The sequence below is a fragment of the Emys orbicularis genome, chromosome 9, assembly GCF_028017835.1.
Source record: "Emys orbicularis isolate rEmyOrb1 chromosome 9, rEmyOrb1.hap1, whole genome shotgun sequence".
In the NCBI taxonomy this organism is placed as follows: Eukaryota; Metazoa; Chordata; order Testudines; family Emydidae; genus Emys; species Emys orbicularis.
In genome coordinates, this window is record NC_088691.1 from 18211551 (window position 1) to 18283639 (window position 72089).

Sequence of the window (72089 nt, forward strand, 5' to 3'; positions counted from 1 at the left end):
ATGAATTACATGGTTTGGGGGATGGGGGAATAAAGGGATTGGCAAATACAGTCGTACTTTCTGCTTCCTCTCTGAAAATTGAAAATATAACTTTTGAACATGTGTAAACTCTCAAAAAATCATCTGTTGTAAAGCCAATGTTTAGTGTCCTTGATGTACAAGGAATACAACACTTATCAGGTTTCCCCTTTGGCTTAACCCTGTTAATATTTGGTTATGATCACTTATGTAGATCTAGGTCCACACTAACAGCTCTGTTGAATGCAAAGGGAAAGGATAACCATGTTAAGCTGATTTGAGAAGCTGCTTCCCTTTCTTTAGAAGTCTTGGAGTATAAGCTACGTATCAATCAGCTGTGTCATCCTCTGTTTTCTGTAGCTAGTAATTTCATTATTACTATGAAGCACAACATACTTATTTTATTGCAACTTTTTCTCCTTTTTAGAATTTGCAAGCTTTTACCCCATCAGTCTGAAACATTATAATAGGAAAGTGGCATTGAAATTGTATATATGATATGGTAGTCATCTCTTTAGTGCAGTTGTTCAGAGTAGATACTTTGACTACTGTGGTCCCAGAAGGATATTAACCTCTCTACGTGAGAAAATTTTATCTTCCTTCGATCCGAAGTTAATGCGCAACTTTCATTTGTCTTTCTCTTGTTTGGTTTTTATTATGGGTTTCTCAGAATACGTTTACCTTCAATTGCTATACTCTTGGTTCTATTTTTAATTTTTTTTTATTGTTTTAAAGTTTAGAGGGTAGCTTGCTTTCTTAACCCGAATTAACGCTTTAGATCTCAGAATGGCAGCACTTTGTGTTCAGACTGCTAATCTAAGTTGAGCAAATTAAACGGATGGAAATCTAGTCACGTAGTAAGTACTTGAAAACACACACTCTGCTTGTAAGTAAAAATATATTTGACAGTAACTTGTATATCTGATCTTAATTTCATCCTAACGGATGTTTAGACAATTCACAAGGCTGTTACCTTTATACTGGGTAACAACTCATTTTATTCCTTAAATCAGAAAACAGAAAATAAACCATATTTTAAAAACTTATGTATACTTAACATATGTTTTAACAAATAATGGTATAAGTTGATATAAAGATGAAATGGTTGGCTGCACCAGTATTTCCAGGTTTCCAGCAATGGTTTATATCATTAGGTTGGCGAATTTGTAATATATTGGCCAACTCTCGTAAATGGAAAATTTTCTATAGTTAAAGTCTGAAATGGTCTCTCTAAAGTCCTTGCTCAGGAAACTGCTTCCTCTGTTTTCCTTCTTTTGAGAAAACAGGAATCTAAAAATGGCATAAGGACTACAAAACTGTTTTAACGTTGTAGCTATCGTAAATGTATTGCGATCTGTGTGCATAGTGGGGGAAAGATTGACCTTTTTAACTGTGTAATGTTACCTTGCAATAATGTTGGGAGGTTTTCATATCTTTTCTACCAGATCAAAAGAAGAATTAACATTGAAGTTACCTGCTAATTATATAGCATTGTTGAACTGTGGTGGTGTTGTATTATGGTTACAACTCACTGTTTCTTACACTAGGAATATGAATTTCATCTGTATCTTGTCTTCATACAGTATCAGTATAACTTTTAGCTCTAAAACATTTATGGGTGAAATTCCAGCACTGGGCTTCTGAATTATGAAGACATTCAGTCTTCAGAACACAATATTCTTATACCAAACAAACACACTTATACTCAAGTAAATATTTATTTAAAATTATTGGGATGACACCTTAAATCTTAAATTAGCATGTTCAATTGTCTAAGACTTTCTGCCACACAATGGAAGTTTTAGATGTAGATGTAGCCATTCTATACATTCTGTTCAGATGGAAACAGGTTTGGGCTTTAAGTATGGCTGGTGCTCCGAGTTCTTACTATTTGAAGCATAATTTAGTATGTGCACAAACTAACCTGGTTGTACAAGCTCTGCCTTCCATTGTGTTAATTTCACAGTTGGAAGTGGATCTTGGCTGTTGCTAGCATGGATTTTTGTGGAAGTGATGATCTTCCACACTGTTCTTCCTGCTTCCCTTCCCTTGTTACTACACCTTCAGTAGAGCCATAATAAGGTTTGGCTTTGGCAGTTATTGATGATTGTCTTTTTAGCTGGAGGTGATCTGCCTTAAAAAAAAGGGGCGTGCTCAGGCTGCCATAATTGCCTGCTAACCAAAATTCTTAATTTTCTTAATACTTGTACAAAATCATAAGAACTAAACTGCATAGAAGTCCAAACACTCTGATGTTTTCCCTTGCTATTAAAATAGTAAATTCTGGGCATGTAGCAAAGCAGTAATACAAAATCAAGGTGAAAAGCTAAGCAAATGCAAATCCTAATGATACCTTCTGGCACTTGACAACTGGATCGACCCATTTTGCCTATCTTGTATTGCCTCCATTAGTCAGTTTTGTTTTGACATTCTAGTTATGTTGCTTTGCTCTTTTTAGCATGCCACAAATAATTTAAAATGCTCAAGTGCTGCTATTTCTTGGTGGGAAGTATTTTGTCTTCAAAGGCTGGCGTAGGTAACGCTTGTTATCTGATGAGAGACTTCTGAGTATATAAAGAAGTGATGCTTTTTTAACATCAAAATAGCTTTCCACAAACTTGAATGTTTTATAATCTTTTGCAACTGTTTATGACCTCTTGTAAGGGTGTCACTTAAAAAAAATTGCTTGATCTGGTATTTTATTTTTATTACAAGTTTTCATAGTGTTTTCTTACTATATTAAAGTTCAGGAAATAACATTTGGCTCTTCAACTTTGCTGTTTGGGTTTTGGCATTGAGTTACATATGTTCTAACTATTGCCACCATATGGTACTCAAATGTCTCAGAACAGAGGCCACCAGTGTGCATGCTCCTTGATAGTGGTGGTGTCTCTCCTGTGATGAGAAAAACGAACTGATGGTGGCAACTGATTCCACAGTCATGTGCATCAGCAGGAGAGTAATGCAGCATAATAGAGGTAAATGATACTTGAGAGGGCAGAAGTAAAATCTCTGGGGAATGTGGCAGTTCCCTTGGACAACATTCACTGAAGTTTACATCACCATTCAACAAATGCTAAGAAGAAGTCAGCCAAACACATAGTGTATGCAAGATGCTTGGATGGTAAATGTCCTCCCCTCCTACCCCCGCCGCCTCCCCCCCCCCCCCCCCAAAAAAAAGCATAGATTATGCCTGTGCTATACCTCTTCTATGGATAAATAGAACATTTACCCAAAGAACTAAATTTACTCTGTTTTTCCTTTTTAGCATCAAGAATGGCTGAGTTCAATAGACCAATTGGCTACTAATGTTACAAGTTTACACTTAGGTGCTGATCACCTTCAATTTTCATCAACATGAGTAGCAGTTAAGGGTTCTAAACTCTTGGGAGGGGTGGTCACTCAGTGAAAAGTGCTTTAAATTTTGTTCAAATGTGAGCCTAAAAACTAGGAGTGAGGCTCTGTGCTGTACCTAACTTACGGGGGCTCCCTGAGGCTGTCCTTCGGGCTGGAATGCTGCCTAGAATCTCTAGTTTTGTGGCTCCACCCGCACCATGCCCCACTCATGGTGGCACAACTTTTTTGTACCAGAACTTGTGAAGGGTCCTTGGAGGACAGCCTTACAGTTGTTTTCTGCAGTGCCAACTCCCCCTGGCTTTTAGGGCTTTTCATGCTCCTCTGGCCATTTTACCTAGCATAAAAGGTCTGGAATGGGGATGAAGAGCTTAAAAGGAAGTAGGGCTGTCAAGCGATTAATCGCTCTGTTAAACAATAGAATACAATTTATTTAAATATTTTTGGATGTTTTCTACATTTTCAAGTATTTTGATTTCAGTTACAACACAGAATACAAAGTGTACAGTGCTCACTTTATATTTTTATTACAAATATTGCACTGTAAAAAAGAAATAGTGTTTCAATTCACCTAATACAAATACTGTAGTGCAATCTCTTTATCATGAAAGTTGAACTTACAAATGTAGAATTATGTACAAAAAAATAACTGCACTCAAAACAATGTAAAACTTTAGAGCCTACAAGTCCACTGAGTGCTACTTCTTGTTCAGCCAATCAAGTTTGTTTACATTTGCAGGAGATAATGCCCGCTTTTTGTTTACAATGTTACCTGAAAGTGAGAACAGGCGTTCGCATGGCACTGTTGTAGCCAGCATTGCAACATATGTACCTGCTAGATGCAGTAAAGATTCCTAAGTCCCTTCGTGCTTCAACCACCATTCCAGAATACATGCTTCTGCTCGACAACAATCCAAAGCAGTGCAGGCTGATCCACGTTCATTTTCATCATCTGAGTCAGATGCCACCAACAAAAGGTTGATTTTCTTTTTTGGTGGTTCAGGTTCTGTAGTTTCCGCATTGGAGTGTAACTCTTTAAAGACTTCTCCAAAAACATGCTCCATACCTCATCCCACTCGGATTTTGGAAGCCCCTTCAGATTCTTAAATCTTGGGTTGAGTGCTGTAGCTAGCTTTAGAAATCTCACATTGGTACCTTCTTTGCATTTTGTCAAATCTGTAGTGAAAGTGTTCTTAAATCAACAACATGTGCTGGGTCGTCATCTGAGACTGCGATAACACAAAATATATGGCAGAATACAGGTAGAATAGCAGGAGATATACAATTCTCCCCAAAGGAGTTCAGTCACAAATTTAATTAATGCATTATTTTTTTTAACAAGTGTCATCGGCATGGTGGCCAAAGCATGAAGTGGCATATAAAAGTAAATGCCTTGCAATGCTGTTCTCATTTTCAGGTGACATTGTAAATAAGCGAGCAGCATTATCTCTGGTAAATGTAAACAAACTTGTTTGTCTTAGTGACTGGCTGAACAGGAAGTAGGACTGAGTGGACTTGTAGGCTCCAAAGTTTTACATTGTTTTGGTTTTGAGTGCAGTTACGTAACAAAAAAATCTACATTTGTAAGTTACACTTTCACAGTAGAGATTGCACTACAGTACTTGTAAGAGGTGAATTAAAAAATACTATTTTTTATTTATCGTTTTACAGTGCAAATCATTGTAATAATAATATAAAGTGAGCACTATACACTGTATTCTGTGTAAATTGAAATCAAATATTTGAAAATGTAGAAAAACATCAAAAATATTTAATATATTTAAATTGGTATTGTTTAACAGTGCGATTAAAACTGATTAATGGATTTTAATTTTTTTGAGTTAATCACATGAGTTAACTGTGATTGACAGCACAAGTCATGGACAGGTCATGGAGCTGTGAATTTTTGTTTATTGCCTGTGACCTATCCATGACTTGTACTATAAATACCCCTGACTAAATCATAGCCTTACCCATCATCCCTTCAGTCCTTGGACTCTCCACAGAGGCTGACAAAATTTGCTTCATCATATGGTGTCCAATAGGACTCAAGCTTCCCAAAATAGTAACTCAGACCCTTTAATATTGAATGAGTCCCAAAATATTTAGCTAGGTGCTGCTGGGGAGCCCTGGAGGGAGCCAATGCTCTGGGGTGGAGCACTGCCAGGGGTGCTGTTGCTCTGGGGGTTGGGGAGCAGCAGCACCAGCTGCCAGGGGTTGCATCCTAGCCACCGCTGCCAGGGGCTACTGAGCTGCAGCGGCCCCTGGGACCACTCCTCAGGCGGCCCCTGGGACCACTCCTCAGGCGGTCCCTGGGACCAGCCCCACCGGTTGCTGTTCAGGTGGTCCCCGGGGCTGGCTGCCTAAGCAGTGGCTGGTACGGCTGGTCCCGGGGCAGCTCAGAAATGGCTGGGGTGGCTGGCCGGGGGGGGCGACTGCTTGGGCGGCTTTGAGGTTAGCCACACAGGCCGCTGCAGACGACATGGATCCCCAATGATAGGGAATGAACTATTGTCTCACCCCACAATGATGGTCCTGCTGGGATGTAATTTAGACACCTTGACACAGTACTGAGGGAGAAGCTTGTAGGATTGCAGTATATAACTTCAATATCTGGGGCTATCAAGTGAACACCATTCCAAGGTCTACAGCGTATTTGTGTCTATGGTTCTTGTGACTCTGCTGAGCTGCCAGTCAGTGTTTTTTGTGATGTGAATGTTTGGCTACTTGGTATGGGATTGAGACCCAGCAAATCACTTCTTCCAGCCCACTGAATCACCACCAGACACCAGATCCCTGCTTAAATAGAGATTCCATAGATAAATACTTCATATTTTGCTGTGTATATTCATTGAAACAGACTATGCTAGAAAAAAACAAGTATAAATTCTAATGTGCAAACCACATCATTAAGTGTAAAAAAACAACAACCCTGCTATTACTCCAAAGTGAATGAATGGACTATCCTGTGTCATACAAACAGTTTAAAGTACTTGGTGACTCTACAGGAGACTATTCTGAACATTTCTATTCATCTAAATGAAATGTTTTCTAACGATGTGGTTACACTATGAACTCTTCTTTTTTTCCCCCTCACCCCCAAGAAAATTGAACTGATTTAGGAGGCCCAGTGAGACATGGGTCAATGTTGGCTTCTCCAAAACGTTTTGTGAGGTATCTATTGTGTGTGCTTTTATGTACGTCCCAATTCATGGATGGGCCAAGCATTCCAGTCTGATCCTCCTGAGTGCTAGGCTTTCCCATCTCCCACTGAATCAGATGTAGATCAACCCTACTGAAACCCAGGAACTGAGGGTACACAGCACCATGCAGGCCCTGACACTGACCAACTGTACCATGGGGTATTTGGGTAGTATTTTTATTAGTCATGGAACCTAACTCACTCCATGAATTTCTTCCCCAATGTGCCTACATGTCTGTCTTCCCCTTTCAGTTGATTATTATGTGTGGATAAGAACGGAGTAAGGGCCATAACACCCAGAAATACAGGACAGTGCATGCCTGGACCGAGAAAACAGCAAAAGACAACCTATTTCCATCTTTAGTCATAGTTGGGTTCCATATCTCCTAAATATTAAACCGCTCAGTATTCATAACACAAACTGAGTTACCACCTTTGAGAATTAATGCTACTTGTTCTGTGGTGCAGGGTGGCAGCAGGTCCATGCCAATTAACCAGGTGCTAGGTAGTTTGTAGGTATGGGAAATACAAACTGGTCTTGCTTAGAGATTATCACTGTGAGTCCTGCCAGGGAAATAATATAACTTATTTTCAGTTGTGTAGCTTCTTTTCTTCGGTAATCAAGTTTTCAAAGCATCCCTACAATGAGACCTTAATGCAGCCAAGGAAACAATGATGTGTCAATCTTGGTAGAAGTCAGTTGAGATAGAGCATATCTTTTAGAAAGACAGCCAGTCTAGTTAACCCTGAAGTTGTGGGCTGACTTATACAGAAGGGAAGAGGAGATGATAAATAATGGTCCCTTCTGGCCTTAAAATCTATGAAAAATAATAGCACTGATAGCCCTTCACAAATATTAAAGTGACACTATCAGGTAGTTTAGGACCCTCTTTTCACTCCAAATCACTGTTTTACAAACCTAATATTTATTAAATACATTTTCATCTGATTGAAAATAATTTAATGAAAACTTTTTTGTTGATGGTTGGGCTGGCTGTACATATCCCCTTCCAGAGTTGGCAACGTAAACAGTTGCATAACTGTGAGAACCAGAAATTTGAAGATTTGCAGATGGAAATACAGCACAGCTACCTTAGAGGAGTAGCTGAGGATTCCCCCAGTCATAGGACTACTTCAACCAATTTATGTGAAAAGTAATATTGGACAATCCAATAACAACTAACTCTGACCGCAAAGACATAATTACCAAGAAAGAATTGTTTAGTTTGTTACAGAAAGAAAGCTATAGACTTAACTTATTTCAACAGAGCGTACTAATCCCTACAGTAACTGTCCTGCAACAAACTATATAAATAGTAATTTCAAGATATGTTGCACACACATTTTGCTGCAGAATACTAACACTTTAATTACTGAAATATGCAGACATCACACACACAACACTTATATATCTAAAACTGCTGTGTAATTAAGGCACAATTTCCTACAGTATATCTTCTATGTTAAGTACATAAGATGAAATCCTGGCTCTACCGAAGTCAATGGCAAAGCTCCCATAATACACTAAACATAAAATTAATAAGGGCAATTAATAGCCTATCCGTTAAACAATTTTAACTGTCTTACAGAGAAAACAATAAACAAAGGACAGTTGATGTGGTTGGAATGCCCAATGTAAATTTTTGCACATCAAGGTTTCTTAGAGAACTTGTTTTGTATTAGAAATCTGTATCTACCTTTATTTCCACACTTTAAGACTTAGGTTTTATTAATTAACATATTCTTGGAATTACATTTTGATAACTTACAATAAAGTTAGTTACAAAAGTGACTTGGGAATTTCCTTGGTTTTGTTACAAAAATACAAGAAGTATATTATCAGTATAAATCAGCCTGCTGCCTGAATTCTAAGGTTGGCATAGACTCCTGCAACCATTTGGACTTCAGCACATACAACTTTTGCTCAAGGGTCCTAGTTTTCCTCTGTCTGCTCCAATCTCCTCTCCTCAGGTTAGGTTCTCTTATGTATAGTCTCTCTCACTCCCAATCCATGCATTGTTTGTAAGATCACAGAAGCTCCAGGCTTTGCTAGGAGCTGAAGATTTGGTGGTGTAGACTTTATTTGAGGTGTTGAAGTCATAGCATAGGGATGGTGTGGCAGGGTAGGCCACTATGATCACCGTTACAAGGTTACGATATATTTTGTACAAAGTATGACTTGTGTGGCATCATTTGAAAAGTCATAATCTGCTGAATATTATCCTGGTAAAGTGTAGCAACACTATATGTAAAGTTATACAGTTCTACTGTATGATTGTTACTGAAATATGTTATAATTCTGGGGAACACCCACAAACCAGTTCCTCAGAGACAATGAGGCTATCACCTAGTTAAGTGGACATTCTTCAGCAGGGGGGAAAGTGAACAAGAAATTTATATTCCATCACTGGGATGGCCTATAGTTCAAGTCCACAAGAAACAGGCTGACACCAAATGACTCAGCTGAAAATTGAAGATCTTTCTAGAACAAAGGACTGAGTTATAAAAAGGGTAAAAACACTTTATTCTGCTCCTCCCTTTATCTCTGATGGCTACATTATCAACATCTGAACAACAACAGAAGGACATTCTGAATTGCTTGGGGGAGTCCTGGCTGGAAGGAAATCCAGCCTATTATAGTAGGGTGGTGAGACACACACATTTGCTCAGAATCCATTTTAGTTTGTTAGATGTCAGTTGCATTTTATCTTTTATTTCTTTTGTAACCAATTCTGACTTTTATGCCTCATTACTTGTAGTCACTTAGATTTTTTTTTTTATCTTTTTGTAGTTAATAAACTTGTTTTATCTAAACCAATGTGTGTTTGGATTGAAGTGTTTAGGAACCACTACTTGAGATAACAGGACCTATGCATATAATTTTCCTTTGATGGAAATGACAGACTTTCTATAAGCTTGCATTGTCCAGCATCTGCTGGACAATACAAGATGCACATTTCTGGGGGACAAGGCTGGAATTGGGAATTTGCTGGTGTCGCCCTGTACATAATTCATGAGTGGTTAGAAGAGCATTTATGTAACATACTGGGAGTGATTTTGCTAGTGGCTGCGTGTGAACAGGCCAGGAGTGGATGCTCTTACAGAAGAGTGGTGTAAAAGGCACCCCACATTGGAGACTCGAGGGAATGCAGCTGTTCAACGATCCAGATTGTACCCTGGAGAATATCACACAGGACAGGCCTCATTCTGCTAATTTTTTTTTTGTTTATTAAAGTAGCCTATGCAGTCTTAATGCACTAAAGTCTTTTCATCATAAAGTGTTATAGGGCTAGATATTGCAAAGAAACAAATAATTGTCATGTAATTTAGGTTAGTGACTGGCTTTAAAAATAGTTGCATTTAAAAAAATTGATAAAAGCAATTTTTCAGTAACAGCATTTTTTAGGTCAGATAAAATTCAATATGACTAGCTCATCTAAAGAGAAATACCGTATCCTATATAATGCTTGAAAACATTTGAGCAAAAGAAAAATAGCTAGAGATACACTATCCAAAATAAGTACTGTAGAAAATGAATGCAAATCAGTCTCAACTGAGAAAGGACAACCATGTTACAAGATAAACCTTTTGCATTACACAATCTGTTTTTTTTCATCTCAGTAGCTACAGTGCTGACAAAGACTTAATTCCCACAGAGCAGTTCATTACGTATATAAGGTTCTTACTGGAGTTGAGCTGAATTTCAGATACTTTGGTCTGGGCCAAATTTGATTTGGCATTTAGCCAAAACACTTGCCAATTTGATTTCTTCCTGTTCACCTAGCTACATGGGTTGTAGTGATGTCTCTATTGAAGACATGTTAAATAGATCTGAAACTCAAATATAGTTGAGATTTGGACTGATTAAGTTCAGATAAAAGGAGAAATTCAGAAGAAAATTCTGCTTCCTGTCTTAGGCCCCCCATCCTGTAATGAACCCTGGGTGGACACAGGGACTGGCCTGCACAGAGCTCATTGCAGGCTTGGGTCTCATCTCTGACCTATCATTGGTGAAGGTAAAAAGAACTAATCAGTTTCTTGGAATGAGATTACACAAATGGATCCCAGGGAAATTAGAAAGTCAACTGGCATTGGACACCTAACACCCATTAGTGTTTTGGAAAATTGTCCTTTTATTTGCATTATGCCTTTTGATCTAATATATGTGGAATTGCTGCTCAGGGCGATCCCTGTGTGTAACCTCAGCTTTGCTCTCCTAGATTTTGTGAGAAGTCCTTCCTTATAGAACATACCAGTTCTGAAAACAATGTTTAACATCTAAGCAGCTCTTCATCCTCTGTTCGCCTTATCTATTCTTTTGCCTCTGGAGTCTGGTCGGGTTCCCTTGTTTGGAGTCGGGCTGGGTCCGGCTCTCCTGCTTCAGCTGCGAGCGCTGCCGGCAGGGGGCGCTGTGTTCACTGAACGCCTGGCTCAGCCTCAGGCTCCCCGGGCGGGCGTGCTCACTCCGGCTCGCAGGGGGGTCTCAGTCCTTTGGAAGTTTCTTGTCCCCATGGCCCCCGTCCTCTCCCCGGGAGTCCGGGGGGTCCGCGGCCGCTCTCTGGCGGCGAAGGCGAGCAGCGGAGAGCCCGGCTGGGGGCCAATCACCGCCCAGCCAGGGCAGCCGCTCGCTGTCCGGGCCAGGGCGCGAGCCTCGCCGCCCCTCCTCCCTCAGGCGCCGCGGCCGCCTCGGGCTCCCCCGGGGCGCGCCGTGTCCCGCGGCCGGCGCGCTGAGGCGGAGCCCATCAGTTCGCTCCGCGGCGAGCCCCGGTGGGCGGGCGGCCCGCGCCTCACAGCAGCTGCTCGCCCTCCAGGCCGGCCCCGTCGTGAGGCGCGGCGCCCTCGTGCCGCCCGCTCCAGTCGCGCTCGATGTAGAGGTGGAAGGGGTCGTGCTTGGACTCCAGCTTGCGGGAGCGGGTGTAGGCCAGGATCAGCCCGCCCGCCAGGCAGCCGTAGAAGATCATGATGAGCAGGATGTAGAGGTAGGCGTCGTCCCCCCCCGGCGCGGCGGCCCCGCGGCTGGCGTTGGCCCCGCCGGGCAGGTGCCGCAGCAGGTGGCTGAGCAGGGTCCGCAGGCGCAGCGCCTCGCTGCAGTTCATGGCGAGGGGTCAGCGGTGTCCTGCCCTGCCCGGCTTCCCCGCTCTCAGTGCTGCCCTGGACGGAGCCTGCAGCCGGCTGGACGCCGCGCCCGGACCTCGGCGCTTCTCATTCTCCCGCGGCGCCTGGCTGCTTTGTGCTGCGGGGAGGCTTTAATGCAGCTTCCCCCGCCCACCGCGGGGCTCTTCTGCTCCATAAGTGGAGATGTTCCCGGCAGCCCGGCGCGCAGAACTGCTGCCCCAAGCCTTGTTTATCTCCGGGAAACAGAAATATGCTTTTAAGCCGCCCTAGCAGAGGGAGATTGTAAAGGGACCGCGATGTTCCCCCACTCTGAGCTGTGCAACATAGGCACGGGATTGAACCAAGGATTCCCGCGGAGTTGAAGCATGTTTTAGCGAGAGATATCCCAGCTTGATTTAAAGCCTCTCGGAGGTGGAGAATTTGCTCCATCCCTCTCTGATCTATTCCAATGGTTAATTACCCACCGCGTTAAGTAGCTGCATCTTATTGCTAGTTTGAATTTCGCTGACTTCATCTTTCAGCCACTAGTTTCTGTTGGCTAGATTAAGGAGCCCTTTACCTTTAATCTGGCAGGCAAAGGGATAAAATATTGCATATTTCTAGGTTAAATGGGGAAATCGCAGCTACAATGATTCCTAAAGAATCATATTTACTACCGTGGCGCAGTGGTTCTAACTTTTGTACTGGTGACCCCTTTCACATAGCAAGCCTCAGTGTGCAGCCCCTCTTTTCAATTAAAAACACTTCTTTACATATTTAACACCATTATAAATGCTGGAGGCAAAGTGGGGTTTGGGGTGGAGGCTGGCAGCTCATGACCCCCCATGTAATAACCTCGTGCCCCCCTGAGGGGTCCCGAACCCCTGTTTTAGAGAGACTGAGTGTTCTCGTGGTGTCCAGTTTAAGAAGCTGTAGTTAGGGACTTAGGGCTAGTCTACACTTACCGGGTAGTTCGACGGCTGCGGATCGAAGTTCCGAGTTCGATTTATCGCGTCTGGTGTGGACGCGATAAATCGAACCAGGAAGTGATCCCCGTCGACTGCGGTACTCCAGCTAGACGAGAGGAGTACCGCGAAGTCGACGGGGGAGCCTGCCTGCCGCGTGTGGACCGCGTCTGAACCGCGGTAAGTTCGAAGTAAGGTATGTCGAATTCAGCTACGTTATTCACGTAGCTGAATTTGCGTACCTTACTTCGACTTGGGGGGTAAGTGTAGACCAAGCCTCAGTCAGAAACCTCTTTTGTACCTGCAGTTGCCTGTAAAAACTGAACTCTGATTTGCAACTTTACCCCTGGGATTATTCCTACCATTGAACTTCCAGCAAAAGGGCAGTTGTCTGCTTTTTATGAGAGGGTTAATAATAGGGTGACCAGACAGCAAATGTGAAAAATCGGGACAGGGAGTGGGGGGTAATAGGAGCCTATATAAGAAAAAGACCCAAAAATCCAGACTGTCCCTATAAAATTAGGATATCTGTTCACCCTAGTTAATAAAGGGGCTGCCCCTGCCAGGCAACGAGCACCTTCCATCTAGGATACTGTTAACCACTGACAGGATTCGATGCTCAGCACCTTATGGGAACAGGGTCAGTCATCAGTAATAGAAGCATTTCCCCATGCTACTTAAATTTAGTTGTGTTTTTTATATCCAGTGCATGTGTTGGTGAGGGAGGCAGCAGCATGTGTCATTCCGGGAATCAGGGAGGTAGAAGTATTGTCCTCATGTGAAAATTAAAGAAAAGTGGATTAAGCTGCGCCTGGCAGCCCACCTACATTTGGGATCTGCCCTGTTGCAGCTGTATTTATGTAGTTGTGCTGGGGTAAATTTCCTTAATGTAGAAGTTCTTTTGTGTCTCAGTTTGCCCATTGTAAAACTGGGATTACAATACTTCGCCTCCCTCAGAGTGAATTCTGAGAATTAATTAATTAATGTCTGTAAGGTACATTGGATGAATAAAACGTTCAATAGCGTGGTTCTGCCAGCCCCTTGTAGCAAGATATTGTTAAAGTGAGAGACTACTTAGTTTAGAAGAGTAACAATTTGGAGAGCAAAAGGCTAATGGTGTCTGCTAGTAGATGCATTCTGTATCGTGACTTGAAAAACAGGGTCAGAGATTCATTTGAGGAGACACAAAGCGAAGTTCAGCAGCATTTTCTCTGGCCAGTCTCATTAGCTTTGCCTTTTCAAAAACAGATTACTTTTCTTCATGGGACTACAAAGGAGCTTTTTTAGGCTGTCTCTTTTCAAGGGGCTAGATCAAGAACTAACTTTATTGATATAAGAAAAGAAGAATGGAAGCTGAATATTATTAGGCCAGACTTGATAGTGGTGAGGCCTGAACTTCTGGACTAACCTCTGGGCAGTAATGTTAGTCAAGTCTTTTTGAAAAAGCCCTCCAAACACAGTGTGGGATGGAGAGGAAGCAATCCTGTCCTGGCAGGGAGTGGACTAGATGGCCTTGGGGCTTTTTTTCCATTTCAAATTGCAGTGATTTTACTGACTTATTGAACCATCCATTCTCAAGCCTGGTGACAAACAATTTAGGCAGCTCAGAGGCCAACACACTTCCTTTTCTGCCATGGGTGGGCCCCTGATACCTATTGGGCAATCTAGGCACTGCTGTAAGACTTTCAGTAATAATGGTTCTGTGGTTTTCTTCTTTGGAAAAAGGAAAGTATTTAGGGTGACCATATTTCCGAAACGGAAAAATGGGACACAGTGCGGGGCCGGCTGAGCTGCTTGCCCAACCCCTGTCTGCCTCCCACATGCGGCTGGGATCGCTGCTCACCTGAGCCCTGCCTGCTCCCCCACCCGAGGTCTGCCTCCCTCCTGAGCGGGGTTGGCATAGCTGCTCATCCCCCCTGCATGTTTCTCCGCACCGCACCCCACCCCACTTTTTTGACAGAAGTGGGCATTTGTCCTGTTTGCTTGTGCCAACTGCCCACTTTTGCCAAAGAGGTTGGGACGGCTGGGACAGGGCTTAAAAAAGGGACTGTCCCGGCCAAAATGGGACATATGGTCACCCTACCAGTATTTGAAATGGGGAAATCCCTCCTCCTTAGTCACGCAACTCTAATGTCTACCCAGCCAAGCTTCACTTAAACACACAGCCTTGCTCCATAGGAAAGAAAAATCCATCCAGTGGGCAGATCAACCATTTAGGTTAGTGCCATTTTGGGGCACATTCCTCCATAGGGTGAGACAGCTGAGCCATATTGTATAACCATTCCTCTTACACTCCTTGCTTGGGCAAATAGGAACTTGACACCATCTGGGTTCTTTACCTTCTTTTATGCGGAGTAGATGGCGGAAGCTCCATTTTAATTGGCAAAGATTGTTTAGTGTCTAGTGTAAATGTAGATCCAAGCTGGATGCTTCCTTAGGTGGCAAGACAGGATAATTTTACTGCAAAGCAGGTTGCTATAAAAATGCAGAACCCAGCCCACTAAAACCTGTTTATTAGTTAGTTCTCAATATGTTTGTTAAACGTGAGTTCTCATCAGTGTGCTCAGGCAATTCGCTTTGTGCTGGATTCCTTATAACAAAGTCCAGATCTTTGTTAAGCATTAGGCATATGAGACCTTATCTCTATGGCTATAGCAAAGTAGTTATTCTGGACAAGATATGCCTGTCAATTTCCCTGGGTAAACAAGCCCCTAGAGCACAGGGTTGCAGGGCAGCGGGAAAAGTGGGCAAGCAAACAGTTGCAAAGACAGCTGGGCAGGCACAGGGAACCCAAGCAGTGGCCAGAGTTGCCATGCAGAGTAGAGGAAAAGGAAGAACAAGGGTTTAAGAGTAAAAGAGGCAGAGGCAAGAGGGCATCGTTTAAAAATTGGAAGTCAAATCTTACTGAGGAAAATAGAAAGGAGCATAAACTCTGTCAAGTCAAATGTAAAAGTATAACGCAGGCCAAAAAAGAATTTGAAGAGCAAAAGATACAAAAACAAACAGCAACTTTTTTTTAAGTACATCAGAAGCAGGAAGCCTGCCAAACAATCAGTGGAGCCACTAGACGATTAAGGTACTAAAGAAGCACTCAAGGAAGACAAGAAGAGAAGCTAAATGAATTCTTCACATTGCTTTTCATTGCAGAGAACGTGAAGAAGATTCCCACATCCGAGCCATTCTTTTTAGGTGACAAATCTCAGGAACTGTCCCAGATTGAGGTGTCAGTAGAAGAGGTTTTGAAACAAATTGATAAATTAAACAGTAATAAGTCACAAGGACCAGTTGGTATTCACTCCAGAGTTCTAAAGGAACTCAAATGTGAAATTGAAGAACTAACAATTGTGGTATGTAACCTATCGCTTAAATCAGCCTCTGTAGCAGATGACTGGAGGATAGCTAGTGTAACGCCTATTTAAAAAAAAAAAAAAAGGCTCGAGGGGTGATTCTGGCAATTACAGGCCAGTAAGCCTAACTTCAGTACCAGGTACATTGGTTGAAACTATAGTAAAGAACAGAATTAGCAGACACATATATGAACGCGATATGTTGGGGAAGAGTCAATGCTGCTTTTGTGAAGGCTAATCATGCCTCACCAATCTATTAGAATTCCTTGAGGGGTTCAGTAAGCATGTGGATATAGTGTACTTGGACTTTCAGAAATGGTAGGAATAAATGGTCAGTTTTCACAATGGAGAAAGGTCAATGGGGGGGGGGGGGTGTCCCCTAAGGATCTGTACTGGAACCTGTGCCGTTCAATATATTCATAAATGATCTGGAAAAGGGGATGCACAGTGAGGTGGCAAAATTTGCAGATGATGCAAAACTACTAAAGATAATTAAGTCTAACACTGACTGCAAAGAGTTACAAGTGGATCTTACAAAACTGGATGACTGAGCAATAAAATAGCAGATGAAATTCAATGTTGAAAAATTATCCCAGCAATACATACAAAATGGTGGGGTCTAAATTAGCTGTTACCACTCAAGAAAGAGATCTTGGAGTCATCTTGGATAGTTCTCTGAAAACATCTGTTCGATATGCAGCAACAGTGTAAAAAAAAAAAAAGCTAACAGAATGTTCTGAACCATCAGGAAAGGGATAGATAAGACAGAAAATATAATCTCAGTATATAAAGCCATGGTACACCTACATCTTGAATACTGTGTGCAGTTCTGGTTGCCTCATGTCAAAAAAAAATATAGTTGAATTGGAGAAGGTAGAGAGAAGGGCAACAAAAATGACTAGGGGTATGGAACAGCTTCCATATGAGGGGAGATTTAAAAGACAGTTTAGAAAAGAGATTAAGGTAGGATATGATTGAGGTCTATAAAGTCATGAATGGTCCAGAGAAAGTGAATAAGGAAGTGTTATTTACTCTTTCACATAAAACAAAAACCAGGGTTTGCCCAATGAAATTAATAGGCCGCAGATTTAAAACAAACATAAGGAAGTACTTGACACAACATACAATTCATTGCCAGAGGATGTTGTGAAGGCCAAAAGTATAACTGGGGTCAAAAAAGAACTAGATCAATTCATGGAGGATAGGTCCATTGCTGGTTATTAGACATAACCCCAGTCCCTAAACCGGAAGCTGGGACTGGACAAGGGATGGTTCAATTGAAATTACCCTGTTCTGTTCCCTCTGAAGCATCTGGCACCAGGATAACTGAGCTAGATGGACCATTGGTCTGACCCATTATGGTCATTTTTATGTTTTATGTTAAGTGGAGCTAAAGTTGGCTGAGGAAAGCCTGGTCTGTGAGAAGAAAAGGCTGGAGAGAATAGTTCAGGAAACTTTTGAGCTCTGTACTGGTCAAAACATGCTTTATGTTGTACCAGCAGAAAGGGATATTTTATAGCCTTCAGAGAGGAGGGTCAGTGGGTCAATGTGGCCCTGAACCCATAAACAGCAAACAAAGAGTTTTGTTTTGTTTTTTTCAAACTCGCCCTCCTAGTGTGCTAGGCAATTATTTTAAAAAATAAACTATAAATTAGGATCCACCTCCAACAATTGAACCTCCCCTTCCATTTCCACACCTTCTATTTCCATTCACTATTGCGCTGCACCTTGTGTAGTAACCTGCATCAGCACAAGGTTAGAAATGTTACTACCTCAGAATGGCTGTAATTTCATATCCACTTAGCACTAGTGTATGGGACTACACAAGGTGCAAGGCCTGGTGAATTGGACCAAAGTTTTTTGTCTGTCCCACATTGAATTTTTTTTTTTTTAAAAAGCTTTTAAACAAAGTTATGCCCATCCATACAACATTGTTAGCTGAAATGGATTATTTATTAAAAAGATGTTTCTGTATCGTAGATGAGGCTTTCCACAGCAGGCTACAGTACTCAAACTATAAATTGCACTGCTGAGTGCGTACAGAGGAGGTTCAGTGGTGCTCACCTCAGCTAGAAACATTAGTGCAGCTTGTTTTCTGCATTACAATGGTCACCTGGAATTGAAATAAGCCAAAGACCAGAATAGTGTAACATTTTTTTTTCAGCACAGTGCGACATCTAAGTTGCTTTTCTGGGGTAAGGCTGTGTTGGATCAAGCCATGTTTTTGATTTCTTTCCGTTCCAAGCACAATTCCCTGCCAGCAAATACCTAAAGCCCTGAGGCATCTAAATAGGGTAAATGCTTATAGAATGAGCTGTATGTTCTTGTAAAACTAGCCAGATGGCTCATTTTTGTCATCAGCAACTTTTAAAGAAACAGCAGCTTAGTATTTGTGCTGTTCTCTTCTTCCTTTATCAAAACTGCCAGCATTACTGCACTAGTGCCTTCACTTTCTAGCGTGCTAACCAGCCCCTCTCCCTTTTTAAAGACATTTTTATGCCAGTCTACCTCCCCAGCCGTTTTTGCTCAATTGTTCCAGTGTTTAATTCTCTGCAGGAACAGACGTTTAACCCATTGGGAGCTAGCAGGCATTTCAGGTCAAATTTTGCCTTCTCACAAGCTACAAGCAACTTTTGTTGATTGAAGTGGGCATTGCCAATGTGTGTTGTTCATAATACACTTCAAACCAGAACTAGCACCTTTGTTTATTGCATTAACACATTGTAAAATGGGGGGAGGGAAATATGCCTAACAGTGCCAGCACCAGCAAGTTTAACCAGATGCTCACTAGTAGTGTGGAAAAGATGCTTCTCTGGATCCAGAAAGGTACTTTGCTATGTAGAATGGTCCCTACTGGGCAGCACCGGAGAAGATTTACTCTCCTTCCTTCTCATTGCAAATGGCTAGAAGGGCTGTGTTAGGGAATTGAAAGAGCAATATACCGGTCCCTGCTTAGAAAGATGGGGATCCTCAGGACCAGTCTTGCTTGGAGACAGCCCTACTATGGGAGAATTCAGAGGTACCAAGAAAATGAAGCTAAAGATTAAATGAATATCTAGCTCCCATCAGACAGGAACATCTCACAAAATTTCTCTTTAAGTAATGTAGTACTTTTGTGGCGTGTTGCATCTTTCATGTGCTGTATCCAGTGCTTCTCAAAGTCGGTCCGCCGCTTGTTCAGGGAAAGCACCTGGCAGTCTGGGCCGGTTTCTTTACCTGCCGCGTCCGCAGGTTCGGCCGATCACGGCTCCCACTGGCCGCGGTTTGCCGTCCCAGGCCAATGGGGGCTGCGGGAAGCGGCGCAGGCCGAGGGATGTGTTGGCCGCCCTTCCCGCAGTTCCCATTGGCCTGGAGTGACGAACCGCAGCCAGTGGGAGCCGCGATGGACCGAACCTGCAGACGTGGCAGGTAAACAAACCGTCCCAGCTCACCAGGGGCTTTCCCTGACCAAGCGGCGGCCCGACTTTGAGAAGCACTGCTGTATACCGTCCACCGCCTGGCTTTTCAGAAAGACTGGAGTCTATGTATGCGCTGTGGTCACATTCAGAATGATAGCGTGTGCAAGTACACAAGTAGGTATATGGAATGGCAGTGGCCCTCTGCCCTCTGATTCAGGCACCAATATTTTCTCCACTCATTGGTAAAAAAATAAGGCTAGATTTGTTTTACATATGGGGAAACAGGCAGAGAAATGAACAGATTTACTTTAAAGGCACAGATAGAGCCCATGTTAGCGGTGGGAGGAACTTTTTCAAGTTTAGAGAGCTCTATGTTCTAAGAGTAGGCTAATCTGGCTATGTCTAATATGCTAGTTTAATTTAATACAGTGATCAGACTGGCATCTTTTAACTGAAGGTGTTTTAGGAAGAATTACTTGCAAAACCAGCTCTGTGCTTAAGACACCGAACCAGGAACAAGCAGTAACTAGTTATGTCCAAGTGGTCTTTGAACAGAGGCCTGACTCTTGCATTGAACCTCACTCCCATTGGTAGACTTATGGAAACATAGCAGCAAACTAATAGTTCAAAGAACTAAAAGGCCCTATTTCTATCACAGCTTATTTCTTCAAATCAGAGTAACCAAAAATGATAGTTTAACTCCAGATTTACTAAATATAGCCAGTCCTCTTTACTCTGTGGTTGGTTTAATCTGTGTGGTATTCAAGAAATTTAAATATAAATCCACTTTAGTTTTGCTGCAGCACTGATTTAATTGGAAGTTGGTTTTTTTTTAGTCCAAATACATTTTCACACTAATCTAGATGAGTCAGGTCATATTTTAAATGCATTTTTAAATATCCTATAGAAAAATATGGCTAAAATAAAATAAAGCCAAAGTTAGTGTGGTTCTGCTATGTAAAGTAGCTACAGCATCTTAATAGGTCTGCCCTTTACATGATCAGATTCACGTATGGAGATGTTTGGGGAAAATGTCTAGGAATTTGAAATTGATGAAAAAATGGAGTTTTCTACAGAAATGTTTCTTCTTTTTTTAGTCAGCTCTACAACATTTCACCTCAAGCCTCCCGGAAAGGAGCTTTTTTTTTAAAGTATATAAATAGTACTTAATAGAAAGAAGCTTTAAGTAATCAATTCATAGAAGTAGCTTTGCCAACCAACACCATTTTAACCGCTCTAATCCAGTGTTTATCAAATCACTCAATCATTCGGCGATGGCTTTTTATTAGAGATTGGCTTGAACCCGCTTTCCCAGACCTGAACGTTCCTAACTTTTTTATACATCTAGCAAATGGCTGACATGGACCAGCTTCCATTGCAGCTCAGTATATTTGTTGGACCAGAAGCCAAGCCCTTACCTTAATACACCATCTGTGTTGATGAAAGCTGTGTGGTTTTTTTGTTTGTTTGTTAGTGTTGTATTGAATGTTAGTTGCTAAATGTTTTTGTAAAACTCTCATCCACCAACAGAACACTTCATCTCCTCTCTGTATATGCCATACTACTTTGTCAGCATATTAAAAACACTTTTTCCAGAAGCAACTTAATAAGTTCCATGGTTATGTACAATGAACAGTAAGTAAGTCACAGAATTGTAGTTCTTGTTAAGGGGCAAGTATTGTATGCAACACCGTCTTTGTTTCTATAACTGTCAAGATTTGTTGGAAATATTTGCAGTGTTTGAAGTCTTTTTTTCCTTAAATGTAAGAAATATCTACTGTCCAGTACTAAGTTATTTCCCAATATGTTTCCATACTTCCTACATACAGAGAAGAGCTACTTTCTTAAAGCAACATAAGGATCAGTGCAGATTTGTTTTTATTCTGTAGAGCATCCCCAACCCCCCTGAGTGAGTCACCTCTTAGAATTCTTACAGTATGCACTGCAAATGCTTAATACCTGTGGAGTTTGTACTATTGTGCATAGTCCCCTTGAAAGCACTAAAAGTGTTTGCAGGATCAAGCCCTTCCTTTGATATCAAAAGGATGTAGGTAAAAAGATGCAATTATCTGAAATGTAAGATATCTGTTCTGCCTATCATGAGCGCATGGGCCACTTCTCTGTATTCCGTTTAGAGAAACTCTTTTACATATTGATCTAAAAACTGTGATCTAAGATTGTGTTGTGCAAAAATGCAGTCTCTCAAACATTTTGACAACAAGAACCAATTCAACTGTATTCCATCTTTGAAAGATTACTTTAACTTTCATACACACTGAAAATAATGATCCCCATCAATGAAAACATATGGGTACAATAGAGGGAAACTACTGAGGCCCAATAAATACATTATATGTGCTTAAAAAAAAGCAATTAATAAGATCTGCCATCAGATCTAAGTGCACATAACTAGCTATTTCTTACATTTGTTTAATTACAGTTTCTTTGTGGTGTTTAAGTGATCTAAAAGCAATTTTAGTTCTTTAACAATGAATAATTTTAATACAGAAAGAAAACTAACATGTCTTCAAGACTAATAATCTGAAAAGCCACTATTGACATGGGCAGTATTTCCTGTATTCATAAACAAGTGTATGTGTTTGTTTAAGGCAAAGAGGCCTTTTTCTGGTCCCCTTTAATGATTGTTGAAAGTCCATGCACAACTAGCAGCAGCCAACTTTAAATTGATTTTGCTAAAACCCCCTGGGGATGGGGAGCAAATCACTTGGCAGTGTTGTGGTTTGACTAGAGGAGTTATGCATGTAAAAATAAATAAAAAGTTCCTTGAAAGTTTAAAAAGAAATTGGTCCCAGAGGAAAGGACAGTCCAAGAGCTTATGGTTAACCAATCCATAACCATGATTTATTTTCACTTTGAAAGTTGGTTGAGCTGGGAAAAAGGGATTCACACATACACCTCACAGAAGGAAAATCTTGCCCTGATTGTTTTTTAAAATCACTATATACTGAAGATGTGTTTCATATAAAACCCTTCACTCTTTACAATGACAATATCAGATAATTTTCCTTTTTACCATCATATACACAACATTTAAATATTATGAATAGACAAAATCTATTTTATAAATACTTTAGATCAAAGTAAGTTATAATATCACAGTTGAGAGCCACATCTGTACAAAATGTAAGCAACATATATAAAATGATTAAGAAAGAAATTTAAAGTAGAACAGTCACAAGAGCTTCCACTTTTTACAGTATTTATGGTTCAAGTGGGAACATCTAAGAGATGCATGAGCCCAGAGTGCTAACTAAGGATTTTGAAGAAACAGTACGGGATGTTGCACACTCAATGGCAAACCATTATTGTATTATTTTGCCTCCTTCCCACTTCAGCATCTCTACAGTTTCCAGTTTTTAAAACAAACATTTTCACAAACAGAAAGACAAAGTTCTACCTCAAGTGTTCTCTTCTTTTAACAAGTTTAATGAACAAAAATCCCTAACTAGAGACCAAGCTCATCAACTGTAAGTAAAAGAAGAATATGGGAAATGCTTGGCTTCCAACTGTGGCTTGTTTTGATTGACATATTTAAAAGATGAACAGTAATAACTTATTGAAAAGTAATACAAAATGTTTTAGGCCCTGATCCTGTAAATTCTTACATATGTTTAGCTTTACTCATAACTTTACTCATGTGGGTAGTGCTACATATATAACTAAGCATTTGGAGGATCAGGGCCTAATATTTCGAAGCAATAACAGAATGTTGACTTAAAAGGTTCATAGCTGTTTAAAGACAAAAAATGATCTGAATGTTAGTTCTGCCTTTACTTGTCTGTAAGACCTCAGTTCTATATGCTAGCTGATGACCTCACTAACAAAAAAAAAATCCCACTGCAAGAACTGTTGCTTTTTAATCTTTGTGTCAACGTTGAAAATGCTGTTTTGAATTAAAAAAAGACATCGTGGCAAGTATAAAAAATATTTCAGAACATTTAAAGTCTACTGGAGATAAGTTGTTCATAGAACACTCTTGAAGAATAAAATTCTGACTAGTTTGATTTTAAAAAAGCCTTTCAGTTCACCCTTCTTATTTCAGTAAGTATTTTATATTCCTTTTTAGGCACTGAAAATATTCATAATATAACTGGATGTGCAGAAGATTCAATCTACTGCCAGTAATGCATTTTCAGTGCCATGTAATTAATTCTGTGGCCTTGAATAAATTCTGTAGTACGAGTGTTAATAATCAATAGGCCCAAGTCTTGGATCTTGTCAACCTGAGCTCAATGCAGGACATAACTGGGGTAGGATGGGGAGAGGTGGTATTTTAAGCTACCCTTCTGGCTCACAGCTTCTGAATACAAAGGGTCCATAGCAGAATCTAGAATTGGGCTTAAATGCAGTGCAGTAACCTCAGATTTCTTTCCCTCTTCCATGAACTCAAATTCTAAAAAGAGCTTTATACATCTGTACTGGCCTTTTAGGTAACATTGATAAACAGATCAGGTTCAAGTTAAACTATTCATTTTCATTTAATCTAGGACAGGACCTGAGATAAGACATTACACCAATACTTTTGCGAAAGCTGCAGTGCTTTGTATCTAACGTTTTCCTACTTCATCTTCACTTTTTATATAAGAAGTACAAATCTTAAATGTGTTTATTTTTTCCCCTCTCCAAGTACCTTTCTCTGATGTAGGAATTGTCATATTTACATTTTAACTCATTTTCATATTTGTATGGGGAATTGGAGAAGAACAGATGGGAAAGCAGTTGGAATATAGTATAGAAGCAGCAGTGGAAATCAGGTTATCAAGTCACACTGCTTCACATGATCACATCTAACTCCAAGGTGGAAGTGATCGAATGAAACAGTTTAAAGTGGGTAAGTGTTTTCTGCTAGCAGCTAGAAAGTTTGGTTCCGTAAGCAAGTGTTTTTCCCCACAGGACCTGGCTTTACAGGTTAGGTAGGTCTTCACTGATTTCATGTACTGTCTGAACTACCTGTGGTATCTACAGTACACAAGGATGTCCAATATTCTGAGGCTTGAGTTCTGTCCTGTAGGGTATGAGAAGGAACTTTCTGCAGAACTTTCTAGTCACTGTAGCTCAGACGTTTATTTGCCTCCATACATTCGCTCGATATCATTGAGGTAATGGTTCTTTAATTCCTTCCTTTTCAATTTGAAAGCATCAGTTACTAGACCAGTCTCTGGGGTCCATGGTTCAGGGCTTAACCGTACTTTGATTGGTATTTCAAATCTCTCTAATTTCACTGCAGGGGCAATAAAAACAAAACACATTTATGATTACATTCACAGATAAAACACTGATTTATACAACTTCATGAACAGGATTAAGACTTATATTCAGTAGTCTGCTGTACTATATAGTGGAATAGTTTCATATCAATACAGTCACGGAAGCGACTCACTGAAGAAAGAAAATGCAAACTTATGGTTGTAATACTTAGTATTTGCTATTACATCCAAGTATTCTAGTAACACATGCCATAGCATTTATCTTTTGTACAGCTCCAGTGGATTGGCACTGTAAATAAAATAAAAGTGCCAAACAAATGAGGATCACAGAATAAAATCTCAAAGCAGTAACAAAGTTTCACGCTAAATGAAAAATGCAAAACAAATGAGTCCCTACCTCAAAAGAGACTGCATTATAGGCAAAATCGGGTATAAAAAAAAATGTGGCTGTAGCATGCACTAGGAAGTTAGCTGTGAGCAAGGATTACATGATCAGGCCCATGATTATTATTATTCACAGCAGCAATTGAAGGATGAAACTGATTGTACTCATACCATGCGATAGGATATGATGATCCACCCAAGTTTTATACATATATTTTTTACTGTGCAGTTTTGTAGAATATTTTAGTAGAACACAGTTGACAACTTTTAAAAGTGTGTGCGCACACAAATCCAACTACAGTATAAGCTAGGGATGTGTGCATATACACGTGTGCACTCTCACATTATGGACAACACTGCATGCACACTTTAGTCATAACATGCAGAGGGGTCAGATTTTCAAAACATGTTTAGGGGACATACTTGTTTCCAATGTACAGTCCATGGATAACGATGCTAATTCATCTGTTGGTTTTCTGTGTCTTTTAAAAATATTCTTAGGGGGGAAAAAACAAATTGCCAAAAAAGTCTGTTCCAGCATAGACTAAATGGGGTAAGTTTTATTCTTAGAAATGAAGTTGTTAAATCAGAAGAGTTCCAAAGTGAGCAAGCATTTCCTTACTTTTGTTAGTGTCATTTAAAGTCCTCATGGCCCTTAAAAAAAGTCAGTTCCCTCAAATGAGAAATCCTTGCTTGCAGCCAACAGTGGCCAAATTATGAACCCTTGAAAATGAATTATCAATGGAAATGCTGAAAGTCATTTAACGTTTTTAGATTACGTATTCTTCAGAGTAGGGATTGTCTTATTCTGTGTTTATACAGGGCCTAGCATAATAGGGCTCCAATCTCAGGTAACCCTTAGGCACTATCATAATTAACCATAACAACAATAAATAAGGATATTGGCTTTATAATTTTAATACTTCAGCAAAACAGAGTAAAATGAAAATGAAATAAAACCACCACGCCCAATTAGAAACTGAATTTCCAAAACAGGCTATCACAATACAACCAGTAGATGGCAGTAACTGTACAATTATTAGAATCAGTGGCCACAAAGCTCCTGCTGTATGACCTAACTTTATAGCTTTAACTTTAGACTGTTATTGCAATATAGTTTTGTTTTCATTTAGATATATGCCTTTTTGTGATTGAACTACAAAATGTTCTGCTAAAAACTAATTCCAAGATGATTAGTTTAATGTTCCCTTGGAACGAAGGCCAAAGGAAAAATCTTGGCCTTAGTTCTATCTAAAACATTAGTGCCGTCAAGGATTTTTTTCTATAAGCCGAACTCTTAGAGAAACAAGAATTAAAAAAAAGTTATGTGGAAAACATTTTATGATTTACATGTAACACAATATAGAGTTAAGTTTTTCACCAGTTCAATGGGACACATGGAAATTTAACAAAACTCATGCAAAACAAAAACTTAGCACTGCCTACCATCCTCTTAGAATTGTATTGTAAATGTTATTTAACCTATTGTCCTGATTAAAATAGGCTGATTCTCATCTTGTAGGAATAAAGTGATGAAAGAGTGTTTAATGTGTACTCTATTAGTACGGTTATTGCCAAAATAAGTGAAATTGAGACAAAACCCAATACCATCTTTAGTGTTTCCTGTTTGGCCATAAAGTCTCAATTAATTTTCCTTGTTCCTTGAAACCCTTGAAAATTCACCCTACGTTTCTTTGGCCTCATAGGCTATGTTAGAGAGCAGCCAGACCAGCTTTTGGCCATTCATTCAGCACTAGAACAAGGATTAGCAGAACGTTTTAAAACCAACTGGACTGGATTCCTAGTGTCCTGCTTTAGGAACAAGAAAACTGCCCGAAAGTGTGCTCCTCTACTCACATTCAGAGAATTTTGAATAGAGTCAAATCTTACCAACTACATCCAGAGGTAACATGTTCCACAGATTTCCCAGCAAGTTAGAAAACATGGGCGAGAGGACTATATCTACAGATGTTTTGCTGCCCCTTTTCAGCTTCATGTGAAATTGGCTTAGTACAGTATACAAAACAATTCAGTTATACTCACTCTTATCTGCCACCTCTTTAATCTCTTTCAATATCTCAGCTTCCATGATAGGATTGTTACAGATTTCCACCCAAGTTCCCTTGACACCTTTCTGTTCAGCTAATACAGTCAGCTTCTTCTGATTAGGAACCACAAAACTGATCACATAAGACTGATCACTAAAACAGGATGAGAGGACAAGAAAAAAAACAGGCAAGTAAGAAGAATTTCAGATTGTCAACAATTACTTGAGTCTAAGTAAATATTCCCCAGTGCTTTCAGATAGATAGCTAATTTCTTCCTCTCCTCCCCCCTCCACACTATTCAACCTTTATCATGAAGTTTTTTTAATAAGTGACTGGATTCAATCAGTCTCATATTTAGATCTAGAGAGAAGTTATAGAATGGTCCAGAGTCTCTACTAAATCCAGTATCCAGCAAGTGAGTGCAAGTAAAGTCTCACCATCTACTCCTAAGGGAAGGTGGGGGACTTTTCCAAAGCCCACGGAAAATGCTTTGGATCAGGCTTTAAGTGTCAAGATAAACACCACTGTAGCATTTGGACTGAACGCCAAAACCATCTATAAACAATAGATTATACTTATGTTTAGTAAGAAGGCTGGTATTTTCAGTTTCCCTGTCCCTGCATTGGGAGCAGGAACATAGGCGGCGGGTCGCATAGGCTGGGGGAGGCTGTGCCTCCCCAAACAGCCAGCCATGGTCCCACCCCCTGCAGTGAGTGCTGCCTGCATGCAGCTCCAGTCCTCCAGCTCCAGCCCCCCTAGTGCTCCGGCTAGGGAGGCTTAGGCTGCGCGCTGCCCGCCTTCCCATGCTCCAGAGCTGGGGAGGCTGCAGCCGCCCGCCCTCCCAGGCTGGGGCCGTGCGCTGCCCACCCTCCTGGCGCTCCTTTGGGGCTGGGGGAGCTAGCCGTGGGACTGGGTCCGTGGCCACGGTGGGGGGAGGGGAGGGAAGGGGAGACTAGCCTCCCCCAGCTGGTGGTTCACGTGCCACCCATGGACAGTAATGAGGGGAGTTGTGGTGGGAAACACATACGCACATCAAGGGAGCTTTAAGCTGATCCTGCACTTCCCCTATTCTGGTGCAGCTGGGAACCTGCTTGGCCTCAGCCCTATGCTAATTTACACATTGCTTCCCATTGTTCTCGAAAGGCCTGTGTATGCAGAAGACAGCTGTAGCATAGTGCACACTGACCACACCCCTCCCTCCTACTCCCTACAAGGCTTGCTGGGAACAGGGCCAGGATAGAACTCTTATGCCAGATCTGCACTAATCTGGGGACCCTCTGCACCGGGGGGGGGGGGAAGAGGAGGAGGAGAAGGAGAAGAGAGAGCAGCCTCAGGGGTATTTCCATCCCCTTTACTCTTTTAGTGCTGTAAGAGGGCCTTAGTGTTCTGGAGAATTAGGCCTACAATCTGCATTTCAGACGAAGGATTTTTGAATACCATAGGTAAATCAAGCATTAAATAAAAGAATGCCCCTAAATGAGTTTGAGGTGAAGAGAGAATATTAAAGTAACTCTTACCTTTTGGCATAAGCACAGATATTGTCAATAAGTGGACAGTTCTTCAGTGCTGCCTCTACTTTACCCAGAGATACATATTCTCCTGCTTGCAACTTCACCAAATCTTTTTTTCGATCTAGGAACAGTTAGAAAGGCATGCTGCTTTAAAGGAGTTTAGATTCCTCCACTTGTATATTCTCAGTTAAAATAGTTTAAGTACCACATTTTAAATGCTTATTTAATTTTAATGGAATACCATGCAAAAGACTTTAAAAAAAAATACAAGAGAAGGAATGCCAAACAAATCACCTAGAAGCTGTTGGACATTTCCTTAAAAATTAAATGCTATTTTAAAAAATACCCTTAAGGAGTAATTTTCAGACTTGCAACTAACATTAAAAGTCACTGAGAATCTAAACTTTAGCCATTAATACATAAAAACAAAATGGGAATTTTCAAAGTGAAGGCTGAGTAGAGACAGTAAATGAGATTACAGACAACAGCATCAGTTTCAGGGCTTCGCACAATCACTACATTTTGAGAATATGTTTTAACACCATGATTAAGCAAATTACTGAAGTGTGTAGCTTTAAGCATGAGTAGTCCTACTGGCTTCAATGAGACTATTCACATGTGTGAGGTTATGCTCTTGCTTAACTGGCATTTAAATTGGCAAAAAGTGTAAGCTCCCAACCTATGATCTGCAGACACCCATCAGGATGAAATTCTCCAATATCTCCAGTACAAAACCATCTCTGGCCATTTTCATCCACGGAGAAATCTTCTGTCTTTTCTTCATTTTTAAAGTATCCCATAGAGACATTAGGTCCACCTATTATAATCTCTCCTCTAGGATTAGGCTTGTCTCTGCAAGTGTAGCCCCCTGAAAGTCAGATAAGTAAAACTGTTTTCAAGTCAGAATGATACAATATACATTCCTCTCCCAGGCAAATATTGAAGAATCCACACACAAAATAAAACAGAAAAATATAAAGTGATTATCCATTTATCAAGAGATCACAAAATGCTAATACTCAATTACATCAACATCGACAGTTGATTATGTGGACAGCAGGAAAACAGGCTAGGCAACAGTAAAACTAGTTACTTGGAGATCAAAATATTATACTCTTACACATATTATGCAATAGTGATCATGTATTTGCATGAATCTGAAAGGCTTGGTAGCTGTGCAGTTTGTCATCACTATCTGTTTGCTGTGTATCTTCAGGTTTGAACTCCAGCTGAACATTTTGACAAGAACGGTTCATATTCATGTTTTACCTGTAGCTTGAAACTAGCAGCCAGATTCACTGAAAGAATTAAGTAGAATGTGCTGAAAGAAAAAAAAAAAATTCTCACCTTCTTTCCAGTCTCTCAATTTAATCTCACAGCAAATAAGAGGAGCCCCAACTCTGCCAGTGCTATAGTCAGAAACTATGGGAAGTTAGAAAGGAACAGTAAGATGGTGGCCAAAGGTGTTTTTTTTAAATCTGACAATATTGAAATGTAAACACAGAGCTGGAATAGGAAGGTAGCTATTAATTCCAGTTATTCTCTAGAAGTTAAGAGCTACAAATGTTTTCAATATACTTTAAAATTAAAGAATTCACACATCTACATTAAACATGCATATTTCCAAGAGTATGTTAACATACCTTCAGTAATTGTTCCAGCTCCACAGGTTTCTGTTAATCCATAACCCTGGCCAACAGGACAGCAGAAACAGATGTTCATGAACCTTTGTGTCTGAGGCGAAAGGGGTGCTCCTCCAGAAAGCATCATACGCACATTTCCTCCTAGCAATGCTTTTACCTTTTTAAACAGCAGTCTTGAGGTAAAAGAAACCATGTATAAATATCACTTGTTCTGCTCCTTTGCAGGAAAGGCTAGAGACTCTAATACCCCTCCTTACCTATTCAGCTGACACATCTAACAAGTAATAAGATTCACAGATTTTAAAGGCCCAAAGGGACCATCATGATGATGTAGTCTGTCAAGTATTACCCAAGCCATAGAATTTTACGCAGTAACTCCTGCATCTAGCCCAATATCTTGTAGCTGAAATAGAGCATTTCTTTTAGAAAGACATCCAGTCTTGTTTTAAAAAAATCCAAGAGATGGAAAATTTACCACATTCCTGGGTAATGTGTTTCAGTGATTACTGTTAGACTTTCATCTTATTTTCAGTCTGAACTTTTCTGAATTAGACTTAGTCAGTGGATCTTGTTATGCCTTTGTTAGCCCAGAGTCCTCTAGTACCAGATTACCTACACAAGGAGAATTGCTTATAGACTGTGATCAAGTCACCCCTTAATCTCTGATAAATTATATACATTGGAAGATATTTGAACCTTTAACTGTACTTACATATTACACAGAGGTGCATCATACCCCCTTTTGATCTGTTCCAGTTTATAGTCATAGCCTATCTTGAACAGAGTTCTCTGAATATAGTTCATCTCTTGGACTTTACTCATGACATTCTTATAAATTCGGTCCATTATTTCCTACAGCGAAGATTGAAAAGGGGACAAAGAATTACTATTTCTGATTGAAAACATGCATCAAACCTAACTAAAAAACAAAACCAGAAAAGTACTGTTCATTTTAAATGGATGATTTCACTTTAGCTATGCAGTCTCTGCCAAATTGTTGTATAATACTTAACATTTCCCCTTAATATGTCATCTATTTAATGAATTTATATTCTATTACATCTCAGGACTATTCAAGGTGGTAGAATAATGTGTGGAAATGGGTAATGGAAATGGAGGACAAGGTCACATTTTTTCCTTTCCTCATCCATCCCACCTCATAAACCTCTTTTAAGTTATGAAGTTGATTGCCTAGGAAAAAGAAAAAGCCTCACATAGTAAAACATTTTAGTATGGCAATCTGGCCTTGAATTGCTATAATCAGTCCTGGGCAAGAAACCAAATTACCTCCGAGACCATTTAGAAGTGTTCCAATAGTTAACAGTACCACTGACTCACTTCTACAAGCTGCATCTTAAACCTTAGACTTTTTTTAAACACTCTTCACATCAATGTTGTTAGCCATCTAGTGATGTTGCTGGAGTGAATATATGGAAAAATAAAAATGTCCTTGCTAAGGTCTAAGTCTGCGTGTCTGTCATGGAGGTCATGGATTCTGTGACTCTCCATAATCTCTGACTTTTGCAGGGGCTGGTGCGGCTGGCTCAGGGGCTGCCTGAACAGCAGCAGCAGTTTGGGTGTGGGAGGGGGCTCAGGGCTGGGTCAGGGGGTTGGGTTGCGGGGTGGCACTTATCTTGGGCTGGGGGGGGGGGGGTGAAGCTCCCCCGGAAGCGGCTGGCATGTCCCTGTAGCTCTTGGGTGGAGGGGCCGGGGGCTCTGCACACTGCCTGTGCTTGCACGCACCACCCCCGCAGCCCTCATTGGCTCAGGGCTGGGTCAGGGGGTTGGGTTGCGGGGTGGCACTTATCTTGGGCTGGGGGGGGGGTGAAGCTCCCCCGGAAGCGGCTGGCATGTCCCTGTAGCTCTTGGGTGGAGGGGCCGGGGGCTCTGCACACTGCCTGTGCTTGCACGCACCACCCCCGCAGCCCCCATTGGCTGCGGTTCCCCTCCAGGCTGCCAGCCCCTCCAACCCCTCTCCAGCACCAGTGAGGTCCCAGGCCATGCACTGCCACCCGCCCCCCTCCCCCCCCCCCCCCGCCCCCCATAGCACCCGCAGCCTCCCGGCCCAAGTTTTAGTTAGGGGTATATAGTACAAGTCATGGACAGGTCACGGGCCATGAATTTTTGTTTACTGCCAGTGACCTGTCCATGACTTTTACTAAAAATACCCGTGACTAAAACGTAGCCTTAATCATGTCCTCTACCTTCTCATACTTACAGGCACAGCCGCTATGAGTGTGGGCTTCAGTACAGTACAGTCTCCTTTGCTTCCCTTCTTAATTTTACTTGACTGAAATAAAGACAGACGTGAAGACGTTAAACTGAGAAACTGGTGACTGGTTAGGGGAGAAAATCTAATGTGCAGTTTCTGAAGTTCTCCCCCTCCTTCCCCAGATTATTATTTTCTCAGTGGGGTGGAGCAGAAAGGTATATTGTCAGCCTCATCTCATGCCAAATATATCTGCTGAAATCAAAGCTTGCTAGAACAAGCCACGTTATATGTATCGTTTTTGCTTTCTTTATTTATCCTTCTAGTATTTTCTTTTGTATGGTGTGACTTCAAGGGGGTGATTTTCAATTGGAACCAAGTTATGATGATCCCTACAAATCCATCGGACATTGATTTGTTGTTTTCTTGGTGCCTCAGTGTTTCCAAGCTGTGCATCTGCTGGCTAGTTTGCATAACAAACTTGTATTCATTTTCTCTTCTACTTTATTACATTCTTCAGCATGTGTATGGTGTTCTCAGTTATTTACATTTGGAGGCTGCAGATACATATTGCAGCCTTTCATTGATCATTTACCCATTTCCAGCCAAGTACCTCTGCCCCTTCAGTCAGCTAATGGAGGATTTTCTGTTATGGGTTTCACCTCGTTGACAACTATTAGGCAAGCAAAAGAGAACCAAAAGCTGACTAAAGGGGCAAACTAGTGATTTATAAAGCAATTATTGTCCAGGCAGGGCAGGCTCAGCAGAGCTTTTAGACAAACTAATTTTCTTTTATGTGTATTATCCAATGGTTAAATCATTTTTTTTTTAAATCATAGAACTAAAAGAACATTTAACACTCATAGCCAGCTATAGCAAAAATCAAGTGCAGTTAGTCTTTTGTGACAATGGGTAATCCTGAAACTACTGAGGCAGAAAGAAAAATTTACGTGCAGTCATTTGGTTTTCTTTTAATTTACAGGTAATTCTGACTTTACCTAAAGATGACGAAAGCTCAACATTTAGATAGAAATGCATGTTATGTGGTCTATTGTACAGTTTCACCAGGAGCTTAGTTTTGTTTGTGGTTACGTTTTCAGAAGGTACTACTGCTTTTGACATTAACTGCATTGTATATCATATTTTTGCAAGACAAATGACTGACCAAGAAAAATAAAAAAGTACAACAACCAAGATTTTGCTTAACCACTGTGCTGAAAGTTTCCCCTCACCTGGTCCGATAGAGTGAGTGGAGAGGAGTATCCAATCCTGCAGCCATAGGTAACGCAGGACATTTCTGCTGTCAATTCTAATACATGAGCCAGAGGCAAGTAGCCAACATAAGTGTCCTTGGGTCTAGCAAAGCAAGGATTATATAATTAACTTGGGGATCCAAGAGTGGGCTGAAAATATTTCATCTAGTGCAACAGAGGATTGTATATTCAAGAACAAAAAGACAGAATTACTAGTTTTCCAAAAGTCTACATCATAACAGTTCACTACTGGAGTCTATTCTCCTGTATGCGGTAACCACACTGGGAATTCTCTAAGCTCAACATTTGAAAGTCCCATTGCAGTTGATGGGAATTTTGTCACTAACTTCAACAAGGGCAGGATTTCGCCCACTGATTCTAGCAGAGGGAGTCTTCTTGCAGTGAAACACGGGAGGTCCTTAGTGCTCCAACTGCCTTTTCCTTTCCAGTGGGAGGTCTCTTATCCCAGTTACGGAGTTAAAGCTGAACCTAGCTTCTATTTGAAGCCTGATAATCAAAGCCCCTCCACCTTCAAATCCCTCCTCTCCTCCCCCAACCCCCCAAAAAAAATTCATAGCAGCACCTCATTTTAAAAGATTTTAGTAGAAGGTGGATCAATCACTAAAGCCTGAAGCTCATTCATTCTGTGACCTTGAGTTGAGAGCTAGAGAACTTTCAGCACAGAACCACATAAATATCCCATAAAGAAGAGGTTTCTTGTATGGGGGTCATTTCAAAGGTGTCATTCCCCTCACGAACTTGCTGAGAAGGCGGTGCAGGGATACCAATTTATCCTTCAACACACTGAAGAACCCTCATGAAAGTTTGCCATTACTTGGTTACTGAATAGCCAAAACTTAATATATTTCTCTGTTCATTTTATTGCCTATTTTATCTCAATATATAAGCTTAATAAAAATAATTTAAAAAATGAAAGACCAAATTAGCTGCCAAATGAAAGTGGTCTTTTAAACCAGCTTGAAGTGAGCAAGGTGTTTAAGCAGATTGTGTATAGCACATGTAGAAGGATCTATACGGGCCTGGTCTCATCAGACCCCCGGAATAGGCAGGCCTTTGACAGATTCCTTGAAGTTATCTGATCTGCTCAAAAATTTCTGCTTAGAAACCACCAGCCTCTGCATTCCACTTTCTCAGGAATGCTGATAAGGACAGGGAACCAATAATAATCTACAGACAGATACCCTGTGCAAAAAGATATGGTCAGACTCTCCCCATAGTGATCAGTTATGATGGATATCTTGAAAGTACATCTCAGGAGGAGACATAACTAAAGAAGTCATACTGTCTTCTATCTTTTTGAATCTCATTTAGTTGTAGAAACATCATAACAGGACTAAAGAGCTAGAGACACACTTATGGTTGCGTCCAAGAGCATGATAAATTCAAAGTGATTCCAGAAATATCACTTCATATACGATGTAAGATTAGTGGATAAAAAACAGGATTTGCTGAAGTTCATATTTTTAAAAGAAACAGTCACCAGGAATCTCAAAATTATACAAGTGATAGGTTTTCTGGAATCCAGGAACATTTATTCCAATTAAATAAAACAAAATGGTATTTTATACATACATGGGGCAACTGAGCATTTCTTACCCTAGTCCAGGTATTCTCTCACACTGGCCTGTCATTCCAGCTATCAAGTTCTTATGCATCATCATCACTCCTTTAGGTCTCCCAGTAGACCCACTAGTATACATTACTAAAGCCAGGTCTGTGGGAACAGGTTTGCTTGGAGGGATGTCTACTACAAAAGGTACAAAGGGGGGGGGGGGAAATCATTCACATGGACTTTAGCAGGAAGTGATTACTTCTTGGACAAACTAAGAGATGAAATCGAAGCTCCAGAAAGAGTAAACTAAGTTAACTGGTCTTCATAAGAGACTGACAAACAAAGTTAGTGATGCTCTATTGGTAAGCAGACCAGGAAAAAGAAAAAAGTGGCAGATCCCGTTAGGGACAACAAGCACCAACAGATTCAATCAAGGCAATAGGTTAAGTTGGAGATAGATTTGGCTAGAAGTGTAATGTCATTGCAGAGTTTCACTGGTCAAACCTAATGAAGTTCTAGTCAAACCCTTTAAAATAAAGCCTGGGAGAAGTGCAGAAGAGGCTCATACTTTGGCGTGATGAGGGACAAACTCATACCAAGTTTTCTATTAGTAACAGCTCTAAAGCCAGGCTGTAAAGGCTAAAACACGTGGTTTGTGGGTTTTTTTTTTTTTTTTTTTTTTTAATATTTTGAAGTCAGGATGCCTTGAAAAATCTCACACTGGGTGGAAAAGTGAGTTTAACAGACCCAGAAGCCAGTATATATTGAGCGAATAAACTTATGAAAATAAATTAAACTTGTTTTAACTCAGTTTGCTGCCTTGACATTTATTCTCTTTTGTCCTGGTTATGGTGAAATCCCCCTCAGGCTGATGACTTTGCAGTATAAAGGGGAGAAAAGATGGGAGTGGGAGGACATTTAGGGGAGTTCTCAAAAAAAAAACAACAACAAAAACCACTACCTCTAGCCCTTTGGGCTGGCAACAAGTTCAAGAAATCAGCAGCTTACCACAGAGTAAGCAGCTCTACTGAATGTGTACTTCCTTGCATAAGCCTCCAGTTCCTGCCAACCAACTCCTTTAACTGCTCACATCTTCTCCTTTCCAGTAGCACAGAGGAGCTGGCCGGCAGGGACGGTAGACCTGGGTGGCAGGAAGCAAATCCTCATAATTGCTCACTTCCTCCTTATGGAACCTGGTTTCTCACTCCAGCCAGCCAATTGTAGTTCTCAGTGACTGGAGGTGGGAGGAATCCAGTGCTTATCCCCCTGGCCTTAGGGGTCTTCTAGCTACAAAATTGGTCAGAAAGACTTTTCTAAAACAAATGCTCGTCCCAGTCATCAGGAAAGAGAAGAAAAAAAGTGATGGGAGTTTTTAAAATGTTCATTAAAACAAAACAAAAATAGCCAAGCCTGACCTTAATTTTATATGACCTTCCCTTATTTTAGAAAGTGAGCTTAGTTCAAACCATGCCAGTCACATTCTAAAAATTAAACTGAATAAAGGAATATCTGAAACAAAGTCCATTTGGGACAGTGTAACATTAAGATAAAAGACTCACAAAAATATTTTACTTTTAGTTTTCCACTTTTTAAAAAATATTGAGTTGGACTGGTAATTTTTCTACAGTAAAATGTCAGATCCTTTTTAGGTTAAATGAACATACTTCTCCTCCACTACATATCCCTCCAAATCAAGTTCAATCACTTACTGGACTGCTTGGGTAATCCTGATTTGGTTCACTTACAATTTTCTGGTTTGGCTCCTAATTCTTCTACTGTCTGCATACTATGAATCTCTAGTCCTTCAGGGTATTCAGATTTATTGATAGTCTTCTTATCCACATAAATGATATGTTTGAGACAGGGGATTTCTGACAATGCAGTCTGTTGAACAAAGAGGACATTTAGTACTTACAGTAATGTATATTATAAGATTACGGTGAAATACAGTTGACAAAAAAAAGTTGTTCCCAACTTACTTTAAGTTTACTCTCTAGAAGTTCTACACTGGTGATTAGATATGATGCTCCAGATTCATTCAGACCATAGGTTACTGCCTCTTCACCAAGGGTGGCATATAAAGTAACAACTGTTTTATAAATAAAAATAAGTTTAAGAGCAGAATAATACAAACCAAAAGCTTTTGAATGTATATAATTTAGTCAGGGTTGGGGGGGAGGGGGGGGGGAGAGAGAGAGACAGGGGAAGGAGTACTTTTCATCTGCAATCCTTTTCCACTGAGGAATAAAAGCAGCTTTTAGTTTTTTCATGATGGAATTTTATGAAGCAAGGAGTTTATGGTAATGCTAATAGTTGTATGGAAAGAGGAAAGTGTAATTTCAGTCATAAGATTGCATGATAAGCAACTAAAAACAAATCTGTGTTCTTTCCAGTTTCACACAGAGGGAGGAAAAGACTTTGGGAGAGCTGAGTCCTGAGGATCTCCTCTATTTTTCTGCTTCTATAAACCATTCTTAAAGCTTCATACCAGAGAAGAGCTAGACTGGGTTTCACATTTACTAATTAATTCTCCAAGAGAACAGGTGTTCAGTGTAAGGCATCACCTCCAATAAAGCATTAAAATAGGGAAGTAATACTCAAAAATCTTGTTACGAAGTAATTAGGATTACTACATATACATCTACCTGACAAAACCACAAAAAGCAAGAAAATGAAAAAAGTTAAGCCACTTAACACTACATATCCACCACCACATGCACACACCTTACTATTATCACAGCTACTGTACTCCACAGACCACACACTACAATCTTAATTATGTTTCCCTGTGGGTGCCAGCATTCCATCATCCCCTTTAATAGCCCTCCACCAAACCTTCCTTGCCAAATCACCCTTTCCCCACGCAACCAACTATTGCACCAAATATTCACAACAAACAGTGTTTGGGGAGGAGAGATTCAGTGAATGCAGAAAAATGAAAGGGGTGCAGAATTCAAATTGTGGTGCACGGTCTGTGTTGGATAGAAGCAATAACGGTAAAATGTGCTCTTGTGGGTGTGTAACAGCCCTAACTACTTCATAATGAAGTTTTTGGTGTATTAATATACTCAGGACTGTGCCATTTTTCTTTCAAAAGTACTGTGCCTTGTACATTGATTAAAGTAAGGTGGAGGGTTTAAACATGTCACAGGAATCCTCAGAAGCTGGTTTGCATATTTCAGCTACCATAACATTTCTCTATTCCACCCAACATCCAGTCTCTGTCAAGTGGCAGAAGCAATCAATGAAATAGCATTGCTGCATGTTTCAATTATGAGCAAAATTAGTTAGCCACACAGATTTGATAAACAAGTCAAAGGGTCCACATTCATTGCTCTTTCCTGCCCTCCAAAAAGTGAAAGTCAGTTCTGAATTCTAAAAATACTTCTATAATAAGCAGAACAAATTAGTCTGGCTACAGCTGCTTGCTAATTTTGGGGATCCCTGCTATGCATAGCATATAGTTTATTAGAAAGCTGAACACAAATTAGGACTTTTCACTTTCTTCCAGAATTTTTTTAAACAAATGCTATCCCAGAAATATGCAGATGTACTAGACAAAGAACTGAACTGACTGTGAAGAGATTTTTCTAGAAATATAGTTAATGCAAATGCAACTTTAACACTCACGAGGAAAGTTGTATTTGAAGCAGGTTTGTGCTGCAATCATCCACTCCGCTCGGGTCTCACAGAATATGGCAATGGTACTTTTTGGCTGTAGTCCTTGTGCAGCTAGTCCTCTCCCTAAATGATCCACTCTCTGGTTAACTTCTTCATAGTTTAACCATCTATAGTTTCCTAGGATTAACTGGTAAAAAAAAGAGTAGAACAGTTTTGTGATAATGACATTAAGCTGTTAGTGTACATGTTTGCACCTATTCTGTGAGCTGGTGTGGAAAACATACTAGCAAATTCAAAGTTACTCAATTTTTTTGCTGAAGAAAAATACTAACAGCATATATTATAGCTTCCTTTCTTGAGCCAGTTAAATATCCAGTTTTACACCATAAAATGTAAATTGTAAAGAATGTAAAGGTGGCCTGCAATAAATACTTTATTGTTAAGACACAAAGTTTTCAATATTACAGACTTCAAGAATTCAAAAAACTTTAAGATTACCTTTTTAAATACTTTTCCATTAGGTTGCATTTCATTCTCTTCACTCAATATTTCTCTGGTCCCAAGGCAGTCCTTCTTCCCAAACTTTGCTACAGCATGGTCAAACAACTTGTCCAAAGTGTCTGCTCCGGGAATGTCTATGGTTGCTAGTGACTCAAGATGAGTAACAGAACGGTACGGACTTCCAGGCTTGTCCGAGATGGGTTTAGCTTTTAAGCGTTTTGCCATAGCCTTTTTCTTCTTAGCATTGGTAAGAAAATACCATGGAATAAATACAAGGGCACTGTACACAGATATTAAGAAGTACACAGGAAGCAAGAAAATGGCACGTACGTCTAGTTTAAGTTTCATAGTGGATAGTTTAAAAAAGTTTTCTCTGTCCTTTGGATTCAGAGAATCTTGGTTCTCTGAAGAAGGTAAGAGCAGAAGCAGCAACAAGTGGCAGTACAGTCAAGGAAACAACTGTAAGTGAAGCTTAGATAGCTCAGTTTTAGAGTAACAGCTAAAACATTAGTAACCTTTGGAAGTCAACAGACACCTGTGGGTGAAGATCACAGCCAAGCAGACAGCAGGAAAGAAAACAAAGAAAGTTTAACAAATTAGTGACACCAGGAATCAGTCCATTAGTTTCAATCCTTTATGATTTCACCCCAACATGCAGCAAGACCAAGGAGGCTGAAGTAACTGGTTTGAGAGGCATATGAGCAATTGGTTTTGAAGACTGAGAGGAATCTTTTCCTTATTTGTTTTTTACCTCCACAAATATTTACTCTTGTAAGGTCCCCCTTCCACTCCCTTTGTCTCTGTTTAAATAATTCTGGTCTTTTAAAGTGCACTGTGTCCTTTATATATCAAAATATTGTGTTTCTAAGCTAGTTGAGCAAGCCTGAAGTTGCAATCCTGAAGTTGCATAACTATGGTCAAAGGCCAGTAGCTTTTTTCTTAAATATTTGTGCTAGGGCTAGGGAGATATGGTAGTACTGATTTTTTATGACTTTCAGAAATAAAGTTATATCAACTTAGTGTTCAGAATACAGCATATTTACTGAGACTGCTCAAAATAAAAAAAACCCCACGCACTGTAGACCTAATTAATACACAAGATTCATATAGCTCCTCTTCTAACATCACCTGGGTTACTGCTTTTACTTTAAAGCAGGCCTGAGAAGCTCTATTTGAATGTGCACAGCTGCTGTGCACAGCTTAGAGTAATTGCCTCACAAAGCAAGTCTGTGTGGCAATTACTCTAATACACAAATTTAAGGACTTCTGGAAGAAAAAGTTCAACTCATCTTCCATCATAAAACCAGAATCAAATCCTGAAGTATTTGACTGTGATTCCACAGAAATCTCTCCTGAGTAGGGACTGTAAAGGACTAATGGGTAGATATTACCAAAAAAAAAAAAAAAAAAAAAAAAAAAAAAAAAAAATCACAACTTTAGTTTTGGCCAACTCAGTGGCCTAACACCAGTATTCTGCATTGACATGTGCGAGATATGGGTTCAACTACAGTATTTAACCCTTGCTTCCTTTAACCACTGAAGGAATGCAAGTGCTGTGGAGGATGCAAGTGCTGTGGAGGAAATGCACACAGCCCCAGGGAAGCAAAGGAAAGGGAGCACCTACCAAAGCAGCTCCTCCAACACATATGGGAGCAGTGCTGACTGGTTTAGGGCAAGGCCTCTCCCCACCTGGAAGATGGAGGTCTGATTAACAGAGAGACTTGAGGATGGGGGAATTCTCTCAGGGCACCATCAAGAAACTGTCTGTACTGGGCTATCTTGATTATCACTTCAAAAGTTTTTTTCCCTCTTACTTAATTGGCCTCTCTGAGTTGGTAAGACAACTCCCACCTTTTCATGCTCTCTGTATGTGTGTATATATATATAATCTCCCCTCAATATATGTTCCATTCTATGCATCCGAAGAAGTGGGCTGTAGCCCATGAAAGCTTATGCTTAAATAAATCTGTTAGTCTCTAAGGTGCCACACGTACTCCTGTTCTTTTTGCGGATACAGACTAACACGGCTGCTACTCTGAAACTAGACATACCAAGGAATTTAGTTATATTCACCACCTCAGGTGAGGGGAGAGTGACTAAAATTTCAAAAAAATTTAAGTGACAACTGCCAATAACAGCGCAACAAGCACCAGCAATACCCGTTATTAATATGGAAAATTACATTTTCTTTAGCACACAGCAACACATATAGTATCCTTTATGTATAAGCGTAGTCTGATTGAATGAAATAATGCATGAGATGTGTAGGTACATGCCATGCTATCTGGTAGGAGATAAGTAGTGCTTTCATTCTACAGAATAATTTTAAGAATTGCATATTTGGCAAATAAATTGAGTGAGTCACAGGTACTAAACTGAATTCTGACAAAATACAGATTCCCCCCCCCCGGAGTGAATTACATGTTTTCTCACCAAGATTTAAGTACAGTGACATCGGTCTGTCTTATCCACTGAAATCAGTTGCTTTAACTAACCTCCCATCCTAACACCTCAAAATATCAGTAATTCGAGTACAGTTATGCTTCACTTTTATTAGATGGCCACTTTAGTGAAGTAAGTCACTAAGTGGTTGCTTAAGATAGGTTTCACTATACTGATACTGTAAAAAGTGCCCCAGAGTAGCTGCTCAGCAAACAGAGCATAACAGAATAATTCTCACTGTATTACCAGCAACTATTTGAATTGCCATTTGTGTGTATTACACCCAAGTTACTGTACATTAGCTCCATTAGTTTAAAATAGGTCTTACATAAATAAGTCTTTTGAAGAAAGCCCTAAACATCTGTTTTGCACTACAAACTTCAGTCTCTTCAAATGAATGGCAGACATTTATTATACTATTTGTCTTAAATGACGTGTTGATAATTTCATTCCAGTTACTTCAGTTAGAGTGTGTTTTGAATTAGCTTAGGTTGTACATAAAAATAAGCAGAAATGCTAGGACTAAAGCTAAAGCTCCAGTGCATGGCAGTTAAACACCACACAATGTGATAAAACCAACACTGAGAAGGGAATTCTCAGTATTTTCAAGAGACAAAAGCATGCAACATAGCATAGGAGTGAAACAGAGAATAGATTACAGCAGGCTAATGCAAACTTAAAGGCACAATTTCATTGCCTTACTCCACAAGCAGTCCCACTGAAACCAGCATGACAACTTGTTGAGTAAGTACTACTCAGCCTGAGTAAAGGCGGAAGAACTGGGACCTGAGAATTTACAAATCGATAGGAGCAAGGGTCAGTCTACTCAAGTCCCTTGACACATATTTGAGATTGAATGGATTGACATCTAACATACATTCTTTCCCCATTTTCAAATGCAAACACTGCTTTTTTCTGCAAGACCTGTCCCTTAATATGCCAGAAGATCCGGAGACAAACTAGCAAACATAGAAGATAAATATATCTAAGTATTGGTACCAAGATAAGTATAATTCTAAACTGGAATAAAGATTGTAGAAAAAGCATAGGCTGCCAAAGTATTAATTTTAACGTGGGTGTTTAAACAGCTTGTACAGTGCCCCCAACACAATGAAAGGAGTGATTAAGTTACACGGTAAAGGTATTTTCATTGTGTAAGTATACTGAAGAATTACAGGTGATAGCAACGAATGGTAAATCTATTAGGCACTTTATTAAGAATCCTTACATTTACTATAACTCATACTTATCTGAAGCATATGGCCCAAAACAAACATTTTAAGATGATTTTTGTATTAACTACCGGTAATTTAAAATGAACACATATTCTACCTGCATTAGGGTTTTGTCTGGCACCCACTGATGTAATATCAAAGTACTAGTTACCCTTGTACAGTGGGCTTCTGTAGTTTGATTTGTATTCTAAAATACAATGAAACCGAGTTCTGCACACAGATGGTCAATATTAACATTATTGCCATTTGCTTCTCATTCTCCTTCCAACACACTTTCCCATTGTTTATTATACCCACTGTTGCATCTTGGTCTTAAATTAGATTGTCAGCTCTTTGAGGCAGGGACTGTCTAACTGTTTTTACAGCATCTAACACAATAGGCCCCTGATTTAGGCACTACTATAATGCAAATAAAATAATGATAATTAAAGTTTTAGTTCCTCCATGATTTATCAAGAAGTTTCACAATATACTAATTCATTTTTTTAAACTCACTGCTATCAAGGTTATCTGCTTTTTAAAACCAAAATATGATTATTGTACCAGAAGAGTAGACTGCAACTACTATAAAATGCCTGTTATCCAATTTCACATGTAACGTTTTGGCTAAGACTACCCAAATCTAAATGTAGGGGTTAGGTATAATAATCCTGAATTTGATCTTTTGTCACACTTAAAAGGAAGTGGTGAAGGCTTGCCATCCTCAGTCATTTTAGCCACACATCTTGGATAAAAGGCATGATCTTAAATATCAGATGTGTTTCAGTGTTCTCTTCTCAGCTGATCTTGGTATCAACCCATACCTCCGTTACTTTACTTTTTTCATTTAAAGTTTTATTGAAACATTTTAGGCACCTAAATGCTGATAGAGATTTCAGAACATTTATTTGAAAGAAAAAAAGCTGAGTTGACAAAATGGCTCTTTTGCAATAGAGAGATCTGCAGTTGCTGACCTTGCTTCTATAACTAGCAATGCAATGTTCAAGCCATACACACACACTGCCATTTACATTCATGTTAAGGCAAAACATAGAGGCTGCATTTTGTGGAAGTTTCCAATCAGATTCAATGGTAAAAAGATGATGTTTTTAAATAGATGATTTAGCTAATTTGTAAAATATGTAGTAGTTTGAGAGAGACTTCCATTCTATCAAGATCAGCTGGAAATCCAAAAAATGCCATAAAATTTGATGAAAACAAGTCCAAACTTAAAATAAAGAAAGAAAAACACTTGTAACTTTTTGCCTTTAACAAATAAATGTTAAGATACTTACAGGATATCTAAAAGTAATGACTGGGTTTTCTTCAATGATGATTCAATCTACAGTAAAATGGGAGAGAAGATGGGGGGGGGGGAGAAGAGAAGAGAGAGACTGATAAGATTGTGTGCCAAGTTAAGTAAAAATATTAAAGTGTAGAAACCAAAAATTTAACCTGCTATTTATGTACTTAAACAGTGAAGATGAATTCATGGTCTCCCCTATCCTTTTGAAAAGGAAGATGGTGTCACTACTCTTATCTTCTATTTAAATGAATCAGAATAAGTTTTCACCAAAGTCACAAAATATACAAGTTACTCATAAAAAGAACAGGAGTACTTGTGGCACCTTAGAGACTAACAAATTTATTTCAGCATAAGCTTTCGTGGGCTACAGCCCACTTCTTCAGATGCATAGAGTGGAACACACAGACAGAAGATATTTATACATACAGAGAACATGAAAAGGTGGAAGTACGCATACCAATTGTAAGAGGCCAATCAATTGAGATGAGCTATTAGTCTTGTACTTTGAACATGTTCAGTCATGCTTTAGTCAATACAGAGGGGGTATGTGGGTGAAAGTTAATGACCTGTGATATGCAGGAGGTCAGACTAAATGATAAAATGATACCTTCTGGCCTTAAACTCTATGGAAATCTACTGAAATTACCCCTATGACTGTGTACCTCTGGTACATGATCAATCAGGTATAACTGAGCTTAAAGTTGTGAGCCATTAGAACATGCATCAGCCAGTCTGCAGGGATACAAACAACTCGTATCCCTGGGTACAAGGGTAATTCCTGCAGCGCCCCCCCCCCCCCAACTTCAAGGATGTATTGTAACCAGCATTGTATTGTAATAAAAGGCGCCAAGGCTCAACCAATTATGTGCCGGGGCTGAAGCAATTTTTTTACTTTCATAACTAACATAGGAAGCCAAGAAGTGCCAGGGCTATGAACTGCCAAGCCTGGAGGTAACGGTGCTCAGCCCTGGCACAAATTAAGCCCTGATGGTAACCATAGGCAGGATACGCTTATCTTAAAGGAGGGAGAGGGAAGCTGGGCCAGGCTGAATTGCCTCTAGCCACCCCATGGTTTCCCGCCTCTAACATAACAGTGTAGTAAAAGAGATTTCCTTCTTCTGCCCCAAATGTGGTATGTTTCTCGCACTCATTCCACTCCGCAAAACAATATTATGTTTGTACAACCCCAACTGTGGCTAAGATTTAGTCCTGCATCAGTGGTATCTTTTCTATATCTATAAGTGTTATGACTTTAAAGTTTGTTCTCTCTCTTCAAGGGTAGTTATTTTTAGATTAAAAATGCCCTAAATGTTCTAACAGATTATTAGTTATAAAATTCTTCTCCCTATGACCCTTAGATAGTTGGATTCATAGGGCAAGTCTACACTACTAAGTTGTTCTAACTTATGTCATGCAGGGGTGTGAAAAAAGACACCCCCTGAGCAACACAAGTTACAGCGACCTAAGCGCTGTCCACACCGGCACTATGTTGGCAGGAGACATTCTCCTGCCAACATAACTTCCACCTCTCGCAGAGGTGGAGTAATTATGCCGTCGGGAGAGCGCTCTCCCGTCAGCGTAGAGCGTGGTCACCAGATGCGCTAAAGCGGCACATCTGTAGCACTTCTAGTGTAGACCTGCCTATAGTAACTAAGGCCTTGTCTACACTACAGGGAAAAGTCTATCTAAGCTACGCAATTTGAGTTACGTGAATAGCTAACTCAAGTAGACGTAGCTTTCACCTACTTACCGCGGGGTCCACACTACGCAATGTCGACAGGAGACGCTCTTCCATCGACTCCCCCTACTCTTCTCGATCCGGTGGAGTACAGGAGTCGACGGGAGAATGATCTGTGGTCGATTTAGCGGGTCTTCATTAGACCCACTAAATCAACCACCGATGCATCGAACGCCGCACATTGATCCCCCAGTAAGTGTAGAAAAGCCCTTATGGGCTAATGGAAAAATTTTTACAGGCTAATGGAAAAAGTCCCAATACTTTAAAAAAAACTACACACAACAACATCTTCTGAGAGTTGCTAGAATAGCTTTTCTTGAAACATGAGAGGAGTACAAAAAACACAATATATTGTGATTTAAAGGTCTTATTGGCACTTATGGGATGATGTATATAACTAAGGCTTTTCTACTCATCAGTAATGTGACCATCCCAAACTCATGCCATTTAAACCTTTATACCACAGCATATATTACATATAATATACATCATAAACAATCATTTCAGACCAGCAGAATGTCTAGATCAGGGGGAAGCCGCGGCCAGCACATCCCTCGCCCGCGCCGCTTCTCACCGCCCCCATTGGCCCGGGACGGCGAACCGCGGCCAGTGGGGTCCGCGATCGGCCGAACCTGCCGCGTCAGCAGGTAAATAAACTGGCCCGGCCCGCCAGGGTGCTTACCCTGGTGAGCCGCGTGCCAAACATTGCCGACCCCTGGTCTGGATATTGATTTCATTTGGTTACAAAATGAGCCCTGGTGCTGACATCTAAGCTTATGCTTTCACTATTTCTTTTTCCATGTGTCATTTTTGGGGGAGGGAGACGAGGGGGGGAGCAAATGTCTTGTGTCAGTGAACCATCAAGGACATTCTCAAGGCAAGCCAAGTAGGGATTACTACTAAGTATGATAAAGTTCACATTGTATCTTGGGGGAAAGGGGTAATAATCCTTGTCTTATGAAAATGAAGGCATTTTGTAATCCTGGGGGAGAGGGGGGAGCACAGTAATATGCTACATCACATCAGTTTAGGGGGGGGAAAGTTGTACTGTAAAGCCTTATTAAGTGTTAATTTCAAAACCATTTTGACTACACACTATCTATTTTGGAGACAGTATAGTGGAGCTGCCATTTCTTGAGGCAGGAACTATATTTTCAGTGGAACTGTACTACCCTCTGTTTAAAAAGAAACTAGCACATTTTCAGTACTAACACAATCTAAATAACAATCCATGACCATAGCTATTGTCTGTTGCCTTCTGATAGCTATATTTTCAGTGTTCCCACTGGATTTTCCTCCATGTTAGTCAGTTCATTTTTTCAATTTTGAAATAAAGCTTATTCATCAATATGCTAGCTGTCTAGACGAGAGCTCATTCAGTTTGGGAGGAATTGTTACAATATACACATCAAAGTCCTCTCTCATAAGCCAACAGCACACTTTATATTACCAACTACAAGTTAGTTACAGAACTTTTATAGTTCAGTTGTCCAAATGCTTGGAAATGCCATTGCTTACTTACATAAGCATTACCATCTATGGTAGGTAATAACTAATAGTTACAACATAGTCTAGCTTTGATGTTCAATTAAAAGCTTCAGAGACCGTTTTTGATATGCATCTCTTTATTCTCTAACAACTAAATCCTTCGAACAAAGCCTAAAATAGGGCATCAATTCTGGGACATCAGAGAGGCCCTCAATTTATGACTAATTTTTAAATGGCACACAGATGGAATAAATGGCAGGCAAGAGATTTACTTTTTCCAATAATTGCTCTTAGTTTTATCATCAAAGCTTAAATTAAGTTGACAGTAAAAGAATGGAAAAAGAGGGGGCATAGATTATAGTGCTAGAAGCTGGGACAAAAACTATTCACCAAGGGTGAAATGTACTGCTCTAGATTTCAATAAAAAGAACAGGAGTACTTGTGGCACCTTAGAGACTAACAAATTTATTAGAGCATAAGCTTTCGTGGGCTACAGCCCACTTCTTCGGATGCATATAGAGTGGAACATATATCGAGGAGATATATATACACACATACAGAGAGCATGAACAGGTGGGAGTTGTCTTACTTAATTGGCCTCTCAGAGTTGGTAAGACAACTCCCACCTGTTCATGCTCTCTGTATGTGTGTGTATATATATATAATCTTTTTGCGGATACAGACTAACACGGCTGCTACTCTGAAACCTAGATTTCAATAGTTAGACCAGAGGAAGTAATATTTACTCATTAAATGTTTGCATAAGCAATTAGAATTCCAAAGTATAATTTTAAAAACTTATTTTAAGTGTTTTTGCCCAGAAATTTTAGCCTGTGCAATTTAATTGCAAGGAAGCATCAATTTAACAGTTATTTCCACTAGCAAGAGGTTTTTGTTAGTACAAAAACTCAGAGGGACAACATAACATTTAAAAGCATATGAATTGGGTAATGTGTATTAGTTCCTTGGTTATTTCAAAATACTTGCCTATGTTTGCATTGGTTGTAAAACAGAATAAATAGAAAAACTAATGTTTTAGATAAAGAAGCTGCATTTACAAAAATGTCCAGTTATAGTGAAATAAATGGGAATAGTGAATATATGATAGTAACTCTTTTTAGTGAGGAAGTGGAGTGTGGGCTGAAAGAGCAGGAAGTATTTACTTTTGTAAAGAAAGACTAGAATTTGGAATGTGTGAAAGAGTTAATGTAAATGAACACTTAGGGTGAAATCCTGGCCCCTGTGAAGTCAGTGGCAAAACTCCCTTTGACTTCAAATGCGGCCAGGATTTCACTCTTAGAATGAGCATTCAGAGTTTAAAATCTTTCGGAAGAAGATACTGAAACCTTTCACCCACAGAAAAGCCAAATATGAATAACCAAAAAAGTTTCTGGAATTTGTCTATCATTCAGACAAATCTATGCATTTTAGAGACCATGGTAAATATTCACAAAAGGTTAGTGAAAAATCCAGATTTATACATTACAAAGATATAACAGAGCACATCAAATGAATGTATAGGTTATTACCATGATCAATAGTAAATATTAATCTTGGCCCCCTGAATTTATTCAAATACTAGAACTGAAAGTCTATTTTACTTTTTGGTTTCGAAACAAAGATTCAGAGGAAGAAATTAAAGCTATTGAAACAAAGATATTGCTGCAAAGAAACGACTGGGTTAAGCAGACAGGAAAACGCATTCAGTACACCAACTACTCACCAAATTTCTTTCCAAGATTATTACTGATGTCTCTAGACACATGAATAAGAGAGCACTTATAAGGCAAAGAGACAAGCCTACGTAAAAAACATTAGGAAAGTTTTACGTGTTATTTCAACTTCTACATACCAGAAAGGATTGTGAGAAAAATCAAGGGAAATGATTCAATGTTTATAAGTGATGTCAATGTTCTGTAAGAACAGACTGTGCCAATATTTATGAAACTTGAAAACTTGCTGGAAAATAAGTAACCAGAGACCAGTTTTCAAGTTTGTTCCTTTCTCGGACAGCTATCTGCATATTTTTAGGTCATTGTGTCACAAGGCACACAAGGACAGGAAATGCAAAGAGGACCTGATAGCAAATCAATGAATTGCAGAGGTATCACAGTATGTTGCCTATGAAGGACTGGTTTATAGTGTAATTTAAAAATTCCCTCAGTAGATACAGTGCAGGATGAATAAAAACGTATGGATTCTTTTGATTTTGTTAATTATAAGTTTTTCTTTTAAAAATAATCTGAATTAAATACAAAATATGTTGAGGCCTAAACTTATTATAATTAAGGCTGCGAGTCTGTCACAGAGGTCACGGATTCCGTGACTTTCCAGGACCTCCTTGACTTCTGCAGCTCCTATTTCTGACCTTGACAATATTGTTCTAACTGCAGGTTACTAAAAAAGTAATCTTCACTACACAATTTATATTTTTTCTGGTAAGGAAGGAAAGAGACCCAAAACAATTAATAAGGTCTCAGTTTGCTGACAGATCTACCTACTTGGACCGTTACTCCTGCAGAATCCTATTGAAGTTGGGAAAGAAAAATCTCCCTCTTAACTCCTTTTGCCCAGCCCATTTCCATAGGCTTAGTACAGGATTTGGCCTCCTATGGTAAAGCTCAACTATTATGTATCTGAGTTGAAGATGGATATTAAACACACACACACAAAATGGGTGATAAGGATAAATTCATTAATGTTTGTGAGGCATCCAGATACTGCAGTGATGACTGCTATAGAAAAACCTATAAACAAAACCAAGGAAGTAAACAGTTTTAGGGAGTGGCACTCAGCACCCATATACATTGTACCACCAAATGATCCCAGGGGTCTTAAAATAATGGTTCAAGACTTCCAGGTATGTCCTGCTCATCTGTTCTTTAACCTCCTCAAGCTCCACTTACTCATAAGGTATAAGTCTCAAAGTGGAATATCAAGAAAAATTTGCATCCTTTCATATAAAATGGGACAAAATATACATGAACACCCTCCCCCCAACAGAAATGATGGTACTATTTCTTTTTTGCATTCCAGTAGCACCTAAAGACTGCAAACCAGGGTTGGGACCCCCTTTGGACTAGGAATTGTACACCTATAGAAGACAGTACCTGCCCCTAAGAGCTTACAATCTAAAAGGAAAAACAGACAAAAACAAAAAAGCAATTTGCCAAAAGTACAATTACTTCTATTTCCCTTTCATCCTATAATTGCCTTTCCATGTTTCCCTTGGATCAGGCTGCCAGTCAGAATTCTTGACACAGCTGGAACATCCACGTTCCCTCCCTACCCCTACAGAAAAACTTAGCCTCATTTTCAGACACTTACAGAAAAAAACAGGGTTGAGGTGTGGGGGGCAGGGGAAGTGAGGTCCCCCAAGAATCGCCCAAGGCCTCTCCCACTGGTGTCCTGTCTCGAGCAGCGGGAAGTTTTAGATCACTTCCTCTCTCTGCAGTTAGAGTCCAGAGGAGGACATGGGCAGCCCACATGGCCCAGCCCTACACCCATGTGCCCTGGGAAGTCAGACATAAAAACTACATCAGCTATGTACATCTTCCACTAATTCAGATCAAAACCTAAACACTCAGATGTAGAGAGATTGGTCACAGGATTTATGAACTTCCCTGGCCATACAAGAAACACCAGTTCCATAAACACGTGAATGAATTACACTTCTCCATAAACATATGTAGCCTCCTACCTTTATCTGTGAACGTTCTAATAGAGGAACATTCTTCACGATATGAAAATCAGTGATAATAAGGTGCTTATTCAAAAAGCTAAGTAGATCATTAATGAACTGTTTAAATATTGCCTACCCTAGTCTTGCAGCTTTCGTAGCCTGTATTCAAATATAATTTGATACTAAACATTTGTACATCATGACCTCACAGGTGTTTTAAATATTATAGTGAGAGGTGCATCAGAAGTGCCTGAAGTAGGCAGAAAATTCTTAAAACGAGATTTGAATATATATTACTAAGTCAGGTATGGTCTACATCTAAAATTAGGTTAATCTAGCTACATGACATAGAGGTGTGAAAACTTCATACTCCTGAGAAACATACTTAAGCCAACCTAAGCCCCACTGTAGACAGCGCATATTTATCTGCTAAACCAGCAACTAGTCTGGCATATTTTTTCAGTTACTGATTATGACCGAATGCCCCCTTGTATTTACACCCTACACTCTTGTAATGATCTTCATACAAAATATGCCTTCTGAGGTGTAGTGCCTCGATGCAGAGAGGGTATGATGGAGCTCCACCCTGTCGGTTTATATAAAACGTGCAGGCTGTGTTATCCGTGAGGACTTTGATGGTATTGTTGTGGATGAGCAGTAGGAAATGTTCTGCTGTCCAGATGGGCTCCCCATCCCACGAGGGAGGCATCTGTGATGTTACAGTGGGAACTTTTTGTTGAAATGGAACCCCCAAGCAGATGTTTTCCGGTTGCATACACCATTTGACGGAGTCCTTCACTCTGCGGGGCATAGTGAGCCGTTTGGAGGGAATGCTTGTGTGGTATATAGCAGGTGCAGAGCCAGGCCTGCAGGCATCTCATATGGAGTCTGGCATGTTTGACTACGTAAATTGTAGCAGCCATATGCCCAAGGAGTTGTAGGCAGGCCCTGGTGGATGTTTGGGGGCTGTCTGATCACTGTTATCAGCCTGGTTAGGTTGAGGAATCACTGTTGGGGTAATCTCATGTATGCTGAGAGGCAGTCAAGATAGGCCCCTATAAACTCTAGTTGCTGGACCGGGACCAAGGTGGACTTTATTTGAAACCCTAGGTTGGTGAAGAGGGTTATAGTAGTTTGTGTGGCTTGTACTGCCATGTGCTGAGTTGGTGTTCTTATAAGGCAGTCATCCAAGTATGGGAAGATCATTACCCCTAGCCTGCGGAGGTGAGCTGTGGTGATGGCTAGGACCCTAGAGAATACCCTTGGGGCTGTCGATAATCCGAAAGGTAGCACTTTGTATTCGTAATGTTGATGGCCTAATGTGAAGCGCAGGAATCTTCTGTGTGCTGGATGAATGGTGACATGAAAGTAGGCGTCTTGTAGGTCGACGGACAAGAGCCAATCTCCTTTCTCTAATGCCAGGATTATGGTTGCCAGGGTTACCATTTTGAAGCGTTGCATCAGTACAAACTTGTTGAATCTGCGTAAGTCCAGAATGGGTCTCCATCCGCCGTTCTTTTTCTGCATGAGAAAATAAACACGAATAAAACCCTCTTCACCTATATTGGAGTGGTACTATTTCCATGGCTCCTAGTTGCAGGAGATGGTTTATTTCCTGCTGCAGCGGAGTCTCGTGAGAGGGGTCCCTGAAGAGGGACAGGGAAGGTGGGTGGGTAGGAGGAGTAGAAACAAATGGGATAGAGTAACCCTTCTGAATGATTTCCAGCACCCATTTGTCTGCAGTGACATTGTTCCAGACTGAGTAGTGTGATAGCAGACGGTCTCCAAAGAGACTGGAGGTCATCTGATAATCCGGCATGGGAGAAGATAGAGGTCTCGAGCCCTCGACTAATACTTCAAAATGATTCACGGGATGTTGAAGATTGAGATGTGGCAGGTTGATCCTGGTTCTGCCTGCATCTCGCTTGTGTTTGCTTGCGGCTTTGATCATATTGTCTCGGGGGTTGGGAATACGGGGCAGGACAGAATCTTTGGGTATAGAATCTGCCCTATTTTTTCTTGTTCAGGGGAATGTAAATACCCAAGGTCTTCAAGGTTGTTCGTTTAAGGTATGAAGAGATGGATCTGTGCTCTCAGCAAATAGTTTTTGGCCCTCAAAGGGCAGGTCCTCAATTGTGGCTTGTACTTCCCTAGGGAATCCAGAGAGGTGGAGCCATGATGCTCAACGCATGACAACTGATGTGGCCATGGATCGGGCTGCCGTGTCAGCAGAGTTGAGGGAGGCAACAACTGTTTTTGCAATTAAGGAGCCCTCTGCAACGTTGACTTTGTATTGTTCCTTTGCTTCCTCTGGCAGTTGATCAATAAAGGATTTCAATTTGTTGAACAAGTTGTAGGTGTACTTTGCTAAGAGAGCTGAATAATTTGCTATATGAAATTGCAACGAGACAGAATAAGATTTGCGTCCAAAGAGGTCAAGCCTTTTCCAGTCCTTGTTATAAGGTGTAGTTTTTGACTGGGGCTGTTTTCCCCTCTGGTGCACCACCTCTATGACCAATGAACTAGGAGCCGGATGAGTGAATAGGAACTCAGCTCCTTTCACTGGTACATAGTATTTTCTGTCCAAGCATTTACAGGATGGTGGGACAGTGCCAGGTGTCTGCCATATTATCTTTGCAGGGTCCATTATGGCTGAGTTAATGGGCAGAACTATCTTTGCTGACGGGGATGCCTGCAAGATGTCAGTAAGTTTGTGCTGGCTCTCTGGCAGCTCTGCTGAAGAGATGTCCAGGGATTCTGCAACTTTTTTGAATAAGTCCTGGAAGGACTTGAAGTCATCTCCTGTGGTGGGAGGTGGTGGCATAACTGTTTCGTCTGGGGATGAGGACGAAATATGGGTGGGTGGCAGTGTATCGCCTTCAGGAGCCTCTTCTGGCTCCTCTCCCTCTTCCTCCTGGGCCTCTGATGGTGAGAGGATCCCGGTTTCAGGGAGGAATGACAAGGGGTTAAAGGCTTGAGTCATCCTCATCACTGGATAGTGGGGGGTGCAGATCTAACAGGAGTGCCTAGTTGGCTCGGTCCTGGCCTGACTGGGGTGCCGTTGGTGCCGAACAAGGGGGTTCCCGGCATGGAGAAGATTGCCAGGTCCGCCTGTGTGGTGAAGGGTTGCAGTCCCAGGAAGCTCAGTGCCATGGATGGCACCGTAGTATGCACTGACGGTGCCGAGGACTTGTTAGGCTGTGTATATGCAGCAGGTGGCGCCATTACACTAGCCGGTGCCGAGGAGTTCTTAGGCACAGTCGGTGCCGAGCTAGGGAGCTTAGCTTTAGCTCATGAAGCTGAGTGAGAGCCTGGCCACATCGGTGCCTTGGCTCTTTAGGACATCTCGGTACCGGACATTCCCAGTGCTTCTTGGTCCAAGGTTCTCGGTGCCATTGGTACCGGGGCAGATTTTTCACCAGGAAACTGCTCCTTTTTAGGGGGATCTCTCTGTGGCGATGACTGCGACCAATGTTTGGTTGCTTTCCTAGGTGCAGGGTCCTTAGCCACGGTTTGGGTGGAGCTCTTGCCTGAGGCTGTTGCTGGAGACCATTGGCCAGGAAGAGTCCTGGACTCTGGGTCGGAGACTGGCCTGAGGGATTTCTCCATCATTAATAATTTTAGTTGGAGTTCCCTGGCTTTCAGTGTCCTGGCAGATAATTTCTTGCAGTGTGGACACTTCTGTGGTATGTGGGTTTTCCCAAGACAGCGGATGCACTGTGTGTGACCATCCGATGCAGGTCAGGCAGCGTTTAAAGCCGGGAGAGCCAGGCATGCCTGAGGAGGTTCAGGGCTATAGAAAAACGGCCATTGTTCAGTCAACATTGGCGGAGACCTGCCGGTGGCGGGGGGAAACAAATGAAATATTTTTTTAAGTGGGTAAGTAGGAACGGGGACGGAGGAAAACCGACAAAAGGGATAAAGAAAAGTGGGAATGTAAACAATTTACGAAATAGACAGGGGTGCTGCTGTCGCTCCAACTCAAGCCAAAGGCAGTAGAGAAGGAACTGAGGGACTGTTGGCTGCGCATGCTAAGTAGCCACTCACTCGAAGCAGTGTGAGACGGCTGCCGCACGTGCGCGGCCAACCGGGGCACTGCTACTACAAATCTCCGATTACAACCGCAGGGCTCCAAGACACCCACAGTGGAGCAGTCACAGGGACACGCCTCGAAGAAGAAGGTAAAGATTTTAGTCTTTTTCAACAGGATTCAACTGCACAATGATGTTCTCATAATAGAGACTTAGAAAATAACTAACACCAAACGGTCAGTCACAACAGACATCCTGTAGGAAAGAAAACAAAATTTATCAGTGTTGCCCTATAATAACCTCTCTGGCAGAGGGGTGGATCATACCAGTAATTGAGAAAATATGCCAGTCTGAGCAGCTAAATATGTAATATACACTGGCAAACATTACAGAGAATCTCCTCCTTATGCCATATTAAAGGATTCTGGATAAATTAATCCATTCTATGCTATTCATTTGCATTCATTTGAAACTATGCACTACAGCAGCATCTCCTTTTTACTTCAAGTACACCTCTACCCCGATATAACGCAACCCGATATAACACAAATTCGGATATAACGCGGTAAAGCAGCGCTCCGGGGGGGCGGGGCTGCGCACTCCGGTGGATCAAAGCAAGTTCGATATAATGCAGTTTCACCTATAACGCGGTGAGATTTTTTGGCTCCCGAGGACAGCATTATATTGGGGTAGAGGTGTATCTTGACAAATTATGATGCAAACTTTTTTTTGCTTAGATGTCCAATTTTTCCCCCTATTGTTTTGCAGCTACTACACACTGACTAATGCATACTTTATTAATGACTAGTTTAAAGTCAGAGAGGAAAGAGTTGAAAGTGTTAGACACAGTTTACTGTCTTAAATGAGATATCTGGTTGTCTGAAATATCCATTTGTCTATCTAGGATTCAACTTACCACTGGGGAAAAATGCTCTGTCACCATTTTTTTTTATAAATTTACCCTTTTACATATGAACACACACACACACACACACACACACACACACACACACACACACACACACACAAAATCAAGGAAACCATCAATCTTGCATTTGCATTTTTTACTTCCTGCCCTCTCAGATAGCCATCAGTGTGATAGGGAAATGACTGTTTGATTTTTTTGCCTTTGTTTTTTAAAAAAACAGTTAGAGGCCTGTCTTTAAATTTTCATATTTCCTACAAGCCACTTTTTAAAATTAAACACAAGGTTCTCCAGTAACAGTAGCCAGAAGCCACAACTCTATCAAGAGGAGTTATGTAGAAATTAAATATGTTAGGTCTTTATTCTCCAAAAGAGAAACCTTCATAAGCAATGGTTAAAGAAGCCTGAAGTGTTGTTTGGGGCCTACAGATTGGGTATTTGACTATCCAAGCTACTTAACTGGTGTGAAATACAAAACATCCCCTTCTCCCTACACTCAGAGCGTTCATATCACAGTGGCCTTCCATCTGCCTGAAGGATGAGATATTTCTCTAGGGTCTATAACTCTTTATCTCCCTTCTGTTAGTCAAGAAGAGGACCGTGGGTGTTAAAGAAAAGTATTATTTTTTCTTCCCTTCAGTGAGATCAGCACTGTGACACACAGGCCCATTGGTGCCAATGGGCGAGGGTTCACCCTTCTTTACAAGCAACTCCTGCCTCAGGCCTGATACACCATTACACTGAATACACCACTTTCATGGTATTTATCCATCAAGGGTAGCACATGATGTCTCTACTGAAAACTTGTAACTTATCACTACTCATAATCGTGAGGTGTGTATGGTAATATTTAAGGAATAATGTAACTACTTCAAGACCATAAGGCATAGTTTTTAAAGTACAAGTCAGTCCCCAGGGAATCATATATCTGGGTGACAGCCCCGTCAAGCAGGAGGGCGTTGTCACCACTCTCTGACTAGCTAATTAGGTAATACATTGCACAACTGTCCACCATAGCAACAACACAGAAAAGTCAGTGGAAAACTATCAAAGATAAACTATAAACACTGAAACCACTTTTGAGTTTAAAAGGAACATAGACAGGGCATACTAAAAGACTGATTCAGTATATTACAAGGTGGAGAAAGACAATCTGGAGCCAATCACTGAAGAGACATTTTGTTGAGCAGGGGATGTTGTTGTTCATGAAAAATTGGATCCTGGTACCTGGAAAGCCAGCCAGATCTGCAACAAACTGCACTTTGCGGGGTGGAGAGAACCTATTTTATTAGACAGGAAAAGTAACTATTAAGTGTAGGCCTTCATTTGCATTTTATTATTTTGTTTTGTATTGTAACCATTTGTTTCTAGTGGAATCTTTATTCTTTCTTAAATAAAACCTGTTTTATTATAAGTGCTCACAAATGCTGTGTGTTGCACAGGAGTGGTGATTTAAGGTAAAACTGGGGTACTGTTCCTTTGAGACCAGAGAGTCTGGGATTTCTGTGAGTAGCCAGTGTCAGGGGCTAGCTATCCCAGGGAATGCTTCAAAGGAGACTATGGTGCACCTCTGGTTAATCTGAAAGACAAAGACAGGGCTGCCATAGTCCAGAGGAGGGTGCTTGAGTGGTTGTAAGGCTGGTGGTGTTATGGAGCTAACATCCAGCTACCAGAGGCAAGACTCCCTCTTGCTAGAGGCAGGGTGTAATGAGGTGACTCTCAGTGTTAGGGACCCAGAAAACCGTCATAAGCCCCCTAATGTAGATCTGTCTTACGTTGCAACTAGGCAAGCTAAGGAACAGTTTATATTCAGTTCCAAGGAATACTGATACTGCTGGGAGGGACGGAGTACTGAAGGGTGATTGGATGTTGTGATGTCATTTCAGGAGTAGTGTTTCCTGGAAATGTGTCATTTGAGATGGAAACTCCAAGTACCTCCAAGCACAAGCTCTCTCTACTTTTCACTTTCACCACAGTATAGATCACTAATTTGGTGCAGGAAGACAATTTGATGGCCACCAGAGATGACGAACTTTGGAAGTGAGCCTATCAGAAACGTGTGCAAGCACACACTGTTTACTTGTAGAAAGAGAAACAATTAGAGGTTACATTTATAGTCTATGTATGGGACTGCAGATTCACTCAGGAATACAGCATGGTTGGGGAGGCTTTAGCCTCAACCAAGGTGTATTATTCACTCTTGAATCTTCTTCCATATTCTCATAAAAGTCACTGATACTAAAGTTTTTTATCTGAATTGTAACCATTATGAATATCTGCAATTGCAATTATTAAGACTCAACATAAACCAACCATTTTGGCATTAAATATTGTATAGGGAGAAAAAAATAGAACTGGCTGCCCTTCAGCTAAGGGTCCAAAGATTACAATAGGTTTCCCCTTCCATTTAGAGTAAAACCTGTGGTAATAGAGACAAAATGATGACTTTAGGGTAATGGTACGTGAAGATAGCGTCAATGTATCACAAGCCATAAAGACTGTTGAAGCCAAAGATACTGTGACATTTGGGAAAATGCCTGTAAGTGGTACTTTCATGAACAGTGGAGAGCGTCAGAAATACTTGGGCTGATTTACCCTGGAAAGTTCCCTCTTTTTAAAGAGCTATGTCCAGGCATGAAATTTTTGCAGTTCCATTTCAATCCAAACATACTTCTCACACGTCAGTTTACCATTCCTAATGCCTCATCACTTCCTCCTCTTCTCTCTCATGTCTACAGATTCGTCCCCTTTTGCAAACAGAGACTGCAAGTAAAGACTGATATATTTTGCAAATACTAATCTGCTAAAAAGTCTCCTTAGTTTGCTGCTGTGATGCACAGAGTAAAATTGCTATAGGCAGCAGCAATTTGGGGGGGTGGGGGCAGGAAGACTAGGATGCAGACGTACTCAAGAAGCTATAGTGGAACCAGAAAATGTTTCTACCACCTTCAAAAATGATCATATTTCCCATTACAGCTCCAGTCAAGCCATAACTATTCCTGAGGTGAGAAAGTTAAACGTGTGTAGGATTTCAATAAAATTTATAAATAATAAAGTGCCACTGGCTATTGCCAGTATTGTTACTTATTAGCAGCAGAAGTCAGAAGAATAATGAGCCAATTATGCCAGAAGATATTTAATGAAGTGCATGTAACCATACTGCAACTGACCTTTCAGTAGCTGAGCCAAATGGCTGTTTGAGTCAACATTTTTTTTTTTTTTTTTTAAAACATACACTTTTTAACATACCAGCACACATAAACAAACCTTTCAATCATCAACATATTTTCTTAGATTACTGCAATAATGTGAGCTCCATCAGCAACTTACTGGCAATCAAAGTACCTGCAATTGTATAACATGTTCTGCTCTATTTTGAAATTCAATAGATTGACCTTTTCACTGGAAGTCAAACAAAACAGTTTGCAGCACATTACACTGGCGTTCTTAGATGGGAGATTTTTAACTGAACTATATACTGTGTGTACCCTCAGATATCCAAGTCACATAGCATGTAATACCAGTATCAAACCTGCAAAAACAATCTTAACTGATAACAAACGTACTCTTGTGGCTTGTCTACACTAAGGGGTTACAGCAGCACAGTTATGGCCGTAGTGTAGGCACTATGAGGAAGTTACTACAGCAACTAAATGGGTTATTCCATTGCTGTAGTATCTCCCCCCCCCTCCAAGTGCTAGTAAGTAGGTCATCAGAAGAATGCTTGTCAACCTAGCTGTGTCTTTGTCAGGGATTTAAGTCAGTGCAACTACAGTGCTCAGGGATATGGGTTTTTCATACCCCTGAGCATGGTAGCTATGTCGATCTAAGTTTTAAGTGTAGACCAGGCCTCAGATGAAATTAGTACTATGCAATATGTTGCTTTTACAACACCTAGACTGAGTTTTAGCAATGATATTTAATTTAAACTTTTGTGGAGACAATTGTGAGATGAGTTTACAGAATCCTATATATGTGTATAAGGATTCAACTTAGCTTTCTTAAATGAAAGGCATCAGGCAATTAGATGCCAAAAAAAACAAAAACTTTAGGTTGCTAAACCCCCTAAGCAGCATGACAACACCCTAACAAGATATGAGAACTTCCTTCAACAGCACATGAAGTTCTGGGGTAATTATACAGCCACTCTACCCCTTTCTGCCCCTGCTTCCCCCCATGCATGAGATTAAGTGGGAGACTAGAATAATTACTAGAGAAAGAAGGGAAGAATTTTGAGGAAAAATCTGAAGTATTGAGAGAGCAAGGTCTGGAAGGGTTTGAAGTTTCACTGTAATGTTTATGTAGGCCAAAAACATAAAGAGCCTGCTTGTTCAGGACAAAAGAAAAAAATCCTAGGCGGAGGCAGATCTTGTACTGGTGTAACCAAATGTTTTACTAGAGGACTAGATAATTCAGTGGCTGAGTAGCTACTTAAGGCAACAGACCCTCTTTAATAGGATATAGAAGGAGTTAGATTAACCCTTTTTAATAAACCTTTTATGTAACATGGCACTATGCGATAAAGCAGCCTTGGATTATATAGCATTGAGGGGAGTGACAGGAGGGAGCAGACACTGTTTGTTTTGAGAGCTCTTTTCCTCTGGGGAAGAAAAGGATTTTTTGCTGCCAGAAGTGTTAATTACCCTCAGACTTCCTTTAAGAAGCTCTACTCATAAGAGGTACTCCTTTAAAGCCTAGTTAGAGATGAAGGTTAGAGAGCTGGCTCTATCTGGGGGGAGACTGCAAAGCCCTCAGTGAGCTCGGACAGGGCTTGTGATCTTGTTATAATTTTATTTGCAAACTTGGAATCTGGGAAGGCTTTTGATTATTTGCACAGGAAGGACTAGGTGTTGAAAAATTATTTCATCAGTGCAGTGTTTGAATCCAGATTAAGAAGTGAACACAAATCACAGGTAGGTTTGGTTTTGTTTTTAAAATAGTCCCATATTTGTTTGTGACCCCTTTGCATGTGTAATTATCTTTTGGGTAGGCTCAGGGTTTGTTTGTGCTGCTAGGTGCATTCACCACCAAAAAATTCCAATTCTTAACTCTTTGGTCTAAAACTTTCAGCTTATTCACAATGCTCCAGTAAGTCCCACTTCATAAAAGGAAACTAAACTGGTCAGCCACACTGCAGTAAAATTACTAAAAGCATGTCAAGCAACAAGAGAGAACTATGCAGAACTACAGTTATGGCCCACATGAGGAAGCTTTGAAGTATTAGAGTACAATATTGAAACGGTTATACAGTTTCTCTTCTGTGACTTGGACAGAAGCCTAATGTACTATAGGAAAAAGTGTGTGGATGTTGTCCTTATACACCAAATGGAGGTACCAGGTGCAGCTGTGCAGGCAGACTGTTCCTCCACTCTTTCCTGAGTAGGTCTGCTACAAACACAAACTTGAACAAGCTTAGTTCCATCTTCCAGCTGTTCCTCTTCCCCGTGTAAATAACGCCAGCCCCCCCCCCCCCCGCACTATAGCTCTTAAAAATGCAAAAACTATTTACATGCTTGTGAAATAAACACATCTAACCCATTTACAGTGGAAATGAAAGAGCTCTTTCTGGATTAAAACAAAAACATACATATATACAGATTCCAGGGGCTGGAATTAAAAGCATATACAATTAACCATCTGACAAATAGATTCAGGTTAATAGTAACAGGACAAAGACATTGTTAGTACAACATCAATGTAAGAAGACAGTATGTAGAGGACTAGGACATACACCTCTACCCCGATAGAACGCTGTCCTCGGAAGCCAAAAAAAATCTTACTGCGTTATAGGTGAAACCGCGTTACATCGAACTTGCTTTGATCCACCGGAGCGTGCAGCCCCCCCCCCCCCGAGCGCTGCTTTACCGCGTTATATCCGAATTAATGTTATATCGGATCGCATTATATCGGGGTAGAGGTCTAATTAAATTCATAATAGCAAAGCCAGTTATGTATAGGACTGCAAGAACCATGCTTGAAAAGTAATGTACAAAATGATCAACTAATTTCTGATTTGGCTCCTGGGAACAGTTTCTGGTAGGGACTGAGGACCCACGGATCTATCCACACAAAAAATGAAGAGTCTAGGTGACTTCCTAAATTGCTTGGTCCTATATAAGTAGAAGGCCAATGCCCTTCTAACATCCAGGGTATGAAAACAGGATTTCCTGTGCAGCTTCGGGAAAAACCTTGTTATATGAATGGATTGATTAAGGTGGAACTCAGATAGAACCTTAGGTAAGAATTTAGGTGTGGACATACCGACACCTTGTCCTTAAAGAAACCTGTAAAAGGGGGATCTGCCATCAAGGCTCCAGTCTCCTTGACCCTACAGGCCCACATGAGAGCTACTAAAAAGGCAATCTTTGCAGATAAATGCAACAGAACAGGTCTCAAAGTAATTGAGTACCAGATTGAAGTCCCATGTTAGGGTAGGGTTTCCCCAAACCCTTAGTAAACCTAGACAATACCAGATGAGCACATATGGAGAATCCTTCTACCAGGGGATGAAAAGCTGACATTGCAGGCAAATGGACCTTAATTGAACTACTTGATAACCCTGATTTCCTTAGAATCAACAGATAATCCAGGATGACAAAGTGGCACCGAACCAGGAAGAAAGGAGGCAGCAACGACACCACCAATGGAAGAATCTCTTTCATTTCTGCAGATAAGTAGTGCAGGTTGATCTCTTTCTACTATTCAGTAATACGGAGCTGTTGTACTTCCATAGAGTTGGAGGTTTCTAATCCCGTGAGCCATCGAGGAGCCACGCCCTGAGGTGGAGAACTGCTAGGTTGGGATGAAGCACATGATCCACATCCTGTGACAGGAGGTGAGGAACGGTCAGGAGCTTGAACGATGGTTGGACCCAGAGGTGAAGCAAGTAAGGGTACAAAGCTTGTCTTGGCCATGTCGGCACTCTAAGGATAACTCTGGCTCTATCCTATCTGATCTTGTTCATTGCCCTAAGAACAGATCCTTCTTCCAACATGGAAGAAAGGCATCTCCCAAGGTGTGCCATTCCAGACTCCTTCTTGAGCAGAAAACAGGACACTTCCTGTTCCTGGAGGTGGCAAAGAGATCCACCTCTGGCAGTCCCCATTTTAGGAGTATGCTATGGAAACTTTGCTGTCTAGCTCCCATTCATAATTCTGTGAGAACTACCTGCTGAGGACATCTGCTGTGGTTTTTTGAATACCTGGAAAGGTAGACTGCGGAAATGCACCAATTCCATAGTTTCATCGCTTCGGTGCAGAGAGAGGGGTATCTTGCTCATCCCTGCTTGTTGATATAGACTATGCAAGATACTTTGTCCATCATGACCCTAACTGATTTGCCCCAGATTAGGGCTAGGAAATAAAGGCATACATTCCTCACAGCCCTGAACTCCAACAAATTGATGTGGAGACTGATTTCCTGAGTAGTCCATCTGCCCTGAGTTGTGAGGGTATTGAGGAGGAGTCCCTATCCCAGCAGCAATAAATCTGTTGATAAAGTCACTGATGGGGGTGGGAGACAGAAGGGAACACCTATACAGATGCTGAGTTGATCCTTCATCCAGTCCAAGAAGTTTCTCAGTTGCAGAGGAGTCGTCACCTGTCTGTCCAAGGTGTGTCTGACTAGAGAATAGGCCATTCTGAGCCAACCCTGGAAGCAGCAGAGACATAGCCTTGCATGATCAGTCACAAAGGTGCAAGCTGCCCCATGAGCTGAAGACAGTTCCTTATTGTAGTTCGAGGGCTTCCCTGAATTTCCCGTACCAGACCTGACAAGAAGTAGGCTCTGGCTGTCAGTGAACCCCTATAAACTGTATCTTCTGTACAGGGCTTAATGTGGACTTTTTTTACATTCGGCTTCAGATGCAACTCCTGGAACAGAGCAAGGGCTGCCTGGGTGGAAGACAGCACTGTTTCATAGGAACGGCCCTTGAGTAGCCAGTCGTCGAGATATGGGAAAACTAGGATTGCTTCTTGTTGGAGGTAAGCAGCCATTACTGCCAGAACTTTTGAGAACATCCCTGCAGCCAAAGAAAGGTTGAAGGGAAGCACTTACTACTAGAAATTATCCTGGCCAATAGCAAAGCGTAGGTATTTTCTGTCTGATGAGTATATCATTATATGGAATTGGGCATCCTGCAGGTGAAGGGCCGAAAACCAATCCCTTTTCTCTAGGGAAGGAATTATAGCTGGGTCACCATCCTGAACTTTTGAGACTTTACAAACTTCTTTAGAAGTCTTAGATCTAAGATTGGTCTCCAACCTTCTTTGGCACAAAGAAATACTGTTCAAAACAATTAACACTCAGCAATTGTTTACTTGTACAATACACCGTTCTTTTGCTTTGTATTTTTGAACCCCACATACCCGCTACTGACAAATCAAGAATGCAAGCAGTGGATTTCTTTTCCTTCCATATTAACCAAAAAGAGTTACAAATATGCTCTTAGGGACAGATCCTCAACTAGTGTAAATCTACACTCCAGCTCTACTGAAGTCAATGCAGCTATAACAATTTAGCTAAGAATTTGGCCCATTCATTTTCCTTTCACTGAAAGCACTGGCATTCAGTGTAAAACTACACTGACCATTTGTAAATACAGTACCATGCAATTTCTAAGTCTTTCAAGCTGTTCCTTTCTCTCAAATAGTTTCCCCGGAAGAATGCTTTGAGGCAGCCTATTTGCATTACTTCCCCATTAGGAGTTGGGAGGAGCAGCTTCAGGAAGCAGGCAAAGGAAGAGAAATGCAGATACCCCCATAAATTGCAACATTACTCAGAAATCTAGAAGAGCTCACTATAAGGTGTTACAGTGATAAACCTTTTGGTCTATTTTACTTTGTGTTACATGTAATCTAACTTTGGAGAGATCGAATGAGAAAAGGTATTTTCCTTCTCTGTAGCTGTGCAAGTTAATACAACATGGCCCTTACTCATATGCATGTTTTCTATATGATGATTACCATATATAATCAAATTAACAAAATGCAAGTGCTTTTAAAAAATACATCAAGAAGAGCAATTCCTAATAAGTTTTGGCTGTTGCATCAGTTTAATCAAGAAGAGAGAACTCACTATTAGTTGACAGGTTTCAGAGTGGTAGCCGTGTTAGTCTGTATCAGCAAAAAGAACGAGGAGTACTTGTGGCACCTTAGTCTAAAATCTACTAGAGAAGCTTACAGGGTTGAGGGCTAAGGTGTAGTCAACTAATAGTGAAAAGAACGAGGAGTACTTGTGGCACCTTGGAGACTAACAAATTTATTTGAGCATAAGCCCACGAAAGCTTATGCTCAAATAAATTTGTTAGTCTAAAATCTACTAGAGAAGCAAAGCTTATGCTCAAATAAATTTGTTAGTCTCCAAGGTGCCACAAGTACTCCTCGTTCTTTTCACTATTAGTTGACTACACCTTAGCCCTCAACCCTGTAAGCTTCTCTAGTAGATTTTAGACTATCTATGGATCACCCTGTCTTGAAGGCAATGCCTCATTTGCATAATACATGCTATGTTGACATTAGACGCAATGCAGCAATACATAAAGCTTAAATACAAATACTTCCTTGACTTTAAGGTGCACCATCTACTTAAAGACATGACTGTATAAAAAGTGCAAAGCACTCTCAACTTTCCTTGACTTCAATGGACGCTAAGGAGCTCAGCTCTATGGATTAGATTCTACAGCAAAGAACATTTCAAATGGTACTACATTAATGCACACGAGGGAGCTTTTTGTGGGTGCCAACAGGGTCCACACTGGCTAGTCACTGTGCAACACCCTAGTGTGCCCTAGAACTTACACCTCTCTAGTGCAGACTAATGCACAGTGTAGACAGGTCCTCACACTGTACTGGATTAATGTGCCCTGGAAGACGTGTGAAATAAAATACCATCTTCCTGGGGGATCTATTTGATATTATAGTGAGTCTTCTCTATCTGTGACTCTTATTATCCCCTCTGAAAAGAATTTTATAGCAAGAATACCTGAAATGAATAGGTTGTTATCCATTAAAAAATGAACAGCAAAATAACCATTGTCATCACTTAGCATAAATGAAAACAATAATACAGCCAAATTGGCAGTGACAAATTCCGAGTTCAGTGATCTTCTATTCATAAGACTTGTACACAGTCCAAAGTCTTGGGAAGAAAAGTCTGCTGAATACATTTTGTTACAATATCTAATATTTTTAATTAGTAGTGACATAAATGCATACTTTATAGTCCACATGCGTAATTATAAAAGACAACACTTTGTTGTGCTTCAAATTTCTTTGGAACATTAGTTAAGCCACCATATTTTTTTAGGGAAGGAGTTAAAACTATGTCTAATACTGAAAATAGCAATTGTAAAACTCTCCGTACGCATTTACGTACATGTCTTATTATAATCAAACTGTTTATATAATGGTAGGACCCAGAGGCCTCAATCACAATGGCGATCCATTGGGCAAGAGACTGTACAAATACATATGGAGAAAATTCCCACCCTGATAAGCTTGTATAATATTTACAGATAGGGAACTAAGGCACAAAGAGACTAAGTCACTTGGCTAAGGTCACACAATAAGTCTCTGACAAAGCAGGGAACTGATCCCAGGTCTTCCAAGTCCCACTCTGATGCCTGAACCATCCTTCCTTTTTTAGAGAGTTATGCAGAATCTTATTCCATCATGTCTTTTAAGTTTAGGTGTATAAAAGCCATATGCAAAAGTTCTCTCACAGGCACTGAGGATAACCAAGTCTGAGAGGAGACTAACTCCCTGCACAAGTATACATAAGGGTATGTCTACACTATAGCATGGAGTGTCTCCCCCAGTCTAGGGAGACAGACTCACACTAATTCTAGCTGAGCTAGTGTGCTAAAAATAGCAGTGTGGATGGTGTGGCACTGATAGAGGCTAGGGCTAGCCACCAGAACTCAGATCCACAGGATCAGGTGGGTTTGAGAGCCACAATATCCATACTGCTACTTTTAGCACACTAGCTCAAGCTGAGATAGTGTAAGTGTGTACCCAGGCTGGGAGGCATACTCCAAGCTGCAGTGTAGGAATACCCTTAGAGGTTCTATGTTATCTACAGTTTATTTAGCTCTGTAGAGGTACACAATGATATACAGAAGGGAAATTAAGCAAACAAATAAGATTCCCTGCCCAGATGAACATACAGTTCAAAACTACGAAGTGACAGAATACAAACAAAACAAAGATCAGTCTGAGTGGAGAGCGGTTGTAAGCTTAATATAACAAGAACAGCATGCTCCTGAAGTTATATGAGCAGAAGAAAGGCTAATTGGATTACCCAATTTTAAGGGCACGTCTTCATTGCAGAGTTTACACAAGTATCTATGCTCAAATTATTCCTCTCAAGTTAGCGTAGTTCACGGGAGCTTTCAGTGTGTCCACCAACATTCGCTGCATCCACAGTGGTGTTGCACTTCTCAGGGTACATCCCATAGTTCTTAGTATTGCAGTAAGCTGAGCCATTCTATGATTCTTTTCCAATAAATGGTGGGAGAACTTGTCTGTCCTTTTTGGGCACACCGGGGAACTGTGGGAAGGCCCTGGAGGACTAGTAGCACTCAAGCAGTGCTAGCCTGTGACCTTGCTACAAAGTAGTCGTATTAGCAGCTGATGAGTTGTACTCACTCAAATTTAGTTCTATTACCCCCCACCCCTTTAAGCCAGCCAACTTGAGTTAGAAGCTCCACCACACTTGAATTAAGGGGTTTTGTGCGTGGATGGGACTCCAGTTAGATGCAACAGTTAAGTTACAATTCAAGTTAATTTTGCAGTGAAGACAAGCCCTAAAACAGCCACTTCTGGCCATTCTAGGAAGCGGGGTGACTGATAAGTATGGCTGACTAAAATGTGTGTGCCACCTATTACCATAGATTAGTTGGCTGCCATTACACCATCTAAGTGAATTAACCAAAATAAAAAAGCACTATAGCGTGACTGTACATCCTGCATCCTTCTGGAAAAAGACTCCCGCACTCAAACTTCCTTTCCTCCAAGCTATCCTTAAAAAATAGAAGTCCTCAAGATAAATGACTGTATAAACAACCAAACATGCAATGGAAACTTGTTCATGTATTTATTCCAGCCCTACTGTACCCTCAGTAAGTAGCTTGTAAAAAAAAAAACATTTATATCTTGCATAGTCATCCGAGACAAAAATAAGTTACTTTCTCTAAACTGACAAATGCCATTAACGTTAACCAGCAAAACATACTAATGTTGCATAATATTCAATTATTTGGCTCGAGCTCATATCCCTGTTTAATATTCGAATAAAATATTAACTCAATTTTAAAATAACATGATAGGGTATTTCTAACCTACCAGAAATACATTCAGAAGCTTGTGAATATTTTTATTTAATAATGCCTTCTAGAGCTCACTCATTCAAGAATTCTTCCTCTAGTTTTAGGAGAGGTGAGGTACTCTCACAAGTAGAATGAGGATTATCCCAAGAACAGATCCTTAGCTGGGGTAAATAATCATAGCTCCCAATAAATATAGCCCAATAATGAAATATTCTACTAGCTGTCAACACATTATGTAGGTAGGTAGTTAGTTATACATGGATACTTGTCTGGAAGGTACTTGAACAATGGATGCATTAAGAAACCCTTACCTAGATCAGGTCTCATTCATTTTTTGGATTATTTTCTGATGGGTAATTTAGGCCCAAACTATCCATCAGTGTAGAGAAGTGTTAATTTAAATATGCAAAAATGCTTTCATAGAACTACTGTAATACTAAAATAACTTCAAAATTCAAATGAAACAATTTTTTCTAAATGTAAGCCTTCTCCTAAATTATTTTCAACCCAATTGCAGCTTTATTTTACTTCATTAAAGACAGAAAGTCAAACTCATTAGTCTAAATCTGTTGTTTGAGATGGGTGGCAGTGTTGCCTACTACTGATTTTCATTATAAGTCTCATGATAGTTGGTAGGGTTTGTATGTTTTTGATCACATGAGAATGTGAGCTTTTGATTTTTTTAAAAAGTAAGATTCTAGGCATCATGGTTGTGGAGAAAAGCTTGACAACATGAACCTTAAAAGGTCCCCAAATCAGAAGGCAAATTTAAAAGGATCTAAAGTGTATTATTTTTAAAAATCTCTGTCTTAAAAATCATGTCTCATGATCATTGTGGCCTGAATCATGATTTTTGAGTACTTAGAATTGGCAGTGATGGAAATGTAAGACACAATATTAACGGTCAAAAGTAAATTAGGTTATTAAAATCTAAATATTAATCTAAGATGGTAGCAAGAGTATAGGTGAGGACTTTAACATGACAGTGTTCTTTAAAAATCTTTAGTGATTGTGGCAGCCAAATCACTTGATCTGTAGTGTTTCTCAACTTGGACCAAATCTTGTCATGCTATTAACCTTTACTTAAAGAGCCTTGTCTGAAGACTTCATGAGTAAGATGACAACCAAAAAAGATAACCAATGCATCATGGTTCATAAACTGATCTACAATATTTTCCTCAAAGCAACAACTGATAAAAAGAATTACTACAGAACTTGGACTTCGTACATTATCCAGAAAAATTAATCCCGTGCCCCCCAAATTGGCTTATTTAAGTGTCATTACCTCGTATGCAGTAAGTACACGTCTATGCTTTTTATCGGCTTGAAAAACAACCCCCAAAAACCACACTGCAAAGATTTTACAATTCTATAAAATTCAGCTTGTATTTCAAAGAGGAAAACGCCACTCTCTTGCTCTGCATTTAGCATATGTTCTTGCCACATGACGTGCAACAGAAAATATGCAACCTTGGCTGGTGCTAAGCAATGAATCACATTTTCCTTAGGGGACGGGGAGGTTGTCTGTGTGGTGCATCAGGCCACTTCCTGAGCCCAGCCTTCTCTGCAACCAGGAAAGGGGCGTGTCCGGGAGGAGCTATCACCGCTGAGGCCACAAAGAGCCATCTGCTTTGCATCCGGCCCCTGGGAAGGGGGATGTGGATGAGCTTGGGGGGAATGCAGCTGATGCAGGGCAACTACAGCAAGCAACTTGCTCTGCCTGCACCGAGTGCCGGGGCAGGAAACAGGAGGCGATCCTGCTGGGCAAGTGCCACGCTCCAGACACCTGTTCAGCATTCAGCACCCCTGGAGAGCACGTGTAAATGGGGAGATTATTGTTCCGGGCACGTCACAGAAAACAAAGCCAGACCCAGTCCCTGCCCCCGCCCCCGGGATTTTACTGTGTCCGTATTACAGGCGATGCAACCCCAGGGCACAGTGAAACGGAAGGGAGGCAGGGCTGGGGAGCAGGCCGAGGATTGCGGCTCCTAGCAGGCAGTGGGCATCCAGCAGACAGTGTGAGTGGGACGGAGACGCTGGAGAGGCGTTACCCTGCGCGCCACGATGGGTTTAAATGACACATCACCCCACGCGCCGTGCCCCCCGCCCGCATCCCGCAGGGCGGGCAGAGCCCGAGCGGCATCTCCCCGCCAGGTGCGACAGCGCCCAGCCCCGGGGCAGCCCGCCCTCAGGAAGGAGCTGTCCCCGCCAGGCCGCGCCCGGCCAGCGTCAGAGTCGCGTCCCCACCCCCATGTGCAGCAGGGGGAATCCCCCACCCGCCGCGCTCCTAGCCCGAGGCCCGCATGGGACTCCCCCGCCTCAGGTGAAGGGCCGTTGGCGCGGGGAGGAGGGGCGCACTCACCCGCTCGTGGCGCGGAGCCCAGGCTCAGGCTGCAGCGAGTGAACCCAGCTGCCGGCTCCTCCCGCTGTTTAAAATGGCTGAGAGCGCGGGGGGAAGTAAGGGGGGGAGGGAGGAGGGGCGCGTGCCCTGTTGGCCAATCCCCCTCGCTGACGCCATCGAGAGCGGGAGGGGGCGGCTGTGACTGGAGGGGTGTGCGGGGGCGGGCAGAGGATGACGGAGGAGCAGGGGTGTGGGAGGAGCAGGGGATGAGGTGGGGGGGAGCAGGGGGAAGGAAGAAGGAGATGAGGTGTTGAGGGGAGGGAGGAGCAGGGGATGAGGTGGGGGGACCAGGGGGATGAAGAAGAAGATGAGTTGTTGGAGGAGCAGGGGATGGGGGGGAAGCAGGGGGAGGAAGAAGGAGATGAGGTGTTGAGGGGACGGAGGAGCAGGGATGAGGTGGGGGGAGCAGGGGGATGAAGAAGAAGATGAGGTGTTGGAGGAGCAGGGGATGGGGGGGAAGCAGGGGGAGGAAGAAGGAGATGAGGTGTTATGGGGACAGAGGAGCAGGGATGAGGTGTGGGGAGCAGGGGGAAGGAAGAAGGAGATGAGGTGTTGGGGGAACAGAGGGGAGGGAGGAGCAGGGGATGAGGTGGTGGGGAGCAGGGGGGAGGAAGAAGGAGATGAGGTGTTGAGGGGAGAGAGGAGCAGGGGATGAGGTGTTGAGCGAACGGAGGGGAGGGAGGAGCAGGGGTGAAGTGGGGGGAGCAGGAGTGAGGAAGGAGCAGGGGATGAGGTGTTGAGGGAACAGGGGGACGAAGGAGGAGGAGCGGATGGTGAGGAAGAGAAGCAGGGAATGAGGAGGAAGAAGCATTAATGGGGGAATGAGAAGTGAACAGAGGGCAAGAAGGAGCAGAGGAATGCATGTGGGGCGGGTAATCAGAGATATGTGGGGAGTAACAAGAGAAAGTGAATTTAAGAGATTCCATCGGAGAATGACTAAGGCAGGTCTCATTGTCATTGCCTCCTAACCTGCCTGAGGAGTCCCCCAAAATGTGACAGTGACCCCACCCCCCATTGAGGGGACACATGACACGAGTAGCTGAACAGGCTGTTTGAAATCATACAGGATTTCTTTCTTTATTAAACATCAGATTTTCAGGGCATCATATTTAATTGTTTGTTAAATGCCATCTGTTACAGTTTAGAGCAACTGCACCTGTCTCCCCCTCCGTGGTCCACCAAGGGTAC

The 72089-nt window shown here is 41.1% G+C and overlaps 3 protein-coding genes across 3 annotated transcripts in view; 1 reads left to right on the forward strand and 2 right to left on the reverse strand.

Annotated features, from left to right (window-relative positions):
• NXT2 (nuclear transport factor 2 like export factor 2) overlaps window positions 1–47 on the forward strand; it is a 3753-nt gene extending 3706 nt beyond the window's left edge. Inside the window, exon 4 of the mRNA XM_065410335.1 lies at window positions 1–47. This exon is cut by the window's left edge and continues 821 nt beyond it. The gene's annotated coding sequence lies outside the window, so the exon portion shown is untranslated.
• Window positions 48–11361: 11314 nt separating this feature from the next.
• Window positions 11362–11670, reverse strand: KCNE5 (potassium voltage-gated channel subfamily E regulatory subunit 5). Its single transcript, XM_065410922.1, has one exon. The coding sequence runs from the start codon at window positions 11668–11670 to the stop codon at window positions 11362–11364; it is 309 nt and encodes a 102-aa protein (XP_065266994.1).
• Window positions 11671–24462: 12792 nt separating this feature from the next.
• Window positions 24463–39697, reverse strand: ACSL4 (acyl-CoA synthetase long chain family member 4). Its single transcript, XM_065410884.1, has 14 exons — window positions 39347–39697; window positions 38858–39035; window positions 37207–37316; window positions 36973–37111; window positions 35272–35422; window positions 33634–33757; window positions 32411–32482; window positions 30905–31044; window positions 30193–30365; window positions 29897–29971; window positions 29229–29417; window positions 28556–28670; window positions 27034–27191; window positions 24463–24620 (listed from the first exon to the last, which is right to left on the reverse strand). The coding sequence occupies exons 1-14, from the start codon at window positions 39695–39697 to the stop codon at window positions 24463–24465; spliced, it is 2133 nt and encodes a 710-aa protein (XP_065266956.1).
• Window positions 39698–72089: the final 32392 nt, after the last annotated feature.

Bases quoted from the DNA above. Each gene is read 5' to 3' on its own strand.
- KCNE5 (XM_065410922.1), bottom strand. From the start codon at position 11,670: ATGAACTGCAGCGAGGCGCTGCGCCTGCGGACCCTGCTCAGCCACCTG.
- ACSL4 (XM_065410884.1), bottom strand. From the start codon at position 39,697: ATGAAACTTAAACTAGACGTACGTGCCATTTTCTTGCTTCCTGTGTAC. The intron at 30,366-30,904 runs GTAAGTACAGTT...TTTTACCTCAAG, and splicing joins GATGCACCTCTGTGTAATAT to ACTGCTGTTTAAAAAGGTAA. The intron at 24,621-27,033 runs GTGAGTATAACT...TTGCCCCTGCAG, and splicing joins TAAAGAGGTGGCAGATAAGA to TGAAATTAGAGAGATTTGAA.